We start from the raw sequence: 71,793 nt of genomic DNA, 5'->3' as shown, positions 1-71,793 counted from the left end.
GAAGAAATCTGTTACTGCGCCGATGGTGTACTGAAAAACTTTTCTGCAGGGGCACTCGGAGTTGTACTGCAGCTACCCGCCGCAGCCGGACCTCCCCTGAGCGTATCACCTCCTCCCCTCTGCGGTCGTAGCCGCCAAGAAGGCTCGCCTTGCTGCGGTTCAAAGCTGCAATGAGTCCGCCGAATGCGCGAGCCCGCGGGCAGGGGAAGAAGCCGGAGAAGGACCGCACCCGGCCGCCGCCGTTGCCACCAAGACAACTCGCCCTGCTACGGTTCGAGGCAGCGGCGAGTCCTCCGAGTGCGTGGACTCGCCGGCGAGTGAAGGAACCGAGGGGGGAGCGCGCCGGGAGAGCTCCTCCGACCAGAGCTTGGAGTTGGCCGGCGCTTTGCCACCGGTGCCGAAGGGCCAGCGGCAGATGCGCAAACGCAAGGCCAAAGAAGTCGAGTCCTCCAGGTACGGAGTTGTTGTTTTGGCCAGTTACCAAGTTCCAATGATGCCGAACACTAACAGCACCCCCTTGCAGTCTTCCTGCTCCACCACCCGGATCTGAACCCGAAAGGGTGGGGACAGGCCCCTTCGACGTCGCGGCGGTGACAATTGCCGTGGCGGAAACCCCTCCATCGGCCGGCCAAGCCTCGCCATCAGCGACGAGCGTTCCTCGGCGGGCCTAGCGGGTGAAGAAGGCTGCCAAGAAGAAGTCGACACTGTAAGTTTTGCTTCAATCGCTTGAAAAGCTTGACCGCGCCTGCGTGGATAACCATGTTGTCGATGTCGCCAGGGCTGCAAGTGCGGTGCAACTCCAGCTGGAACCGGGCAGGGCTGCGGCACCTGCCTCAACTGCAGCAGCCCCCGAGCCCTCGGCGCCTGGGGGGCCTGTACCCGCAGAGGTGGCCCCTGAAGCAGATGCGGGGCTCCCCGACTTGCCGCCTCCCGAGTCCCGACAAGAAGGGGCCGGACCCGGTGGCGATGAACAAGTCGTGGCCCCGGAAGCGGATGCGGGGCTCCCCAACTTGCCGCCTCCCGGGTCCTGGCAAGAGGGAGCCGGGCCCAGTGGCGAGGAACAAGTCGTAGCCCCTGGTGCCGCTCCTACCAGTGGTACAGGTACGCGTTTACCTGCCCGTGGCTTGATGCCAGGGCCCGGGGACAATGTGGTGACTACTTCGTATGCTTGCAGGTGTCCAGCCGCCGCCGTCCGAGGATGCCGCCGGGCCCTCGGAGAGTCCCCGTGAGGTGCTGAGGACCGGGCCAGGGTACCAGAACATCATCACCACCGACCTGGTGGATGATCTTCTGCTAACGGCCGAGAACCTGAAGACCTTCAAGAGCACCTTCAAGGAGTTATACGACTTCTCCATGGTAGTACTCGCGTAAAGTTCCAGGTGTGTGCATTGGTGAGTTGTTTAGTACTCATTCTCCTCCTTTGGCGCAGCATGTGATTACCAAATCCCAGAAGAAGTCGGAGAAACTCCGCGCGGTTGTGAGTGACGCGCGGGAGTTAGGTGCCCTGCACAAGCGCATCTCCGAGGAGAAGACGAAGAACTGCTATCTGCAGCGCGAGCTTGATATGCTGAAGCAGGAAAGGACTCGAGAGACCTGGCTGCTCAAGAATGACCTGAAGAACCTTGAAGAGGCCAACTCCGAGCTCCAACAACGGGTCAAGGAGCAACAAGCAGAGTACCAGGAGCAGCTCAAGGCAGAAAAGAAGGCGCACCAAGGTAGGCCCCCGCTTCCCTCGAGTACTTTTCCTTAGTGATTTCACTTGCTTGCTGAAACATCTTCACCACAGAGCTTAGGAAAGTAATAAAACACAAAGAGGAGCTACTTACTGACGTGAAGAATATGCTGTATCGTCGTACAGATGAAGTCGAAAGGCTGCAGAAGGTGATCGACGACACTGAACGTCAGTTCGTCGACTGCCTTCAGCAAGTCAAAGCGCTGGGCGAGAGGGACGAGCAGCGGCGCAAGGAGCTGGAGGACCTCCAGGGAGCCGCCCAGGAACTGGTGGACATGGTGGACCCGCCAGAAGAAGGCGAGGTAGGCCCGCGGCCCCTGCTGGGACGGCTCCGTGAAGCCCCGAAGAAAATGCTCAAGTTCTTATCCGAAGCTCCAGTCGCTTGCGTAAGCAACGCCCTTGCATATGTAAAGTCCTTCGTGCCCAATGTGCAGTTAGGCATTTTTGCGCAGGGGATGGCGGCAGACTGCTCGGACGAGCGTTTTGAAGAGTACCTGCATGAAGCCCAACCTGTAGCAGAACAAATTGTACACAGTGTACTGCAGGATTAGGGTATGAGGAACAAGTACTCGTTCTCTTGTATATATGTTTATGTCGATGTCTCTACTTGTGTGTGTGTGTGCCTATGCTGAGCGAATGTCCAGGCTTACAAGGCGCAAGTAGTAGACACTACCCCGGGGTGCAACGACCCTGAAGGTAGCCGTAGCTCCGTGTAGGAACTCGTCTAACAAGTGGCCCACAACCCGAAATTGTAGGCCTAAACTCGTTAGGAAGGAACGCGAGCATCGTCGCGGGATTGCCGTGCGTAGGGCAAAAAATTAGGACTAGCTCGAGTGCGGCGACTCTGAGTGTAGTCGAAAATCGCTCCTGCTTATGAGCGTGCTCCGTAAGCTGTGTAAGACCCGGGCGGACGGATCGGGCTTGTTAGGAGCAGGTGCGGTCGTTGCCGCGTTTTGGCCATTCTTTTGGCAAAAACATGACTGTTCTGAGTGCCGCCACTCAGGATGTAGTCGAGGTAGCTCTTCATGCGAGCCTGTCCAACGTGCTGTTTTTGAGCCAGTCGAGCGGATCAACTGAGTTGGACAAAGTGCGACTTCGGTCGCGTGCGACCACCCAAGGTCGCGGCGGAACTCGATATATCGAGGAGTTTTAGCCGGAGCAGATGGTTCGACAAAAAGTAAAGTCGATAAGTTGTGAATGTAGTCACAGCTTTATTCACGACGAGCGGCCAGTCTACGCGAGTGTTGGTTCGTGGCCGTGGCTGTCGTGCGCCGGAGAATGAATGTTCAACCCGAATATTGTGGCTCATAGCCTCCAATATGCATCGAAGAAAGGAGATCTTCCAATCCCCTGAGGAATTCGGATATCGCCAGGTATTTGCTTATGGGTAGAACTTGCGCAGGTGTTGGACGTTCCAGGAATTTGGGATGTCCTGGCCCTCGGGGCATTGTAGTCGATACGACCCTGGCCGTGTGACCTGCTTGACGACAAACGGGCCCGCCCACCTTGAATTGAGTTTGTGTAGGCCAGATTCATCCTGGATACGACGTAAAACCAGGTCGCCAACGCTGAATGACCGCTCCTTGACGTTGCGATCATGGTATCGGCGGATCCCCTGCAGGTACCTGGCTGACTGGACAAGGGCGGTGCAACGAGCTTCTTCCACAGAATCGAGCTCTAACTGCCTCGCTTCGTCCGCCTCGCCTTCATTGTACATTTCAACCCTTGGGGACTTCCACATGATATCGGCTGGTAAAATGGCTTCAGATCCATATACAAGGAAGAAAGGTGTTTGGCCTGTGGCTTTGGACGGCTGAGTCCGAAGCCCCCAGACTACATGCGGCAGCTCGTGTACCCATTTGCCTCCCTTCTTGCTGTTTTCATCGTATAGTCGCTTCTTGAGACCGTCGATTATCAAGCCGTTCGCCCGTTCGACTTGTCCATTGGCCCGCGGGTGTGTAACTGAGACATATTTGACTTCGATGCAAGCGTTCTCGCAGAATTCCCAGAAATGGTTGGCCGTGAAATTTGACCCCAAGTCCGTGATGATAGTGTTGGGGAAGCCGAACCAGTGCAAAATATCTGAGATGAAGTCAACAACCCGGTCTGGCGTGAGCTTGGCGATTGGCTTGTACTCGATCCACTTCGTAAACTTGTCGATAGCCACCAGAACATGAGTAAAACCGCCTGGCGCCGTCGTGAAGGGCCCGATCATGTCGAGACTCCAACAAGCAAAAGGCCACGATGGTGGTATAGTGATGAGGCTATGAGCAGGAACATGGGTCTGTTTGCCGAAGAATTGGCAGTTTTGACACCTGCGCATGAGATCCTCCGCGTCGGTTACTGCAGTGGGCCACCAGAAGCCGGCCCTGTATGCTTTACCAACCAGCGTTCTTGACGCCGCATGGTTGCCGCAGACGCCTTCATGGATCTCTCGTAGTATGTCGTACCCATCTTCCTTCGTGACGCACTTCATAAGAACTCCTGACCGAGCGCCACGCCTGTAGAGCTTGCCGTTGACCAGGACGAAGCCCTTGCTTCTTCTTAAGACGCGCGCCGCTTCCGCACTCTTAGCGTCAATTCCCGCTGGTAGCCGTTGGTCTTGAATGAAGTCGATGAAAGCCGCTCGCCAGTCCTCCCCCAGCATCAGAACCTCTCGATCGGGTTGTTGGGAACCCGAGTCGATGGTTACTTGCGGAGAAGGCTTGATGGATGGCTGATCAAGCTCCTGGACGAAGACTCCCGGCGGGACTTGAGCGCGCGTTGACCCTAACTTGGACAGGATATCCGCGCCAACGTTGTGCTCCCGTAGCACATGGTGAACCTCCAAGCCAGAAAACTTGCCTTCCAGCTTGCGCACTTCCTGGACATATGCATCCATTGTTTCCTTGTTGCAGTCCCACTCCTTATTGACTTCAATTGTTCGCCTCGTGGGGAGATGAGCAAGACACCAGCGCCTCCGCCGTCGAGCTTGAGGGACCCATCAAAATACATGGTCCAGTGCTCTGGCTTGTCCACTGGGTTGGGACTTGATTCTCCCTCCATTCAGCCATGAAGTCGACTAGAGCCTGTGACTTGATGGCAGTGCGTGGCTTGAAGTCGATTGACAAAGCCCCCAGTTCCACTGCCCACTTAGATATGCATCCCGTGGCATCTTGATTATGGAGAATATCCGCCAGCGGGAAGTCCGTAATCACAGTGATCTTGTACTCGTCGAAGTAATGGCGCAACTTTCTTGATGTGATCAAAATTGCATATAAGAGCTTTTGAACAGCTGGGTACCGTACTTTTGACTCGGAGAGGACCTCGCTGACGAAATAGACGGGCCTCTGCACTCCGAACGCATGGCCTTCTTCGCCTCGCTCGACTACAATAGCGCTGCTGACAACATGGGTTGTTGCCGCAATGTAGAGTAGTAGATCCTCTTCCGGTAGCGGAGCGGTAAGGATCGGAGGCGACTGGAGGTGAATTTTCAAGTCTTGTAGAGCTCGCTCGGCCTCCTCCGTCCATTGAAACTTGTCTTGGCGTTTTAGGAGCTTGAAGAAAGGTAGTCCTCTCTCCCCGAGTCGGGAGATGAACCTGTTCAGGGCCGCCATACAACCTGTCAGCTTCTGCACATCCTTGATTGTGGCCAGAGCCTCCATATCAGTGATGGCCGTGATCTTGACAGGGTTGGCCTCGATGCCCCTGTTGCTGACGATGAACCCAAGCAATTTCTCAGAAGGTACTCCAAAGACGCACTTGGTGGGATTGAGTTTTCACCGATATCTGCGTAGACTACTAAATGTTTCTTCCAAATCTTCGATCAGGCTATCGGAATCCCTGGTCTTGATGACCACATCATCCACATAAGCCTCAACATTCCGGTGCAGCTGATCCGCGAAACACATCTGGATCGCGCGTTGGTATGTTGCTCCTGCATTCTTCAACCCAAAGACATTGTTTTGTACGCATAAGTCCCGTATGGGGTGATGAATGCGGTCTTGATTTGGTCCTCCTCCTTGAGCGCAATCTGATGATACCCTGAGTAGCAATCAAGAAACAAAGAAGGACACACCCAGCCGTCGAATCGACGACTTGGTCAATGCGCGGCAGCCCAAAATGATCTTTTGGGCAATGCTTGTTGAGATCGGTGTAGTCGACACACATTCTCCATTCATTGTTCTTTTCTTTACAAGCACGGGATTCGCTACCCACTCTGGATGAATTACTTCTTTAATGAATCCAGCCGCGAGGAGTTTAGCGATCTCTCGTTTAATGGCCTCACGCTTGTCGTGAGCAAACCTCCGGAGGCGTTGCTTTTTGGGCATGGCCTTCGGGTCTACATTCAAAGCATGCTCGATCAACTCCCTGGGCACCCCTAGCATGTCCGCAGGTTTCCATGCGAATATGTCTCGGTTAGCCCGAAGAAAGCTGACGAGCGCGAGTTCCTATTGTCGCCTAAGCCTGCGCCAATGACGGCGGTCTTAGATGGATCTCCCTCCTGGAGCTGGATCGACTTGAGGGCCACGCCATTAGTCGACTGGATGCTCGACTTGCTGGCCTTCTTGGAGGGAATTTCCAGCCCAGACTGGGAAAGCTGCTGCGCGGCCGCGAGTACTTCTCCCGAAGCATCTGGCACACAAGTAGTCGAAGCATATTGGATCGCCTCCTGGTTGCAGTCGTATGACTTCTTCAAGTCGCCACGGAGGGTGAGCACTCCACCGAGTCCTGGCATCTTAAGAAGCAGATAAACATAGTGCGGCACTGCCATGAACTTAGCTAGTGCCCGGACGACCCAATATTGCATGGTAAGAGGAATCAAAAGTAGCCACCTCAAACTTGATGAACTCGGTACGATAGTTCTCCCGCGTGCCAAAGGTGACTGGGAGGACCACCGTGCCAAGCGGATGCGCCGCATTACCTGGGACGATCCCGTAAAAGGGAGACTTGCTGGGCACCAGCATATCCTTGAAATCCAGGCCCATCTTCTTCAGAGTACTGACGAAGATGAGATTGAGCCCGCTTCCGCCATCGATGAGGACCTTGGTAAGCTTGACCTCTGCCACCACAGGATCCAGGACCAATGGGAACTTACTGGGCTCCGAGAAGCTCGTCCACTGATCGTCGCGAGAGAACGAGATGGGGACCTCCGACCAACGGAGCGGCCGTGGTACCGCCGGCTCGACGGACAAGATCTCCCGAAGAAGCAGCTTCTGGTCCCTCCTGGAACCGAAATCCTCATCACCGCCGAAGATAACGTTGACGACCTTCGAGGCATCCTGAAACTTCGGATTACGCCCCTGGTCATCGTGATCGTCATCCTCGGGTTCTTTGTCAGCAGGCTTCTTATTCTTCTTTCCACCACCGGTGTTGCTGAACGTCCTCCGAAGGTGGTAGCAGTCAATGGCGGCATGGCTGGCGCCCGGATGCCATGGGCACTTCTTCTGCAGGAGTTTCTCGAATTCCTCCTGCGTCGTTGACTTCTTGCCCCGCGAAGGACGATCGATAGCCGCGATGACATCATCTGGCTTTCGTTTCCGGGGTGGCCCGGAAAAGTCCCGCTGGCCTTTGTCGCTGCGGTTGTCGTTTGGGCGCCGCAGATTGCTATCATGGCGCCGCGGGAACCGCTCCCGCATCTTCTCCTCCTGCTCGGACCAATCGTGCATCATATCACGAAGGCCCGCAACGGTCTTCGGCCTGTTTCCGCCCGAAATCTCTGTATATGCTCGGGTCGGTGATGCCGTTGTAAAAGCAGTCGATGATGTCCTCCTCCGAGATGTTCGCGATGGTGGCGCGGACGTCGAAGAGAAGCGACGCGTGTAGGACCGTAAGAGCTTGTTTACGTTCCTGCTTGCACTGGCAAGATCGTGTCGAGTACCTGCATGGGTAATTGCTCCCTGGAAATTATCGATGAAGACCTTCTTAAGTCGTTCCCAGGAGTCGATTGTGTTGCTGCCGAGGCTCTCCAGCCAAGTGAGCGGCGCAGGGTCCAAAGCCATCGGGAAGTAGACGACTTTGGTGATATTTGAGCCCCCCACGACGTCAATGGCCGTGGAGTAGCAACGAAGCCACTGCTGGGGAGCCTGCTTGCCGTCGTACTTGGTGATGCCGATCGGCTTGAAGCCCTCCGGGTACTTGTAGCTGCTGAAACGAGCAGAAAAAGCAGGAAATCGATCGCTACAGTCAGTACCTTCATTCTCGACTTCTTCACGGGTCTTGCGCCTGGAAGAAATCACGGTGCGCGCATCGCGGCCTTCATTGATGTGTTGGCGCAGATCCTCCGGAGGGAGTCGATGATGGGCTTGTCGTGGCTGACCCCCTTGCGGTGGCTGCTGCCTCCCGCCAGGGGTCTGGCTCCCGCAAGCGTTGTCGTTGCTGGGTTGACGTCGAGGACGGCCGCCAGCCGTTCGGCTGTGGGTCTGACTTCGACTCTCGCCCACGCGCTCCTCCCTGATGGTAGGCGCCGGGTTGTGTTGATCCAACTGGATCCAAGCCCTCTGCGCGTACAAGAGTGCTTGACGTACCTCCGGGTCATGGCTGCGCTCGAGGATGGCCGTAACCCTGGCGATGTTGGCCACCGGAGTCCGAAACCCCCGTTCGCTGACGGCGGCGAACTCAGGATCAAGCTCGCGATGCATAGATCGCCTACGCTCGTTGGCCCTCCTCCGCCGGATTGTGCGGGCCCTGTTTCTGGCCCTCCACGCTTCACGATCGGCGTCATTCTCGTCACCAATTGGCCGTGATCTCATCCTCGGAGATCGCTTCAAAATTGTCGATGAGAAAATCCCCACCGTCCTCGCCTTCTTCGGCCATCAGCACCTGGCGGGAGGAAAGCTCATGAGAACCTACGTCGACTAGTTCAGTCGCCCCCTCCGCCGCGGTGGCCAACGGCCTGCCTTCCTGAAAAGGCAAGGGCTCGAGGTGAGCCACGAGTCGACCCTCTGCCTCGAGTGGTTTGGGGAGCGTTACGCCCCTCCAGTGCACCACGTGCCCCCCGGCAAGGAGGTGACCACCAGATCACCGGTACCGGAACAACCCGAAGCCCCCCGACACGCGGTGGCTTCAAGTTTTCCGATCTGGAGTAACAAGTCCAGGTCCTTCTCAAACATGGAGAGGGACCCAAAGGCGTCGGCCTCCTGAAGACCAGTGGCCGATTCGCACAAACCGAGCTGAGATCGGCTAAGCAAATCCCTAGGTTGGAACAAGTCCAAACCAGGGAGAGTTGCCGCAACACCAGAAGAAGTCGAGGCTGAAGCGGACTCCACCTTGACCTGTGCTGCGGGAGCGGGAGCGGCAAGTTGTCGAGGTCATCGACAAACTTGTCGAGGTCGCTGCGGAAATCCGTAGCGGAGGTCTTTGGCTTCATGTCGACGAGGAATCGCCGGAAACTGCCCGCACCATCTGCGATGCAGACCCATGAACCAAAAACAAACGTCGTGCCCTGAGAGGGAACCGACCTGACGAATCTGAACGAGCCATCGAGCTCGCCGGTGGATCTTCGACGCGCTCCCCTACCTGGCGCGCCAGCTGTCGGTGTTTAACCGGCTGCCCACCGTGGGATATACCCAAGGTGGTAAGTTTTGGGTGAGAGACCCGAGATCAGGAACTCGAAGGTGCAAGGAACACAAGACTTAGACAGGTTCGGGCCGCACGGAGCGTAACACCCACCCTGTATGGTTTGTATTGCCTTCTGTATAGAATGACCTAATGATCTTTTTTCGAGGGGTCCCTGACCTCCCTTATATATCCGAGAGGCCAGGGTTACAAAGATGCTAACCAACCTTTGCCGAGGGATCTACCAGAACATGTCTCGGATAGATCCTCTCCGCGTTGGTTAGCTCTATCTCCTATTTAAACGGGATAAATAAAAGATAAACAAATGAATAAGAGATAAGACGAACTTAATCTCTTAAACCTCCGTAGACTACGCTACATGCCCAGCCCGGTAGCCCCGGGTCTGACAGGGCAGGAGTTCTTACCCTCTCGGATCCGGATCGAGCCTAGGGCCCAACCCTCGGGACCCCCTAAGAAATTGTAGGCATCGAATGATGGCATCTAGGCGTCGATGGCCATGCAAAGGTTGTCGTCATCACATAGCAACACAAGATCCTTCGAGGAGGGGAAGGGGGGAATTAATGCACAAGTTTGTGCAACGAGGCCGCCTCGGAATTTTTTCGCAACGAACGTACCAGATCCACCCTATTGGACCCTAAACTCATATTTTGGGGTGTTTTTGTTTGCTTTGTTACTACACGAAAGTTGGTGCAAAATGGGCCGAATTGGTGCAATTAATGCACAATTTCGTGCAATGAAGTCATGTTAGAATTTTTCGCAACGAATGCACCCGATCCACCCCATTGGACCCTAAGCTCATATTTTGAGGCATTTCGGACTCATTTGTTACTGCATGAAAGTCGGTGCAAAATGGGTCGAATAATGCACAAGTTCGTACAACGAAGTCGTGTAGGAATTTTTCGCAACGAACACACCTGATCCACCCCTTGGACCCCTAACTCATGTTTTGGGGCGTTTCGGGCTGTTTCGTAACTATATGAAATTCGGTGCAAAATGGGCCAAACTGGGGCAATTAATGCACAAAGTCGCGTCGGAATTTTTCGCAAACGAACGCACCCGATCCACCCTATTGGACCCTAAACTTATGTTTGGGGCATTTCAGACTCTTTTGTTACTGCACGAAAGTCGATGCAAAACGGGCCGAATAATGCACAAGTTCGTGCAACGAAGTTGCGTTGGAATTTTTCACCACGAACGCACCCGATCCACCCCATTGTATCCTTAACTCATGTTTTGAGGTGTTTCAGACCATTTTGTTGCTGCATAAAAGTTGGTACAAAATAGACCGAACTGGTGCAATTAATGCACAAGTTGTACAACGAAGTCCCGTTGGAATTTTTTGCAACGAACACATCTGATCCACCCCATTGGACTATTAACTCATGTTTTAGGGCGTTTCGGACCGTATCGCATCTGCACAAAAGTCAGTGCATAAGGTTCCTTATGAGACAACCTGCCCATGTGAATTCGATTCCTCAACTCAGCATGGGTGTGCTAACATTTTCCTAGATTCATTCTAGAATTTAATCTCTGATGTTATTTCAATGGCAGCTGACGTGCCTGTTGATAATGACGCGTCTATTCATTAATCTTGAGATCTGTCAGCTCAGTCCTCCAGAGGTGCTCATAGGGGTAATATACGTGAGTGCGTTTGTACCATATTTCCCAAAATAATATAAACCTATGTTGGTTCTTTAATAGCATATAATAATTTGCTTCCATGCATTGCTAACGTCGTACTAACTCAAAAGTAAGACATGTACTACTGGAACCTACATCCAAATGCCAATTTCTCCTGAAATCACATTAACTGCTGCGGATTCATATTAATGCCCCTATTGTAACAAATGCCCGTGGAAATTGAAGACCCCATTGAAAGTTAAGGTGATGCTTGGTTTGTTGTTTTTGTAACGTAATCAGCTCACACTGTGAAGCGAATTTGTTTGGTTACGGGTCTCGGTAATTGGTTACCATGTAATTAGATCCCTGTAACACCCAGAGTGCGTAAAGTATGAAAGTACATTTTGAAAGTCAGAATACATAATTTAGTATTGAGTTAACCAAGTGTTAAAGAGAGGCTAAAAGTTGACCTTTTTGGTCCGTTGCTCAGAGGCATGATTTGGAATAAGGACCATAGAGTTTGATTTTTTTTTTATTTTAGGCATTAGTGATGGTGCAATGGTACCACGTGAAACAGTAACCACCCCTTAATGTTTGCCAATCGGTGTGTTTCCTTCCCAACAACCGTACCCTTATTTTTCCTCTTCCCCAAATCTAGCTCATGTTCCTACCCAGCCTCCTTTGTTGCCCTCCCCTTGCCATGGCTGCATAGGGTGGGGAGAGTGATCGTTGAGAGGAAAGGAGAGGGTCTGGACGAGCAGTGCCGGTGCCCTCCTACTGGAGGAGGAAGACAACATTTCAAGAACCAGCAAAAAAACCAGAACTAGGTGGAGGAGAGGATCATGAAGATGTCATAAATTGTCTTGTGCTCGTTGTTCTCTTCGTTGTTATTGAGGGCAAAACTCTAGGTGGTAGTGCTTCGGATCACACTTGAAGTGGTTGCTGCCTTTGATCAGAGGCAATTTTAGTGGCGGTTTGCTCCTATTTTTGGCTTGCTATTTACCTCACCTTCACTTTAATTTAGAACTATTGCTGATCCGAACATAGTGGATTTATTTATTTAAATATGTTAAACAATTGTATTGTTTTTTTTATCACATGAGATGAGTTGTTAATATTTCTCACAATTCATTATGTCATATGCATTTGCATTTATATGCATTTGATGTAGATCTTGATTCTATGGATGTGATAGTACCGGTACACATTATCCGTTGCCTAAGGAGGGGTGTGATGTAAAAGAAGTTATTGCATTTGTGAATATTTTCACTCATGGAAGATATCAAAAATACATGTTTCTGTTGAGTCGAAGTTGAAAAACATATGTCCTGTGGATGTGATATTGTAGTAGATGTGTTTATTTAAATAAGAAGTTTAATCAACTTGTGATATAAATAACTTGTCAAAAAGGAGTTGCTTGTTGAGATTTTAAAATCTCACCCTTGTTTTACTCTTTCCAGGTTCTTGAAGCATATCATGAAGGGATGGGAGTAGTAGCACATTTCACTATCCATAATTCCAACTTGTTTTAGTTGTGCTATAATAATAAAAGTTGAAGTTTGTTGCCTTGTTGGAGATGTTGTTTTATTCTTATTGCTCTTTAGGTTGACCTTATGTGTTATCTTGTTATCCTTTGCATCTTGTTTAAATATATCTTTTTTTCTTCTCATTGCTTAAATTTTAAAGGAGTTACTGCTGGATTTTCTTGCTAGATTCAGCCATATGTTGTGTAGTTTGCTGGCATTCGAGGAACCGGTGGCCTGTGGTCTTACAATTAGTAATCAGAGCTTTTGGTTATAGATTCTAGGGTTAAGTTTGTTAAACTTTTACTCAATAAAATTTGACACACTTGCACATGCAAGTTGGGTATGAGTTTGTATATCTTTGCATTATGTGTTCTTTCTCATACGTAGTTGTGTGCTTATGCTTTCAATTACTTGAATTTCATTTGTTTGCCAATTTTATTATTGTTGGTTGTAGTTATGTCTGCTACTACATATAGTGGTAGCAGTGACCGTGGTCGTGGTTCTGCAGCTAGTTGGCAGCCGATTTATGCTAGCCCTAATCCTGAACCAGGACCGCAGGTTGATGCTTGTCCGGTGCAGTTACTAGCCATGATGCAGGCCATGCAGGATGAGATAAGGAACTTGAGGCAGGGTGCTCCTGCTTCTGGTGCTCCTCCTGCTAGAGCTGCTCCTGTTGCTAGTGGCTCTATTGCTACTCCTGCTAGTGGTCCTGTTGCTAGGGTTGGAGCTGCTCTGGCAAATAATGGTACATTTGAGATGCCCATTCTTTTTAGTGCCATATCATCGATGCAGTGGATGGGTATGGAGCTAGACACATTTGAAGGCAGGGCTGAAAGGGACATGGACGTTTGGTGATGCACGGAGTTAGTGCCATATCATTGATACAGTGGATAGCTATGAAGCTAAACACATTTGAAGGCAGGGCCGAAGAGGACATGGACGTTTAGTGTCCGTGCGAAGGTCTGGACTCGGAGGTGACGAATGAATCCCATGACTGTAGTGTGACCGAGGATCGAAGGTGACAACCAAGATTCACGAGGGAAGCGTGATCACGGAGAAGTCAGAATTGTAAACTTCCTACTATATGATTATAATGTACAATATATTCGCAGGATACTGTAAGAAGCTGAGGGTAGAAAGGGAATGTAAAAGTCCCTTCATTAACATGAAGCTACTTGCATATTAGGATATTGTAAAAAGCTGAGGGTAGAAAGAGCCTGTAATCCAGTTGATTTATTATCATGAAGCTACCGGCATTACAAGTTCCGACTCGCACTCAAACAAGAAACCGAAACATTCCAAAAAGAAAAAAAATAGAGAGATGTTATTAGCGATACTTGCAGCCTTTGACGCAACCAAGCACAAGATTCTCAAGCACAACACAGCACAGTACAAGATCCCTCACGAGCCAAACCTCTCCCTGTCATGTGGGGCATTGTAGTCGATGTTGGGGCCCGCTGGGATAATCCCGTAGGGGTTTATAGACGGATGGCTTCCGTAGTAGTGCTTCCTGATGTGCTCCATGTTCACCGTGCTGCTGATGCCAGGGATCTGGTAGATGTCCTTGGTGTAGTTAAACAGGTTTGGGTATTCCCTCAGGAGCTTCTTGTTGCATTTGAAGTGAACAGCGTAAACCTGTAAAAGAAGTTTTGCAAGATTAATCAGTATTCATGGAACATCAAATTGAAGAAAATCATTTTAGTTCATTTGAGGTTTAGACTCTTAAGAACTCTTGTAACTCTTAGCTATATATATCCAACATGTAAATATAGAGGCCGGTTTGTCCTTTATCTAAAAAAAAAGGTTCAGTTATGTTTATTTATTAATTCTTTCTTCACCGAGCACAAATAAAACAACTCCACACACGCCCTTCTTTGTAACAGGCTCTACAAGATGGGAGATAAGTCTCCAACGACCAAGCTGCTGTGACTTCTCTTTTCTGGATTGGGCATGGCCGCCTCACTTTCCCTACAATCGGATCTCAGCAAGCAGTTTCTTCATATCTGTGCGAGATCGGCGGCAGTACATGATCAGCATACACAAACAGAGAAGTTGTCCAAAGTGCTAGAATTTCTAGGTCATTCACCTTCTTTCTACATTCTAATTAAATTAGTAAATGAGCTCTAAATTTGATTAGTTCCACTTCGAGTGCATTGACACTGACAGGTTATTGAGGTGTTAAGTTATGCAATCCCGAAACAGGCTATAAAGAATTGGAAGATTAAGTGCAAACTTCACCAATTATGGAAGATGCACGGCTAAGGAACTGTAGAAGTCAAACCAAATATATAAAATATCGGAACATAGCTGAGTTTTAAATTGGAAATTTTGAAAATTGGTTACATGTTATTGAAGCCAGATCAGAACAGGTTGATTGCTTTAAAAGTTCAAATGTGAAATGAGTACAAGTATATGCAGTTGATATTTAAACTCTGACTATATAATAAACCTCTGCCACATAAATTCAGATTGAAAAGGTTCTAACAAATGCACCATATGATAAGATAGCACTGTGTTTAGATTTGTTTAAGCATAGTGACTCTAGGTTGTACCATGAAAGCTTATATATAAATTAATGAGATGAAAAGCATAGCTGCTGTAAAAATGTGGTCGGCTACTTGATAGCTGTGTACTTGCCAAATTATGCCTTGACGACTACAAAAAATCAGTACTGTCAACAAAGAAGATTGGAGGGAGTATATATATTAGGTGGTATAGCCAGTATATTTAGTTGATACAGCAACAAGATCGCAGTATATTAACAAACATTTCTTGTATGCTTTCACTGAAAGCATAACCACCCCCCCCCCCCACACACACCCCCCAAAAAAAACATACTTTCAGTCCCTTGTTCTATCCAATATATTTTCTGCATATGAATACAATTTCCTAATCAGAATTTACAATTTCTAGGTGCATCATGGTTGAGCAATAGCTGGGGAAAGCTGCAATCTCTGCTGAATGAAATTCTCTGCGCTACAGAGGTTAAGTGAACATAATAAGGGCCTTAGGTGATCAATGCTCAACTTTCTTTTTAGTGAAACATATACCACTTAGAATGAAAGAAAAATAGACTTGAAGGCGCTTCTTTCCATTTACAGGTTCAGCTGACTACATAATCTGCATTGTTTGTAAAAGAAAATGGCTTATAGAGTTTCAGCTGATTATATAATCTGCAATACAATGAACAGCAAGAAGTTGGTAAGTAGCATTTATATTATGGACTACCATCAATACTTTATGAGTGCTCTACACTCTCTTTGTACCCATAATAGTGCCCTACCACCATAGTGCCATTTTTTGGAGACTTTGGAGACCAGTTCTTGCGGATGAGAATTCATGCATGAGTAGGTCCTGCACCTATGCCTATAGCAGAACTTAAGATGCATTACCAGATGCAATAAGATTCATTGCTTGATTCAAAGGTAGTTTTCTTTCCTCATGCTTTAACTATAAGCATCCAGTCATTTGTGACACACTCATCTCTCATTCTTCTCTGAATATTAGTACACTATCAATGCTTTCGATCAATATCACCCAGTTGTGCTTATTCATCCATTTATATTTGCTGAAGGTAAAATCACAAACAAAGGATCTTGAGGTAGAAATAGTCAATAGGAATGGTGTGGAAGCAGATGTAGATGCATTTCATCATCATCTGCCTTCAGAATTGCCGCTGGCACCACCCACACAAGTGGAGAAAGACCAGAATGCATAGACTTCTTCCAATGATTTCTCAAGCCCTCCGGAAGGGTTGTTCCTAAGTTCCGTGCCTAATTGAAACATTTTTTTTGCAGCAGCCACACTTCTCTCATGTAGGACATATGCGAGATAACTTACTAGGTTTTTGCAATTGAAGGTAAAGATCAGGTATGAGCAGAAGCGCAGAAAAAATAAACTGCAGGTGCATATGTTTACATGTTGGACCTTGTATTGGACAAAGAGTGTATGCATAGAAAAATAAAATATACTGGAGACCTAACTTTGTGCCTATGTGCCTAAATGATAGTGAATTAGCTGTATCTTCAGGCTACAAGCCTACAAGAAGAAACCTTATCCATCTAGCACTACCTCTCTTATGAGCCCCTGGCCTGATATGCAACAAATAAAGCGGCCCAATCTCTACACAAACATATTGGCAAGCTTGGAAAGGGCCTCTCTAGGAGTTCTAGTCATACCAAAATACCTACAGGTAAAGTTTTAGTTCTCTTTTCTAAATTCGCAAATCTTAGCTGCTCATGAAAAAGAACATGATGTAGATCTAGTTTTACGCATTCTGCAAATTGATATAAAGACCCTTAATGCTGATAGTACAGACCTGCTCTCAATTGATGGTCACAATTAATGTGCTAAAAAGAGTATAGGACATTCCACCCAAACAATGTGCTCATACTCAAATTTATAATCAAGATATCATCTCCTAATGAACAAAGGGAGTGGATTCCACTCTGCAGTTTTGAAATATCAACTCAGAACACAAAAACAGAAGATGCTAATAGCTCCCTCACAAGGTGGGGTCAGGGGACGGGAATTCCTAGATAGCCTTACCCTTCCAAAATTCTTTTAATATTCTGCATAATGTCTAATGGTAGAACAGCTAAGACTATTGTTTTTACTAGTGGGAACTGTTAATATTGCAATGTCCAGTATAATATCTAATAATACACCGTATAATATTTCTATGCAATATACAAATGACGGCCTGAATAAGAAAGAAATACAAACACAACAGTAACCAAATCACGGGTGGAAGTGTTCTGATGAATTTTTTATTTAAAAGATGCTCACTAGTTTAACACAGTTGCTCAGTTCAACTAAGGCATGGCGAAAATGTAGCATCACTACAGATACAGAATAATTTGTAGTACCTCATCAAATCGTATAAGGGTCACAAATAGGCGAATATCAGCTTCCGTCAGCTGGTTGTCACATATATACCGTTGCTTGCCAAGAATCTCCTCGCATTTGTCCAGAGCCTCATATAATCTTGTCACAGCCTACAATTATTGACCACACAAGATCCGGTCAGAATTGGGAACCTGTTTGACCAAACCCTGTCTCCCATAAATCATAATCGATCAATGTACTACCTCGTCATATGGCCCCTGCTTCTTGGCAAAGCCACACTTGTACACGCCATTGTTTATGGCGTCGTAGACCAGCTCATTGATGTCATCGATGGATGCCCGGAGTAGAACTGGATAGAGGTCCAGCCCTGGGTTCCTGGCGATGTCGTTGAACTCGGTGTTGAACATCCGGATGATCTCGGAGCTCTCGTTGTTCACCACCGTCTTCAGCTGCTTGTCCCAGAGGACCTGCAAATGGAACAGTAAAATCAGTTCAATTGTTGTGCCTGCTGAAAACAGATGGGGGCGTTCTTCAAAATTGAGACTCACGGGGACACTTGGCTTCCCGGCATAGCTCGGGCTGGCAATCTCGTAGAGCTCCCTGACACTCTTAGCACCGTTGAAGGGGTCCGGCTTGGCGCCGGGTTCCTCGTCTGTGGTGGTGGGGAACACCCACCCGAGATGGTCGTCGGTCTCCTTGGTCCTCTCAAAGATGGGCTTCACGGCCTACGATTCCGTACAAGAAACTCAAATTAATGGATGGTTGAGCGAGCGAAACATGAGATCCGTTCACATCCACTTACCGTGATGCCGATGGCGTGGTCGAGGCCCTTGAGCTTGAGGAAGGCGAGGCACCGGGACGCCCAGGGGCACGCGTAGGAGACATAGAGGTGGTACCGCCCCGGCACGGCGGGGAACCTGGCGGAGGCGTCGCTGGACACGGAGCTCCGGAAGGTGGACGGCGACCGGTCGAAGGCGCCGGTATCGGTGACCTCGTCCAGCGCCGACCGCGCCATCTGACGAGCAGCAAGGAGACAGAGCACATGGATCCAAAAGTCCAAGAGTCAATAACGCCAGCAGCTAGGAAGAGGAGCAAACAATCAAGCCTCACAATCGACCAGGCGAGACGAGAATACCTTGACGGTGGTGGTGGAGTAGCCGGAGGCGGCGGAGGTGGAGAACGTCCGGGCGGCGAGGAGGCGGAGGGTGAGCAGGAGAGAGGAAGGGATGGCGAGAGTGGGCATGCGAGTTGGTAATCTATGGAGTGAAGTAAAGCGATGGTGTGATGATAAAACAGCGTGCATGTAGTGGGGGCAGGTGGGATGCTTCGGTGCCGGGCGATGTTGCAGGATCTCGGCGAAGTGGTGGCGCGGCTTTCTCGTGGGGGGCTGCGCGATGACCCGGACCATGAACAGTGAGGATGGTTCATGGTTGTGTTGGATGGTTCATCTTCGCCTCCGGTCAAGCTAAGAAGCCGGTGTCGGTGTCATATGTTCTTCGAAACGGTTTCAGCCGGACATGCGTCGGGACGACAGCCGGAGGACCTGCAGCCTGAAAGAAACGGTTGGACTTCATAACTTCGAAGTGATGTGACCGCGGTGGCTGCCGAACTTCTTCGGGGCTGCTTACTTTGGCCGATGTCGACGTGTAGGCAGGCATCACTACGCCAAGTCGCCAACATAACTTTAATACCAACGGGATATTACGATATTTTTTAAAAAAATAAATATTTTACGTTTTTCAATTACACAGTATAACTCAGACACTAATAAAGCACGCAAACTCATTATATGGCCATATAGACACACGTACGCAAATCCTACCCCTATATGCATTTTTTAATACCAATGAAAGCACAACACCGTTAAATCCTAAAATACCAGAGCCTAAGGTGCTACTGAAACTCTTGTAACCACTAGGCTATAGACCCTATCACAAATAAATATTTTACTAGCAAGGCGCCCGTCCATTGCTAGGGTAATATAAAATTTACCCCAACCTATACGAGACCACTAATTTTGTGCTCTTTCACTCCGTGTACAGGCCATGCCGTGATCGCGTCAGGTATTGATTGTCCGGATTCTGATTGATTTGTCTAGGTTCCGATTAGGATTCCAATTAATTTATCTGGATTCCGATTGACGGACAAAAAATTATTATATACTTTAAAAATAGTAGAGATTGAACCATGGATGCAATAATATCACCCCGTCACCAAGTCCTTCACGACTGATGGCGTGCCATGCCGCGTCCAGCATGAGTCACTACTGTGTTTGCTGGAATTTTGGACTTGATCCAATAGTAAATTTAGAAATTTTAATAAATTTCACGGATCTATATATATGTATTAGGAGTGGTACAAGGAGTGGTACAGACCTTAATTTCATCTTGATAGTGGAGAGATAGAATGATCAACATAAATATGGAGATGGTTTGCAATCCTCCAAACTATGTTATGGACAGAGAAAAAATACTACACATGTATAACACATGCACCGCACTCACACTTAACCATCCTTTTGTCTCCGCAGACAAGAAGCCCATCGCATTTCTTTTGTTGCACCATGCAAGAGAGGCTTAAGGAGATTATTATAGGGCACAACCCCTTGTGCGAAAACCCGTGCTGAGCCAGGTCCGAACGTGGGCGGACACTACAACCAGCAGCTCAGCCACCAAGCTACGAGCTCGTTCGTTCTATGCATGCTTGTTTTTATTTATTCTTGTCATTATTTATCTCTTTTGGAACTTAATACTGTGATTATCTAAGTCCTTAACAATATTTACATCCAAACGTCGTTAAAACATGTGCTACCTTATTACACTTATAAGGACAGAAAACAAACGAAAAATAAGTTTCTTCGGCTCAGTAATAATCCCTCCTGTTAGCGTCAGACTGAGGAAGGTGCTTTCCAAGACTATTACAAATGGCAGAACAAAACACGTCTGCCATTTGGAACAACAGACTGTTTTGTTTTTAATCGTCTGGTACAAACCCTCCAGAGCTATTAATTGGGAAAGCACCGTTATTTGACATATAAAGACAAACAGGTACCTGCTGAAGCTGTCATCAGAATCTTGATTCCAGATATTTTTTTACAACTTCAAATATATTAAAATGTTATAAACACAGTACAAAGTTCAGAGATAAAAATCCCTGAATGCATGTTTGTAGCTCCCAAGCTACAGCACTAAGCAGTAGCTATGTATAAGGACTAAGGAGGGAAAGACAAGCTGCGATCAACATATGCAGCAAGCAATCCATCATCCAAAGCTATATTACATAAGATCGTGCACTTTTTGCTTTAGCCCAACTTCTTGGTATGGGAGTTGCCTTTTGTTGCACCAACCAAATTGGTGATATGGAAACCTTAATTGAGAAGATGACCTTCCAGGTGAAGTTACACTACTGTGATGGATCGAATCATCAAAGATCTGGCAGTTGTGCTTCGGATAGGGCTACATAATGAGCCGGCTCGGCTTGTTAAGATAACGAGTTGGCTCGACTCAGCTTGATACCTAAACGAGTAGAAAAGTCAGCTCGGCTTGGCTTGGTCCAGCTCATGTGCCAAACACTAAGATATGATTTCCTGGATGATATACAGTCATACAATGATACAAATCAAACAAAAAATAATGGGATAACATGAGCAACTAATTAGTCTAAATAACTGAGCCTTCCATGCTCTTCCGAACAATACTCTACAGATCAATGAAAAAAACTGATTTTTGAATGTATACCTTGTGCATAGACATAGAGGCCACACATCAGGATGAATCCCGCATCGGCGTCCCATATCTGGCGCGCCTACTGTCGGTGTTTATGCTGGCAGTCCACCAAGAGGGATACCCACGGTGGTAGATTTGTTCAAGGGGATCGTGAGACCTGAGATTGATGGCAACACAAGAGCGAGGGACACGAGCCTCTTAGACAGATTCAGGTCACCAAGTCGGCGTAATACCCTTCGTCATGTGTTGTAGTGTTGTGTTGATTCTAGGGTTTAGGTTTTCTCAGTTGTCTAATCTCTATTGTCCCTCCTCCTCTCCTATGGGTACCCTTGCCCCTCCTTACATACTCCGAAGGGTAGGGCTACATGGCAAGTCTTCTAGTCGGTTACAATATAGGAGTCCTAGTAGATTACAACTATTTTTTAGGAGTCCTAGTCGATCTTACCTTCTGCCTTCCTTGTACTACCAAAGGGTATATCCTCCACAATTAGTTAAATCAAAAAGTATTACTAACCACTCATATAATCCTAAAAAAATTAGAAGCAGTTTTTCATTCATCTTCCAATTTCATTCTTATTTCGTTGCACCCGCTACCCAAATCAATCGTTATAAAAATAACATCACCACTAAATTCGTCAAGCTTGTCATCAAATTTAGGAATAGGGTGACGATAACAGATGGTTATGTTATTAATAGCTCGACAATCAATGCACATACACCTTATACCATCTTTGTTAGGAACCGAACCAGAAACTCCTGAGGAAGCCTCGTGACTACATCCTATGTATCTAGTATTCCTTTCTATTTAAGCAAGTAGTAGCCACAAAAAGAACTTGGGTTTTGTTTGATGTAAGTTAGCTGCTGCTACTTCCTTATTAACGCGTGTGTCGGCTAGACCATCCGAGTACTTGTATCAGAACCCCACCTTCTATCGAATTCATGAGTGTTTGGTTGTTATCTTGTTCTTGCTTGTTCTTCGATTGCTTGCAGGTTCAAGGCTGTTCTTGGCACGGCAAGAACAGCAACAACCGGAGCCCGTGTAACTATCCTAAGGCGCAGCACCCTTGTGGTTGTTGTAGTCGGGTAGCACAACGTCGACCTCCACCCCAAATCGTAGTTATCAGGAGATGGTGTACCTGTCGCTCAAGGCGCCACACCATCTTGGTTGTGGTAGTCGGGCAGCCAACGTCGGCCTCCACCAAATCCACACCACCACCATCTCTCATCGAAAGATCGGGCTCCCTCGTACCCGTCGGGGCTCATCAAGTGGTATCAGATTTCAGGTTGATCGGTGAGAGATTTCCTTCTCTTTTGTTCTTTATTTACCTACAGTCCAGTTTTGCCAAAAGATATATTTAGAGCCGAAAATCCCAAAACATTTTGAGCCTTTGCTTTACTACTTTGCTCTCGGCTTGTTGATTTCGCGGTTGCTTCTTTGTGTCGAGTTGCTGGTCCTAAGTTTTTCACCGCTAGAGTTTCGAGTTCGTGCCACTTTGTTCTATCTCCATCTTCGTTCTCTAGCTGAAGTTGCAATTTTTCCCCCTCATTACTCTAATCTGCTGATTGATAACCAAGAAAGGGAAAAAGGCAAGTGCAAAAAAAACCGTACGGATCAGCAAGAAAAAGGCATGTGCAAAAAGAAAAGCCGCACTAATTAAAATTGGTAAATACAGATTCCAAGTGGAACAAGAAAGATCGTTTGTCAGCTGTGTGACCTTCACTTCTAAGTTTCGCAATTCAGCTTGCTATTTTCAGTGTTTTGATGATGCTCTTTGTGTAAACGGCTCGCGTCTCTACCACGGTTTGGATTAGAACCAGCACAGTACCAAGTTGAACGTTTATTCAAATCGTTGTGAACTAACGTGGTAATAGCTGTTTCTTGTGCAATTGTTTTAGTAGCCACCTACAACTCCACAAAACTATCTACAACACCACTAGGTTGTGCTTGCAGTCACCGTTTGTTGGTGTTCTTGCTGACTGCCGGCGCCTCCTGCATCACTTGGTAAGAACTTGTAAGAGCTTGATTTCTTGCTAGTGAGGAAGTGTTTGCGTCGTACCACCTCCTAGCAACTGTTACGTTTAATCTGCTTGCTTTTGTACTTCTTTTGTGTACTAACCATGTCAGCTGATGCGACTGAGTTGCCTTCGCATTCACCACGTACGAGAGGCATCATTCAGCATTTTGAACGCCAAGTAAGGATGCACAGCGAAGCCCTCAATGAGGATGTTCAAGTCACCAATGAGCGCATTGGTCAAGTAGAGATGGCGCAGATTGAGGCCAACAACAAGCTGACCACATTGGAGAGAACAGCTGAGGCTATTAACACCTCTCTTGCAGCAAGCATTGAGCGAATTAGAAAGGATGGAGCAAGCTGGGCGTGAAGAGAGGGAACGACGTGATGATGACGGTCACAACTCCATTAGCAGCATTGCAAGAGATGACGAAATGGAGTATTTAGCGGACACTGAGCTTGATGACCAATCTTTTAGGTATCGATGGCAGCCACGTCGCAACCATCATGGTATGGGTGGTCGAGCTCCACGACGTGAGGTACGTGCCAATGATGATTCCCTCTGCAGAGTTAAATTCTCCATACCACCTTTTGATGGGAAATATGATCCTGATGCATATCTGACTTGGGAGTTGTCAGTAGATCAAAAATTTGCATGCTATGAATTTTCTAATGATAAAAAGGTTAGAGCTGCCACTAGTGAATTCACTGATTTTGCTTCTGTTTGGTGGCATGAGTATCAAACTAAAAATCCAGCTACCATACCACAAACTTGGAATGCTTTAAAAAGAATCATGCGTAATCATTTTGTTCCTTCCTATCATGCTCGTGACTTGTTGCATAAATTACAACAGCTTAGACAAGGTAATAAATCTGTTAAGGAGTACTATCAAGAATTACAAGGTAATAAATCTGTTGAGGAGTACTATCTAGTAGAAAATGAAGAGGCTACAATGGCTAGGTTCTTGGGTGGTTTGACTAGAGAAATTCAGGATATATTAGCTTACAAGGAGTATACTAACGTCACTCGCTTATTTCATCTTGCTTGTAAGGCTGAAAGAGAAGTGCAGGGACGACACACAAGAACTCCTGCAGGTCGGACTACCTCGTGGCAGCCCCGCACAAGTGCCACTGGCTCTAACCATAATTTTCATGGAGACGCTTCCAATCTGCTGTCCACGACTACATCAAAATCAGCACCTCCCCGCGCTACCGATACGGTGAAAGGATCCACCCAAGCTGCAGCCAAAACATCTTCTTCTCTCGCTTCCACTGGGAGAATGAAGGACATCCAATGCCTCCAATGCAAAGGATTCAGGCACGTACGAAAGGACTGCCCAAGCAAGCGTGTGCTGATCGTATGAGAAAATGGTGAGTACTCATCAGCTAGTGATTTAGATGATGAAACATATGCCATGCTTGCTGCCAAAGATGCAGGAAAGGGGAATGATGATGAAGAGCACATTGGGGCTGAACATGCTGAACACTACGAGAGTCTTGTTGTCAGGCGTGTCTTGAGTACCCAAATGAGTCAAGCTGAACAGAACCAACGACACAATCTGTTCCAAACTAAGTGTGTTATTTTGGAACGATCATGTCGCATTATTATTGATGGAGGAAGCTGCAACAACTTCGCAAGCACCACCATGGTAGAGAAGCTTGGGATGAAAACACTTCCACATCCGCATCCCTACTACATCCAATGGTTCAACGACAGTGGTAAGCTTAAGGTAACACGTATGGTTCGAGTGGAATTTACAATTGGTTCATACCATGACCACATTGATTGTGATGTTGTACCTATGCAAGCTTGCTCTATGCTTTTTGGTAGACCTTGGCAATTTGATAAGGATACTTTGCATCATGGTAAATCAAATCAATACTCTTTCATGCATAATGAGAAGAAGTTTGTTTTACACCCTATGTCTCCCGATGCTATTTTGCGGGATGAAGTTGCTAGAGCCGGCAAAGAGAAAAACAAGAAATCTACTCAAACTGAAAATCTGGGTGTTGCAAAGGAATCGAAGCAACTTAAGAATGACAAATCTAAATCTGCTCATGCAAGGATGAATGAAATAAAATTGAAAAGTGCTTGTTACCTTGCTTCCAAATCTGACTTGCTTGAATTAAATGATGATGATGCAATCTGCTATGTGTTTGTTTGCAAAGAGGCTTTGTTCTCACTTCACGACGTACCATCTACTTTGCCTCCTACTGTCAGTAATCTTTTGCAGGAATATGCTGATGTGTTTCCACAAGAAGTGCCACCCGGGCTGCCACCAATGAGAGGGATTGAACATCAGATTGACCTTATCCCTGGGCTTCCTTGCCAAACCGAGCGCCATACTAGATCAACCCGGAGGAGACCAAGGAGATTCAGCAACAAGTACAGGAATTACTCGACAAAGGTTATGTGCGTGAGTCCCTTAGTCCTTGCTCCGTTCCTGTTCTTTTGATTCCAAAGAAAGATGGATCATGGCGCATGTGTGTAGATTGTCGAGCAATTAATAACATTACCATAAGATATCGTCATCCCATCCCTAGGTTAGATGATATGCTTGATGAACTTAGTGGCTCGATGATTTTCTCTAAAATTGACTTGCGTAGTGGATACCACCAAATTCGCATGAAGCTAGGAGATGAATGGAAAACAGCATTTAAAACCAAGTTCGGTTTGTATGAGTGGTTAGTCATCCCTTTTGGCCTCACTAATGCACCTAGCACTTTCATGAGATTAATGAATGAAGTTTTACGTGCTTTCATTGGAAGATTTGTGGTAGTCTACTTTGATGACATCTTGATCTATAGCACAACTCTAGAAGAGCATCTTGATCATCTGCGTGCTGTTTTTAATGCTTTACGTGATGCACGCTTATTTGGTAACATTGACAAGTGCACCTTTTGCACAGATAGAGTCTCTTTTCTTGGCTATGTTGTTACACCGCAGGAAATTGAAGTTGATCAAGCCAAGGTAGAGGCGATACAGAGCTAGCCGGTTCCTACAATGGTCACACAAGTCAGAAGCTTCCTCGGGCTTGCTGGATTCTATCGCCACTTTGTGAAGGACTTTAGCACCATAGCAGGCCCGCTGCACGAGCTTACAAAGAAGGGTGCTCCTTTTACCTGGGGCAAGGCGCAAGAGGTTACATTTGAGACTTTGAAGGACAGGTTAACTCATACACCCCTTCTCCAATTACCAGATTTCAATAAAACTTTTGAATTGGAATGTGATGCTAGTGGTATTGGGTTGGGAGGTGTCTTGTTGCAAGAGGGGAAGCCTATTGCTTATTTTAGTGAGAAACTGAGTGGGGCTAGTTTGAACTATTCCACTTATGATAAAGAATTATATGTTTTAGTTCGAACTTTGGAAACATGGCAGCATTACTTATGGCCTAAAGAATTTGTTATACATTCTGATCATGAATCTTTGAAACATATTAGGAGCCAAACCAATCTGAACCGTAGACATGCCAAGTGGGTAGAATTTATTGAGTCATTTCCTTATGTCATCAAACATAAGAAAGGAAAAGATAATGTCATTGCGGATGCCTTGTCTCGTCGATATACTATGCTATCCCAACTTGATTTTAAGATCTTTGGCTTGGAAACAATAAAGGAACAATATGCTTTTGATGCTAATTTCAAAGATGTGCTGCTGCAATGTAAAGTAGGGAGAACATGGAACAAGTTTGTTGTCACTGATGGCTTTATGTTTCGGTCTAACGAATTATGCATTCCAGATGGTTCTGTGCGTATGTTACTATTGCAGGAAGCGCATGACGGTGGGTTGATGGGACACTTTGGTGTGAAGAAGACAGAAGACGTCCTAGCTAGCCATTTCTTTTGGCCAAAGATGAGAAGAGATGTGGAGTGGTTTGTTGCTCGCTGCACCACCTGTCAAAAAGCTAAGTCCCATCTCAATCCGCATGGTTTATACATGCCTCTCCCTGTTCCTAGTACTCCATGGGAGGATATTTCAATGGACTTTGTTTTAGGACTGCCTAGAACAAAAAAGGGGAGGGATAGCATTTTTGTTGTTGTGGATAGATTTTCTAAAATGGCACACTTTATACCATGTCACAAAACTGATGATGCTACCCATATTGCTGACTTGTTCTTTCGTGACGTTGTTCGTTTGCATGGGGTACCAAATACTATTGTCTCAGATCGGGATGCCAAATTTCTTAGTCACTTTTGGAAAACCTTGTGGGCTAAGTTGGGAACTAAATTGCTCTTTTCTACTACTTGTCACCCTCAAACCGATGGACAAACCGAAGTTGTGAACCGTAGTTTATCTACCATGCTGAGAGCTGTTCTTAAACATAACATCAAATTGTGGGAAGAATGTTGGCCTCATATTGAATTTGCATACAATCGTTCGTTGCATTCTACGACTAAATTGTGCCCTTTTGAGATTGTGTATGGTTTTATTCCTCGTGCTCCCATTGATCTTTTGGCCATTGCACCATCAGAAAAATTGAATTTTGATGCATCTTGCCGTGCTGAACTGATTATTAAGATGCATGAGCAAACTAAAGCAAACATTGAGGCCATGAATACTAAGTATAAACAAGCAGGTAGCAAGGGTAGAAAGCATGTTACCTTTCAACCTGGTGATTTAGTTTGGGTACATTTGAGAAAGGATAGATTCCCTGATTTGAGAAAGTCTAAGTTGCTACCTCGAGCTGCTGGACCCTTCAAAGTACTTCACAAAATTAATGACAATGCATAAAAATTGAGTTGCCTGCAGATTTTGGCGTTAGTCCCTCTTTTAACATTGCAGATTTGAAGCCATACATGGGTGAGGAGGACACGCTAGAGTCGAGGATGACTCTATTGCAAGAAGGGGAGGATGATGAGGACATCACTGCCATTGATACAACCACAACGACAGCCCCTTCACCACTTATAGTGGAACCAGGACCAATGACACGGGCCTGTGCACGTGAACTTAATTATCAGGTGAACTCATTTCTAGCTGTTCAAATTAATTCTTCCTCAAATGGAGTACTATTAAATGGAGTACTATTAAAGCCTTGCGATGACTTTATTATTCTTAGGTGCTTGGGAGTTGAACCAGCTAGGAGTGGAGAATGGAACAATGCAATTAAAACTGCTAAACCCGAAGGGACTTTCGTAACTGCAGCAAGTACCAGTTTCAAGGGGCCATATCTTTCAACTCCCAAGGTTGTTTAAAGCAAATAAATGCTTGTTGGAAAGATCTCTTCGTGTACTTTCCAATGGATCAAGAATCAATGGCAGATCAAATACGAAACGTCCAGAAACTCCTGAGGAAGCCTCATGACTACATCCTGTGTATCTAGTATTCCTTTCTATTTAAGCAAGTAGTAGCCACAAAAAGAACTTGGGTTTTGTTTGATGTAAGTTAGCTGCTGCTACTTCCTTGTAAACGCGTGTGTCGGCTGGACCACCCGAATACTTGTATCAGAACCCCACCTTCTATCGAATTCATGAGTGTTTGCTTGTTCTTCGATTGTTTGCAGGTTCAAGGCTGTTCTTGGCACGGCAAGAACAGCAACAACCGGAGCCCGTGTAACTATCTTAAGGCACATCACCCTTGTGGTTGTTGTAGTCGGGTAGCACAACATCGACCTCCACCCCAAATCTTAGTTATCAGGAGACGGTGTACCTATCGCTCAAGGCGCCACACCATCTTGGTTGTGGTAGTCAGGCAGCCAACGTCGGCCTCCACCAAATCCACACCACCACCATCTCTCATCGAAAGATCGGGCTCCCTCGTACCCGTCGGGGCTCATCAAATGGTAATGGCCGTTGGTCGATGAAGCAGGCGATGTCTCTAACTGATGTGTGGAGGTTCATAGAGGACAAGCTTCACATTAAGGTGGGGTCTTCCTCATCTAGCAACACTACCCTGAGGACTTCCTGCTGTTTTTCATGGACTCGGACATGATGATGAGGGTGTTGCTGACGGATGTGCAAAGATTCCTGGAGGACAAGCTTGAGATTAAGTTGGGGTGCTTCCTAATCCACCAGCACTACCCTGAGGACTTCCTGGTGGTGTTAATGGAGTCAAACATGATGATGACAATGCTGCAATCATCGATTTCTAACGGTGGGTTGTATCCACTCAGACCACCTGCCAGTGCGCAAGATCATGGCTGCACCGATACCAGCCATGGCCACAATTGACCAGCCCTGCCTATGCTTCAAGGCTATGATCATCATCCTGGATGTTCAAGATCTCAAGCCTAACCAGGAGGCAGAGCTGGCTGCCGATGGTGGTCACCTACCTAGCATCAACCTTGGAAACAATGGTGGCAGCCATCACAAGGATGTGACTGCCGGTAACTAAACGGGTAGGGTTCTAGGCTGACTGCTAGAACATACACAATAGGGCCTTATAGGAGTGACCAAAAGAATGCCTACCTCCTAGGGTGGTGCCACTGGTGGAGGCACGTCCGTGTTCCTACCCCCACTAGGGACTATAAGGCATCCACTCCCCTGCGCTCGTTGGGCGGTTGTTGGTCACAAGTGGCGTTGGAGAGCTCGCGGTGGTCGTGGCTCTGTTCTTTTTGGTGACACTAGGAATGGCAGTGGCTGTACCACCACGCTCGCGTCCAATGCCGTGCAGCGGTATGGCAACATGCTCGTGGCGTTCAACAGCATCTTCGGTGGGGGTGGACTCGATTATGGCTCCAGCTATAAACATAGTTATCATCGAGTTTTACCCCATCACTGTGGACCCTGATCCAAACCCCCCCCCCCCCGACCGGCGATGAAGGGGGGTTTGGACATGGCCGCATGATGGGTGTGGCAGTAGTAGTGGTTTTGCATATTGCGTGTAACTTGTGTTTTTGGAGGGGTTCCCTAACCGCCTTATATAGTCTGGAGGTAGGGTTAGTTGGTTATACTTATCCACTTAACTCTTTTTTTCAAAAGTTGAGATTTCCCATCATGTCTTCTGTCCTCACACTCATCAATAGAATGGCTCGTCTGAACGTAAACACCGACATATTGTTGAAGTTGGTCTTGCTATTCTTGCACAAGCATCCATGCCTCTCAAATTTTGGGACGAAACCTTTTTAACTCCCACATATCTCATCAATCGCACCTCTAGTCGTGTTATTGACTTCTCTACTCCTCTCACACGACTATTTGGTCAACAACCAAATTATTCCTTTCTTCGTGTCTTTGGTTGTGCATGTTGGCCTAATCTTCGCCCATATAATACCCATAAACTTCAATTTCATTCAAAACGATGTGCGTTTCTTGGGTATAGTAATCTTCACAAGGGCTATAAGTGTTTAGACATCTCCACTGGCCATGTATATATTTCTCGTGATGTAGTCTTTCATGAGGACATATTTCCGTTTGCACAACTTCACTCTAATGCTGGCACTCGTCTCCAACAGGACATACTTCTTTTGGCTTCACATTTGATAAATCATGATGGGGACATGACTCATAGTTTTAGTAACGTGTCTAACACTTTACCCGAGCCATATGTGTCTTGTTTTGATGATCCAGGTTCCAACGCACAGCCTAATATGTCACGATTGGTGACCTTTCCTTCTTTGGCTGATTCCGGACAAGCACCTTCCTCTTCTGGGATCCCTGATGCATCTGGCGCGGTCTCTGATGTTGATCTGGATGCTAACTCCGGAGTTGATCAGGTGAATCAGATGCCAACACAAGAGGATTTAGCCTCTCTCAATCCGGCTATGCTACCCGTCCCGGAGGATCCCGTGCCGTCACCTCCGCTGCAATCCTCACCTACCGAGCTGCTTGTACCAGGACCTTCTGTGGTTACTCCAGTGCTTCCTCCCGAGCTGCAAAGATCGGATGCGGTCGTTTCTGAATCACCGCTTGATCCTGTTGTTGAGTCATCATCACGGCGCCTTCCTCCGCCGCCTGGTCCTCCACGTCCCATTCATGGTTCTATTCGGATTTCGCCTGGTCGGCCGTGCACACGTTTGCAAGACAATATTAGCAAGCCAAGATTTTTTACTGATGGTATAGTTCGGTATGATTTGCTCACTGAAATTTCTGAACCGGCTTCTTTGCGTGATGCACTTAAGTCTGATGCTTGGACAACGGCAATGGATACTGAATTTGATGCTCTAATGAGAAATCATACTTGGCATTTGGTTCCTCCCACGACGGCACAGAATGTCATTGACTGCAAATGGGTATATAAAGTAAAACGAAGAGCTGACGGTACTATCGATCGCTATAAAGCACGTCTTGTTGCAAAAGGTTTTAAGCAAAGATATGGCCTGGATTATGAACATACATTTAGTCATGTGGTGAAGGCTACTACTATCCCTCTTATTTTATCGCTAGCTGTGTTAAATCAATGGAGTATACGGCAACTAGATGTTCAGAATGCGTTTCTACGTGGTGTTATGGTGTTCTATTTATATGAAGCAACCGGACAAAGCTTTTCCCAATTATATGTGCAAGTTCGACAAATCTCTTTATGGCTTAAAACAGGCTCCGAGGGCCTGGTTTTCTTGTTTGAGTAACAAGTTACATGAGCTTGGGTTCCATGGATCAAAGGCCGACACGTCCTTATTTTTCTTTAAACAAGGTGATGTTATTATCTATTTTCTTATCTACGTTGATGATATCATCATAGTGAGTTCTAGTGCTGTGGCCATAGATCAGCTCTTGCTTAATCTACGGGATGATTTTGCCCTTAAAGATCTTGGCATTCTACACTATTTTTTGGGCATTGAGGTGTCGGAGTGTTCAGGTGAACTTTTGCTTACTCAAACAAAGTATGCTAAGGATTTGATTCATAAAGCTGGAATGAAGGACTACAAATCAATGCACATGCCTATGGCCCTCTCGGAGAAACTAGCTGTTCATCTTGGATATCCTTTGGACAGTGAGACAGCAACCAGATATAGAAGTATTGCGGGCGGCTTACAATACTTAACTCTAACTCGGCCGGATATAGCTTTTGCTGTCAACAAAGTCTGTCAATATTTACATTATCCAACATCAGCTCGTTATACTGCAGTGAAGCGGATTCTTCGGTATATTAGTGGCACTATCAACTATGGCTTAAAGATTGTTCGGTCTTCTTCTAATGTTATTAGTGCCTTCTCATATGTTGATTGAACTGGTTGCTCTGATGATCGAAAATCCACCGGTGGTTTTGCAGTATTTATTGGTGCCAATCTTATATCTTGGCAAGCAAAGAAACAAGCCACAGTCTCAAAGTCCAATACTGAGGCCGATTGCAAAGCACTTGCTAATGCTAATGCTACCGCTGAGATTATATGGGTTCAATCTATTCTCGATGAGTTAGGAGTTCCGCAATCAAAGGTACCTATCTTATGGTGTGATAATATTGGTGCCACTTATTTGTCCGCCAATCCGGTGTTCCATGCTAGAACCAAGCATATCGAGGTTGATTACCATTTTGTGCGAGAACGAGTTGCTCAAAAGCAATTGGATATACGCATTATTTCTTCTGCTGATCAAGTGGCCGACGGATTCACGAAATCTCAACCTGTGCGCCGGTTACAAGAATTCAGGCACCATCTCAACGTTGCATGTGGCTGATAGCTGTGCACGTTGAGATTGCGGGGGGCTGTAGAGATATATGTGTAGTATGATACGGGCTCCATGTCCTACATGTGTAATACTTGCTCATGTAATGCTCTCCTTCTAGGAGACATCCTTGTATCCTAATCGGACTCTCTCGTCCGGACTATATAATGAACATCACCTGCATCCAAAGGGGTCAAGCCGTTCCATTGAATTCCACAAGATATATGATGAGAGCGAGAAGAGGAGAGAGGTGGGGGCGGGCTGCTGGCTTAGAAATTTTTGTGATAAAACAAGATGAGCTAGACATTAATGATTTAGTCTACGTCTATAGTTGCACTACTAGAAAAGTAGACTTTTAGTGGCTGTATATAATGTGGTCAAAACATACAGCCTACTGTTGGCTGTGTTATTATTTATTAACCATGCTTTGATGAATCCTACTGTTAATTCTACAGCTCCATCCGCTACTTAGTTATGCACACCTTGTGAACTGGCGGATAAGGCCACGTGGCCGGTCCCGTGTGCATCGCCTCGCTATCATACAGTGCTCTCCAGTTCCCCCACTCCACCTCCAAACTCCAGTCCAGTTTCGGAACGCCGGGCGGGCAGCGCCGCCGTAGGATGAGCTTGGCGTCAGTCGTTTCTTCCGCGAGGACGTCCCCGGCTTTCGCGAGGGACACCGCCGGCTCCTGCCGTCGTGACTGCACGCGCCACCTTCCGCTCGGCGGCGTGCAGGTGCCTTCCGCGTGCCAATTAGCCTGCCGCTTCACGCGCAGCGCCGCGCGGCGGCTGCCAGTCGCTCTTGCGACTGGAGGCGGTGCAGGTGAGGTTTCCTGTTAATTGTCTCGTTGTTTTCGCCTCAAGTTTTGCTGCCTAATTTTGCCTGCAATGTGCAGTCTGAACTATGTTGTGAAATTGAAGTTTGGTCTCTTATGTTTCAAAATTGCGCTAATGTAATTGCTTTCGTTGGACAATGGAATGTTTGGGAGAGTACAAACTTATGTTTGAGTAAATTCTCGAATTTGCAGGAGAGCTGCATATCATTGCATTAAGATAAGGAGAGTTAGGCCAATATAGCCATACAACGGACACACACACACACACTACCTGCCCCATTCACTGGGGATTTATAGGATTACATTTGCGCAGAATGATAGCTAACACCATGACCAACTGGGCTGTCACTCCAACTCCTAATCAGGGGCTCCATCGTGTGATTTTGTGTTCTACAATGACCTTACAATTAATTGGGGTTCTTGTGGGCATCATCGTATCTCAAAGAAATTATATGAAGTTAGGAGCCAATCGGCAAAAAATGGCAGGGCATGATGGACGGACAGTTGGCTTAGAAAATAAAGGTTCAGTGGCGGTCACAAGACCTGCGCACTGTAATCCGATCACAAATGTTCATGTTTCCCAAAGTACAGCAAACAATTTGAAGTTAGTACTTGTGATGCATTGCCAACATGGAGGAAATGGCTATCCAATTAATAGAGAGAAAAAAATATCAGGAGATCAGAACATGGTATTTAGCTTATCATGACCATCAACATATCAGGAGATAGGAGTTCCATGAACAAGTTTTTTTTTTGTATGTACAATAGTCATTTTTAATTACTTGATCTTGTGATACTAGGTTACCACTATCAGTTATTACAGTCATTCGTCTGTTTTGCATATGCATGATAACCTAACACATCCAAGAATAATGTAATTTGAACCTTGGATATCATGCCTAAAGTGAGGAATCCTGGGTTTCTTTCTCTTTATGTAGGCTTCTTCCCTGTCTTGCTCTGGTCTGTATCCTGAACTTCTGTTGCATAAATGAAAATGGGGTTGAGCCTCGTCTTGAAAAAAAAATATCATGTCTAATGTGAGGACATGAAAACTAACTATTTTAGGTATCTCTATATGTGTATACTGGTGTATCACCATACTTATTTATGATATTTAACATGGTATTTTATGGTATAGTAGCCAGATCCATAGAAGATACTAACTTATCGTAATGATGTACTCTGTTACCAGAAAGCTTAACTGCACATGCACCTTCAAATTAAGATACCTTTATATTCTCTTGTAAATATGCCAGCTCATCTGACATGTGGTACACACATTTACGCCGACCATATAACTTCTGGTGTGTACCATTTTTCTTGTCAACGTTCCAAACTGGCTTTGAGTACTGTGTTTGTAAGTTCTTCCACATTTCAGTACCTTCTTAATACTATGGGATCTACTTTCTCTTACTCTAAATTTCAGCTCACCTCTCTGATGCTAGATAATTAATGCCAGCAACCAGTGTCCTAGGGATTGGATGCAAAAATTCCGATAGTTTTAAGGTGGAGGAAGGTTCAATTGAGAATGATACCTCTTTACTTTTTCTTTCTTTTATTTGCATTCACATGTTAACTAGGAATGCATGTAGTTCATATAATTTCTGGTCCTTGAGGGCTGCCACGCTATTAAGTACAAGAAGAATTTTTGTCGCGCATGCTCATATCTCGATACCTGCTTCTCCTGTTCCCCTGATAACACTCAGACCATTGGACACTTGGACCTGAGCTGAGTGCCATGTAAATTGTAAAGTATACGCATATAGCAATATCCAAAATAGTTGAACCTATTTGTCTTCATATGAGACATGAATATGCATGATTTATATTACATATTGTTATTAGTTTATTACAGGCCTTGTGTTATGTGGGGCTGCAAATACTCCCAGCGCAAGAAGAAGGCCAGCCAGGTGCAGGATGAGAATCAGACTGATAAGGCACATTAGCTATCTTAGAATTTAGTTAGTTGGTTCAGATATCTAGTTAGAGATATGGAGGCCTTTGGTTAGTTCAAGATTGGTTTGTTAGAGATTTGGTTTTATGCATTAGTTCGTTGAGAGCTTGAGAGGGGGCAAAGAGCCAGCCTATATATATGGCGGCCTTGTAATCTGGAACATGACTATTGAATCTTAGTTTCCTCCACCACCTTCTCAATTAAGCGCAGAGCTGGGAGGACCTGATCCTCTCCCTCTGTCATCAGTACTGGCTGGTTTCCTGGCTACTACACCTTGTAATGCCAATTGTTTTATGCACTATATTTTAAATTTGTCTGTAATGATTTATTTATTCATTGTTGTTCGATTTTTTTTCCTCTTCAAGTATCTTTAGTTTTATAATGGCCCAGTTCTTTTCTATGTCTGTAGTTGGTGATGCTTTTGTTACTGAGGGCTCAACAAATGTGAAGTTTCCTCGGGAGTTAATAGTTCCAGGCTACACAGGCTCTTTGGTTATACTTGGCACAGGTACATTTTTCTGGCCATTTCTCTATGAAAATAAATTTTGTACTGCATCGTCCTTGTCCATATCCTTGACAACACAACTACTGAAATTGAGATTATATTTTTTATTTTCTATCTAAAAATATTATGAACCTTTTTAGCAATATGCAATTGTTAGTTTGCTTATTGGACAAACTAACGAAATCAGGGAATCATTCATATTTCATAATCAGTTTTTCTTCATTAATTGCTCAACCAATTTGTAGTTTGTTGGAGGGAGTAAATTCAACAAAAGTTTTAAATTTTCCAAAAACATAGTATGTTGAGAAAGGATGTATAGTTTACGTTGATCAAAAGAGTACTCAGAATGAAAATCTGAGGCATAAGTTGAAATTCAAGCCTCTAACCAATTAATAGTTTTCAGATTATTCCTTAACTCTAGTGTTCATGGAATTATTGAATCTAATTTTAAGGTGAGCCTTATGTTATTACTCAGGTTAAGTGTTGTTTTTTTAGTCATGGTATACTCAACATATCAAAGGAGGGTTCCGGGGTCATGGAATCTTTCAAAGAATTACTGCACTGGACACACCCTTGGAGTAGCAATTCTACAAGTAGCTTCAGTTCTTAGGAGATATGTCCATTATATCCTATTTCTTTTTTAAGAAAAAGTCACTGCATACTACAATAAAAATGAAGATTAAAAATTATGCCTTGGAGATTCCGAGTGCAAGGTTCTTATATTTTGGACCCAAACCAATTGGCCAATGAACTGTAGAATAGTGCTAAATTGTTTTTTTTTTGGTGGAACACAAAATTGAGCTGTGTATCTTTATCTTAAGAAGAGGAAGTAAAAAGTGGGTAGAAACCCTCACAGACGCACACCACACAAACACAAGTCAATGGAAGTTCCAAATTGTGCATGTCAAGCTTATCCAAATCTTCACACTATTTCAGAGAGAGACATAATCTTTTTTTTTTGCATGATGATCTACAGAATAAAGTGCACCAGAAAAAGTTGTGGCTCTACCTTTCTGATACAATGACCAAATGAGAAGAATGTGAGGGCCTGTAGTAGTGAGAATTTGGGTTTAATCCCACATTATTGATTCTAGCTGTCGTAGAGCTAATCCTTTGGGGACAATCCATAGAAATCCAGTTGGCCATTTTAGGTGATGTGAGGGTGTATCTGAACAGTTACTATGCCATGGAGTCATAGACTTATCTATGCTAATAAAAGAATTCAATTGGAAGAATTTCTAGGAGCTGTCCAGGGACACTTGGTGGAAACATGGTATCCACTATTTGCCTTCAATAAAGGCTAGTAGGAGCGGAACTAAGGTACTATTTTTAAAATAGAAAAAGAAACTATTATCAATGCTCCAACAGGAGCCGGCGCTTGGTGCAAATGGTCAAGGAATGTTTTACCCAGGCACATGGTTGGCGGTTTAGTCTACGGATTTATAGTCATTACAGTGCCTGTTCCTTTTTACTCTTTTGTAAGGTTGTGTCTGGCAGGCAGAGGTTGGGAAGCTTTCAAGTTCTGTTGTGGCGCCTCGATTTAACATTTTATGAAATTAATAAAACTTCCATTTTCGAAAAAAGGTGGAGCCCTCTGGAACTAATTTGATTAGTTTTGTTTGATTACTTACACAATTAAACCTCAGCCAGGTTATATCTATGCTTGTTTGGTAGGCTAGACTGGCTCTTGCTAAAAGGACACTCAACAATCTGATTTTGTTAAGCAGCAAACAAAGAGGTCAGAAGCCAGGTTAAATATATGTTTTTTTTTTGTGTGTGTGGGGTGGGGGGGGGGGGCATCAGCTTCTTGTGGCAACTTAAAGTTATTGGTTCTGTTCCCAATATCATGGCTACACTGCGCTATATATGTGTTTATTGTAGATTGATTTAATATATGCATTTATTATATTGTTTATAGTTTGGAATTTGATTTTTAGTCACTTGTAGGTTACAGAGATAAGTTCTTTGTCAAACTATATGCTGCCGCATTCTATGTGGATTACTCACTTGGCATTGACACTGAGCAATGGAAAGAAAAGATTGGTATTGAGAGCTTTGATTCTAACTCTGTTTTTGACTCCATTTTTAAAGGTAAGATACAACTAGCAATGCAAAAAATGATTTAAGAAAGTGTGATATGTACTAATGTTAGTATTTTTATTGTGCAGCACCGGTTGTGAAATCATTGAGTATTATTCTTGTTAGAGATGTTGATGGCAAGACCTTTGTGAATGCTTTGAATGATGTCATTGCTCGCAAAATAAAAAAACCAAACGCTGAGGAAGAATCTTCCCTGTCAACGTTCCAGAATACATTTCTTGGGCGCAATCTCAAACAGGGCACAAGCATATATTTAACCTGGATGGAACCCTCAAGAATGCTGGTGAGTTATAATCAATTCCATGAATCTAGTCTAAATTATAAGATAAGATTTCATAAACTATTTAGAACTACAAGGTCAACAGGCAATTATTCCATGATGCCATGGTAGTGAGGCCAATTCCATCATCTACGGCAATAGATAGTTGTACAATTGGATAGGATGATTTTTATTTTTTTTTGAAATGTTGGATAGGATGAATTGGAAAGGAAATGACCTACTAACTTCTTTCGATCAGATGTAAATTTGTTTAGTTCACTACTGGTACAAGAACTGATGAATTGCATAATGAGAAAAGGCAAACACAGTGGCACCCTTTATATGTGCTCCATAATCTATATTTCAATCTACCAGGATGTAAATCTTATTGGGTTGATGTTACGATGAGTGGAGCTGGCCCTGGCCCAAGGCTATCAGCTCGGCAGAAGTAGTTCTCATTAGTTTGTTTTAGATTTGGTTTAAGAGATAAGGTTGTTTAGATTAGTTTGGATATATTAGATGGCTGGCTATATAAGCACAGCCGTACCAGCCATTGTCATCAAGCAAGAACCCTAAGAGTAGTCAGAGCCTCCAGAGGCAGGGCAACAAACAGGTTCTTCCTGCTATCCCGACCGAACATTTACCATACCAATTGACTATATTTTAATCTACCAGGATGTAAATCTTAATGGTTTGACTAGAGTCAAACTTTCAAAATGGTAGATCTTGATGTTTACTTGAGCTTGACAAAAAACTGATATTTAATCCAACCTTAGCTAGAGAACTGCAATTCTTTTCACGCTGACGTCTGTTTGCTACTCGATTTTTTAATTTACTATATTTGTTTAGTTTTTGGAGCTCTCCAACTATTTAATAATAACCTGTAATTTTGTTAGTTATTAGCCAGACATTAGTTTTTTTAATAATTGCATATAAGAAGACTTATAGAAATCCATATTTGCAGATTTTTTTTAATAATTGACCTGTAGAGATTTTTTGTAGACAGAAGAACGATTTTGATACTTTTAACTTGTGTTATTGTAGATCTCCATTTCAGAAAATCAAGATCCAAGTCAAGTCGATGCAGAGATAAAATCTGCTACTGTTAATTATGCTGTATACGATGGTTTCTTTGGTAATTCTCCGGTGTCCCCTTCTCTGAGATCATCTACTGCTCAGTTGCTGGAAGCTCTTCTTACGAAGTGACAGTAAACGGTCCTTTTTTCCCAAGAAATGCAGGATGTCTGGGCACCCGTGATTAATAGCCTCTTAGATACAGGAAACTGGAGTAATTTAATTATGAGACAGCTCATATGTAATATTTTTTGCCACACTTGATGAGATATCACTACACCAAAACAGCTCAAATTCTTTGGCCACATTTATTTTCGTCGGTCCACGGCAAGCCGACGAAAACAACTGAATTAGTTCGTCGGATTACCAAAGCCGACGAAATTGCACTTATTTTCGTCAGGTTGGCTGTGGCTGACGAAATTAAAGTCCTAATTTCATCGGCCACAACCAAGCCGACGAAAATAGAGTTGACCCTAAGTGTTCGTCCAGCTCACCTTCTCTTTCTTTCGTTGCCGCCCGAGTCTGCACGCCCCTTGCGCCGTCGTCGCCCTCGCCCCCCGGCGCCCCCACGCGCGCCCGCCCGGTGCGCCGCCGCCCGCGCCCGCCGCCCCCGCGGCCATCCCCGCGCGCGGCTGCCAGCACCCCGTGCCCCCGCGCCGCCGTTCCCGTGCGCCTCCAACCCCCGTGCCCGTGCTGCCCCCCGTGCCGCCGCCACCCACACGTCCGAGCCGCTGCCGACGCGCTCCTCTCGGCCGTCCCCTGCTCGAGCTCAGGTATTAACCTGTTGATTGTAGTTGTATTTTGGTTAATTCTATTAGAAATGTGGTTGGTCTTATTATAACTATATTTGTGATTCTGTTCGTAGAAAATTTGTGATTGTTATAAGATTTCTGATTCATTTCTTAGAAAATATATAGCATTAATAATATCTAAAAAGATTTATGTTGCATATACTTGATAATTTTTATTTTCTTAGTAAAGTTAAGGAATAACATTCTCAATTTCGTTAATGAAGTAGCTAGTTTGAGAAAATGGGAGATGATCGAAGTTGGATGTATAATGGTTGGAGAAGTAACGGAATGCCTACGCGAGAGTGGATGGTCAACACACATCCTTTTGTTGATCATGTATTTTCCTTATCTCCTTGCAGTGGTTTGGCAAAGTGTCCATGTAACAAGTATCAGAATTGTTCTCGTCAAGTCAAGATTGATGTGGAGTGTCACCTCTGCAAGTTTGGTTTCATGCCAAATATGAGAGATGGTACGAGCATGGAGAGTCACAAGAGCAGGAGGCATACAACCTATTTGATAGCTTTGCGGAAAATGAAGATAGGATGGATGCAATGATGGATGATTTTGTCGAGCAGGGCGTGAATGCTGCTGAGGTCCCGGAATATTTAGTGTGCTTGTGTCATCAAAAGAACCATTATATGGAGCCACTACTTTATCACAGCTTGCTGCTATGACACGATTAATGGCTATTAAGTCCAAGTATAACTTTTCAGTAAGTTTTTACAATGATCTTGTTGAATTAATATTGGACATATTTCCGAAACCTCACAAGTTCCTGAAAGACTTTTACTACTCAAAGAAGCTGTTAGCTGGTTTAGGGATGCCGTATCAGAAAATCCATATATGTGAGAACAATTGCATATTATTTTGGAAGAAAAATGAAAATCTCAAGTACTGTTCATTTTGTAAGAAGTGCAGATACAAGAAGGTGGTGAACAAAGATGGAAGTATGCAGATAACAAGTGTGCCCGTTAAGGTGTTACGGTACCTACCTTTGAAACCAAGGCTTCAAAGGTTGTACCTATCTTAGAAGACTGCAAAACATATGAGATGGCACAAAGAGGGAATTCATAATAATACAAGATGCATGAGTCATCCATCTGATGGTACGGCTTGGAAGGCTCTCGATCATTATGTTCCAAGTTTTGCAAGAGACCCCCGGAATGTGCGTGTTGGGTTGGCTACTGATGGCTTCACTCCCTTTAACTCAAATGCTGCCCCCTACTCATATTGGCCAGTGATTACAATTCCATACAATCTTCCACCATCATTATGCATGAAGGATGAGTATGTGTTCTTGACTCTCATTATACCTGGGCCTAACAATCCCGGTAAGCGTTTGAACATGTTCATGCAACCATTGATTGATGAGCTGCATGACTTGTGGAATGGAGTTAGGACATATGACAGCAGTAGGAAGGAATACTCTAATATGCGGGTAGCATTTCTTTGGTCTATTCATGATTTTCTTGCATATGGAATATTCTTGGGATGGAGCACGCACGGTCGTCTATGTTGTCCGGTATGCATGGGTGATACAGATGCTTTTCATTTGAAATATGGTGTCAAATTCTGCTTTTTTTATTATCACCGTTGGTTCTTGTCTCATGATCACCCATTCAGGAGTCAAAGAGATGTCTTTCGCAAGGACACAATCGTTACTAAGGGTCCACCCAAGCATTTGACCGGTCAGAAGATTGTCGAATGATGGGTCCGCGTCTTCGGATAGTCTTCTCTCTTTAGAGGCAGCAGTTCTCACCTCAGTCGAAGAAGTGCACTTCAGCGATGTCTAGACAAGGCTCAGCAAGTAGGTCATATGTGGTTTGCATGTGTAATTTAATTTCTTTAATCAGACTAAATATCTACTTGTCTTTGAACAGCAAGAAGAGGAAGGTAGGGGTGCGGAGGAGGAAGAACATGTTGCGAATTTGGATGACGATGGAGATGGAGTTGGAGAGGGAGATGGGTGCGAGGACAGAGAAGGGTGCGAGGAGAAAGATGGAGATGCGGAGGAGGAGGAAGAAGAGGAGGAGGAGGAGGAGGATACTGCTGCTCAACCTATGTTCAGGTACTTATGATCATTTCATTAAAAATTTAATATGAGCTAGCTAACTAATACGATATATTTAGATTTAGAGGCAATAATATGATGACTCCTGTAGCTACCAATCTGGCAAATCGTTGATAGATTAGACCACTTGGGGATTGGTAAGTAATCTATTTTATTGTTGTGATTGTTTCATTCAATATTTTGTATAGTTTAAGTAAGAAATATGATGGGTATCATATTCTAATTGTAGGCAGTGGGATGATATTTGTTGGGAGGGAAGAAATAGATTAAGACCTGGGAATGCAACATTGGGAACACTTTATCGGTTTCACTATTGGAGGTGTTCTTCAGCCTGCATTGAAGTGGGAGCACTATAAGCTGTAATCAGATGATCAGGGCGTCACGACTGCAGCGAGGGTTTGGAAGGAGTTCTGGGTACTTTTTTGTCGTAACTTGTATAACTTGCATAACTACTATCTATTTGATTTATTTATAAGTTGTCTAACTATTTTTTTCCTTTTTCGGAGAGGTATCGTTTGCCGGAGGGGGAGGAGCAGTGCCTACAAGCTAGGGCTCATTCTGTGTTTGACAAGGCAGCGACGAAGGTGGTCAGGGATATGATGTCCAATGCTCGTATACATTGTGTTTGCTTATACTACAAAAAAAATAAAGCTGCAAGACATGAACAAGAAACTGGGCGCTTCTGAGATATATCTCCGAGAGGATGAGTATCTTCAAGTTGATATTAGCGGTTTGCCTTGGTTGAGCAAGTGTCCAGATGCTTGGCGAGCACTTTGTGCTTATTGGGCTTCACCCAGCTTTGTGAAAAAATCCAAGATGAAGAGAGCTAATCGTCAAGCAGGACCACGGGTTACACAAAGATATGGAGCCGATGGACACCTTCGTTTGGCTCATCGAATGGTAGGTGTTTATTATTTCAATTTGATTATTATGTACTTGCTTGCAATATCACAATTTCTTCTTTGGCAGGAGGCACAAAGTGGGGTGGCCCCAAGCTATACTGAGACATACATTCGAGGCCATCACGGCTCAGATCCTACACAGCCAGAGTTACTTTGCAGTGAGAATGCCACATAGACTCTGGTTAGTAAAACAATTTGATTTCAATTAAGCGATGATTTGAATATTATCTTACTATTGGTTGCTTGAATGGTAGGTGAGATATGGTGATGAAATGGTGGCACGTCATGGGGAGGAGTACGATTGGAGGAGAAGTGATGTGGATGTCGGTGCCTTATACTCAAGCGGGGGAGGGAAGAAGCATGGCAGGTTCAGCATGTTGAATGGCGTTATTGATACAAGTGGTCTTTGAGTGAGGCAAGGTCTTTTTAGTCCTCTCAGAGTTCTTGGGGCTACAAAAGGGAAAGTCGACTGTAGGAGGAGATAAGGCAGCATAGAAAGGCGATGCAGAGGCAAGAGGAATGGGCAAGGCAACAACACGAGTACATGCAAGGTTTTTTCGCTCAGCAACGACAGCTTCAGATACTATGCAAGTTTGATATTTTTCAAGTCGTTGTGCACTTTTCATTGCTATAAGATACTTGATCTATTATCGGTTTTTAGGAAATGTTAGCGGCTACCCTTGGATCACAATTTAATTTGCCACCTCTTTCTTCGCCTCCTCCACCACAGCCGACTTTTGTACCATACGTGCATCTACCATCTCCACAAGTGGTAATTCTTTCGTATAACTAGCAATGCTCAAATTTTCTTATGTATATGTACTATATACATTTAACTTTGTCTATAATCAGGGTTCGATGAGTAGTCATCCTCAAGGAGTTTCTAGCAGCCCATCCACGCCACCATCGACAGCAGCATAATATTTTTGGAGGTGACGGTGGCAGCGGACATAATATTACCCCTCCTTGATTTCTGCTTTTGCGTTTGATTGACATATATATGTCATTTAGAGTATGGATTTCATGATTTCACTTATTGGATGTATTTCATGATTGTGTGATGATGTATTTCATAATTATGCTTATGGATATGTTAATTAACTGCAATTTATAATTCTAAAAAATTATTATGCAGCTGTTTTTTTAGCAGGCGCCCAGTATTTTCGTCGGCTAGGGAAGTCGACAAAAATAGCTACCATTATTTTCGTCGGTCTTCGAGACCGACGAAACAAACTGTATCATTTTCGTTGGCTGGTCGGGCCAAAGAAAATATGTTGTACAGTTTCGTCGGCCTCGCTGGCCGACGAAAATAGATGTATTTTCGTCGGTTGCCGACGAAAATTCGTTCATTTTCGTCAATTTTATTCCGTCGGCCTACCGACGAAAATACATATTTTCGATGGCTTTCGGGCTATTTTCGATGGTTTCTGGCCGATGAAATTACGCTATTTTCTTGTAGTGTATGGCGATTTTGTCGTGCCATTCTATCGACAATAGTCTCTTACCGATCTTCCTTACATTTCCATCATCCAATTTGCCTACCCCAATTTGCTTGGTACTAGAAGGCTTTGTTGTTGCTGTTCCATCATTCAACTTACATGGAACATTGCCATGTGAGTTTTTTTAGTTCAAACTCCAAACTATGTTGGGGCATTAACCCTGGTTCTGCTTGCGTGCAGCCGGTGGACCAAGGTCCACTCTCCTTGTAACTTGCGTCTTGTCTTGTGCCTGGCGCCACTTTATTGTACCATGTTCCCTTGGGACATGTACTTAAATCAAAGCTCACAGCAGCAACAAGCATCCAATTGGAGCTCTAGTGCAAATAAACTGAAATGTGTGTGTGCGTTCATCTCTTCCCAGCTCAGGCAAACTACTCAGTTGTGCCTGAGAAACCACTCGGTGGGAGGCGGATTTCCAACAATTGATATTAGGAGCCTAGGTTAAGTATCCTTTGGATCAATATCTCCATCCGGGAAGCCCGATAGGTCTAGGCATGGCTCAAGTGAGAGCAAGAAGCCGGTCGATGGCGAAGAAGGTCTCCTTGGGAAGGAGGACCTGACATCCAAGGACCAGAGGCCAGAGGACCCAAAGCGGCAGGTGACGCCCAAGGACAAGCGGCCAAAGGATCCAAAGCGGCAGGTGAAGAAGGAGAAGAAGCCGGTTGGTGAGGAAGATTGGGGGGGGGTCATCGTCAAATGGCTCTGTAACCTTGCATCGCCATCGGAGGCGTCCCTCCCCTTCCCCGTGCGGGTGGCACTACCGGGATGGGGAGTGGCTGACCATTTAGAGGGTGGTGAAGGAGTCGAGTGGCGCGAAGTACCCGACGCTGACAAGATCCAACTACACCTACTAGAGCCTGGTCATGAAGGTGATGCTCCAAGCCCGCAACCTCTCAGTATGGCGACTGTGACTTCTAGGAAGATTGCATGGCCAGAGAGGTCCTTATCCTCTCAGTACCATCAGAGATGGTGCTGTGGGTGGCCAAGAAGAAGTCGGCTGCAGAAGCATGGGATGCCATCAAGATGATGTGCATCAGCAGCGACAAAGTCCGGAAGGGCAGGGCTCAGCAGCTGCGAGGGAACTCAAAGCCATGACGTGTCGCATCAGCGAGAAGGTGGACGACTTCACTCTACACATGTCCAACCTCATCATCAACCTGGAGGAGCTAGGTGAGGAAATAGAGGAGCAGTGAGTAGTGCAAAAGCTCCTACGGTCAGTTCCACCTCGGTTCGACCATCTGGTGACGTCCATTGAGATGCTGCTAGACATCTCCTCCCTCTCGCTGCAAGAGATGACTGGGCGCCTGAAGGCGCAAGAGGACCGCATGGACCGCGTTGACTCAAATCGTGACCCGGGCAAGCTGTTGTATGCTGATGCGCCGAGTCGACGAGATCGTGAGTCGGGCGAGGGTCCGCCCAGGTCCGGAGGCAAGAGGAGTAAGCGGTGGCGCCCGCCGGCTCCAAAGAAGAAAGAAGTCGATGGCGGTGAGGTGAGGAAGCCACCGCGCGATGACACCTGCCACAACTGTGGCCGTGCTAGCCATTGGGCATGTGAGTGCAAGCGGCCTAAGAAGGGGCAAGCGCACCTGGCCTAGGCAGAAGAAGAGTCGTGCTTGTTCATGGCACAAGTTTGCGTGAAAAACCACTCGGAGGAGCCGCAAATTGAGTTGTTTTCTGTACAGGATGTCAAAGAAGAGTCAAGATGGTCGTCTACGTGGAAAACCACTCAGAAGAGCCGCAAATTGAGTTGTTTTCTATGTAGGAAATCAAAGAAGTAGTCGAGACGGTCAAGAAGGCGGCTGATAAGCACTCAGGCGACCACGGGGTCAGCCGCGAGCCTGCTCCCTTGCCTGCAACAGCGGCTGCAATGATGACCTGCATCGAGGAGCCTCGGGCTCAAGTCTACCTCGGTAGCGGCAGGTACGACGAGTTGATAGAAGGGTAGTACCTGGACACAGGGGCCACCAACCATATGACAAAGCGGTGCGACATCTTCTCCCACCTCAATCGGGCCTTGCACGGCTCGGTCAAGTTTGGCGACAGGTCAGACGTGCCCATCTAGGGCTGTGGCACCGTCATCTTCTCCGGGAGGAACGGAGAACACAAGGCCTTAGATGGGGTCTACTACATCCCGAAACTGTGCAACTCTATCATCTCAGTCGGGCAACTTGACAAGATCGGGTCCAAGATTCACATCGAGGATGGTGTCTTGTGGATCCGTGATCATGAGAGTCGGCTATTGGCAAGGGTTCCCCGCAGCGAGAACAGGCTCTATGTGCTGCGGTTGGAGGTCGCGAGGCCAGTCTGCCTCACCGCACGTCGTGGCGACAATGCCTGGCAGTGTCATGATCAGTTCGGGCATGTCAACTTTGGCGCTCTGCAATAGATGGGGCCAAAGAGCATGGTGCGCGGGCTACCGCAGTTGGCTCACATTGAGTAGCTGTGCGACGTCTGCATCACCAGCAAGCACTAGCGCGCCCCCTTCCCCAAGCAGGCCAAGTATAGGGTGGACAAGCCGCTCGATCTCGTACACGGTGACTTGTGCGGCCCCATCACACCGGTGACTCCAGGAGGTCAATGCTACATCCTGCTGCTGGTAGATGATGCCACAAGGTACAGGTGAGCAGCCTTCCTTGCAGAGAAGAGCAGCACGCCAGAGTCCTTCAAGAAGATCCAGGTGGTTGTGAAGAACAAGTGCGGGAGGAACCTGAGGGTGTTCCGCACTGACAACGGCGGCGATTTTACATTGGCGTTCGTCGCTAAGTACTTTGCTGGCCAAGGTGTGGAGCGGCACCACTCTGCGCCCCACAAGTCCCAGCAGAACGGCATGGTGGAGCGGCGCAACCAGACGGTGGTGGCTATGGTGTGTGCACTGCTGAAGCAGAGGGGCATGCCGATCATCTACTGGGCAGAGGCGGTGAGCATGGTGGTGTTCCTCCTCCACCGCTCGCCCACTCGAGCCCTCTCCGACAAGACGCCATATGAGGCATGGCATGGAAGCAAGCCGATGGTCCAGTTCCTGTGCACCTTTGGGTGCTTGGCGTACGTGAAGGAACTCGGGCACCACAGCAAGCTTGAAGATCGATCGACTCCAGGCGTCTTCATCGGCTACGAGGAAGGAGTCATGGCCTACCGGGTGCTGGACCTGGTGACACACATGTGCGCACAGCACGTGACATTGTATTTGATGAAGATCACGGCTGGAGCTGGTCGCAGGAGGAAGATGGCAACACTGGGTGCAACTCCGACTTCATCATCGAGTACCTGGTGGAAGTTGCGGTGGTTGCGGAGGAGTCTGCGCCAAGTTTGGGGGGAGATCCGACCCCCTTGAGTACTTCTCCGACCCCCACAACCCCTCCTGGCATGTCTCCGAGTACTTCGAGCTCCATTTTGAGTACCTCTGGGGGTGAGGCGACCCCCATGACCACTTCACCGACTCCCTCTACTCTGGCTGGTGCGACTCTAAGTACTTTGGAGGGCGTTTCGAGTACTTTTGAGGTCGCTCCGAGTGCTGATTCGCCTCCAAGCGCTGCTCCGAGTTCTTCCTCGACCTACGGCAACAACAACTCACGCCTCGACAATGACCACGATGATGCCCCATTGCGCTATCGCACAATGGAAGACTTGCTCAGTGAGCCGTACCCAAGCCTTGAGCAAGTAGAGTTCGAGGAGGCAGAGTTGATGCTCACTAGCACGGGGGAGCCATGCTCCTTTGCTGAGGCGAAGCGAGAGGAAGCTTGGCGAGTGGCAATGCATGATGAAATCAACTCGGTTGAGCGCAACAAGACTTGGGAGCTGGACAATCTCCCAGCTAGGCACTAGGCCATTGGGCTGAAGTGGGTGTTCAAGTTGAAGTGCGACGAGGCGGATGAGGTGATCAAACACAACGTGCGACTGGTGGCGCACGGCTTTATTCAGCAGGCCGGCATCAATTTTGATGAGGTCTATGCGCCTATGGCTTGCATGGAGTCGGTGAGAGTGCTTCTGGCCCTTGCAGCTTAGGAGGGCTGGACTGTCCACCACATGGACGTCAAGTCGGCCTTCCTGAACGGAGATTTGAAGGAGGAGGTCTACGTCAAGCAGCCCGCCAGGTTCGTCATCCCAGGGGAGGAAGGAAAGGTGCTGCAGCTGCGTAAGGCCCTCTATGGCTTACGGCAGGCGCCGCGGGCCTGGAACGCGAAGCTTGACTCGACGCTCAAAGCACTCGACTTCAAGCAGAGCGCGCACGAGAACGCCATCTACAAGCGGGACGGTGGCAAGCACAAGGAGCCACTGCTGGTCGGTGTCTACGTCAACGATCTGGTGGCACCGGGTCATTTGAGCAGGCCATCGACAAGTTCAAGGAGGAGATGAAGGGCCAATTCCAGATGAGTGATCTCAGGCTTCTCTCCTTCTACCTTGGCATTGAGGTGCATTAGGAGGGCAGGCACATCACTGTGAGCCAAGCACAGTACACCACACAGGTCGTGAAGATTGGCGGGATGGAGGGGTGCCACACTGCCCAGACGCCCATGGAGGAAAGGCTGCGCCTGAGCCGCGATAGCACCGCTCCAGAAGTCGAATCCACCGAGTACTGTCGACTAGTCGGAAGTCTCTAGTATCTCCTCCACACGCGACCAGATCTGGCCTTTGCGGTTGGGTTTGCGAGTCGTTTCATGGACAGGCCGACTGAAGAGTACATGAAGGCAGTGAAGCGCATCCTCCGCTATGTCAACAGCACACTTGACTATGGTCTATGCTACGAGAAGTCAACCGAAACAACTCAGTTGGCTGGCTACAGCGACAGTGACCACACCGGCGACATCGACAACTGCAAGAGCACCAGCGGCAACCTCTTCTACCTTGGGAAGTGCCCGGTGAGTTGGCAATCGCTCAAGCAACGTGTGGTGGCTCTATCATCATGTGAAGTAGAGTACGTTGCAGCTACAGCGGCAGCAACACAAGCGGTTTTGTCGGTGTTTTACCGCCACGCCCACCGAGGGATACCCCCGAGGTGGTGAGTTTGTAGGTAGAGTGTCACCGAGATTAGGAACTCGAAATGCAAGGAACACAAAGTTTAGACAGGTTCGGGCCGCCGGGAGTGTAATACCCTACATCTTGTGTGGTTTGTATTTACTTAGGTGGTGATCGGGTGATCTCCTGTTTGGGGGGGGGGGGGGGTCCCTGTCCGCCATTATATAGTCTTGGGGGATGGGGTTACATGGAAGTCTTGGTCGGATACAAGCCCAGGAGTCCTACCCGAGTACTTTTCGGGTAGTTTCCTACTGTCTTCGACTAGTTTTACTACTGTATGAGTAGTCCTTCTACGAGTAGTTACAACCGGTGTAGGGCGTGGGCCATGTCCCACCCCTTATCCTGTAAGATGTAGGCCATGTGCACAGTCCCGTGGGCCTGGGTCTGACAAGCCCCCGAGCTCTTCATAGTCGAGTACTGCAGTCATCTGAGTATTTCTAAAGGCGTCTTCAAGTTCTTCCGAACTCCATCTTGAAGGTGTCTTCCGAATACTTCCTCGGCTACATCGAGGCTATGAGACACTCATGCCCTGAGTAGTTGTCACGACTTCTTTTATATGGGGTGCAATTGAACTCGCACTCCATATGGAGTAGCCCTCGAGCTTTAGGTTGACTCGTAGAATCAGGCTGAGGGTCAATTTAGTCTTGAGTCTTCTGTCCTTATCTTCCAAAAGATTTAAAAAATAGGTTGCTGATGACACATGTCCCTGCAGCCCCTGAGCCTTGAATCCAAAGAATCGTGGCATGCAATATATGGCAGTAAAGATTTGATGGTTAAGATGGGCAAATTGGTTCAAAAATCTGAAAAACCGCTTTTTTTTAGGATGTCTTCCCTGAAAAATGGTTAAACAAATACTTCACCAAAAAGTGTCCTAAATTACTGCTCAAATCAAACCTTCGTTGCTGAGAGTCGTGTCGTATCCAGCCCCAGAGGCTAGGAGCTAGACGAGTTGCCAAGTTGCCGCTGGATCTTCAACTGTCGATGAATCCGACTAGTCAGGAGTTGATTCCAACTAGTTTGTAGGCGAGACAAGTAGTTGATGTAGTCGCCAGCGTGTCGCCAAGCATAGTCATCTCCGGCTAGTCTTGTAGGCGAAACTAGTAGTCGAAGTAGTCGCGAGCGTGTCACCAAGCATAGTCATCTCCGACTAGTCTAGTAGGCGAAATGAGTATTCGAAGTAGTCGCCAGCGTGTCGCCAAGCATAGTCATCTCCGACTAGTCTTGTAGGCGAAATGAGTAGTCGAAGTAGTTGCCAGCGTGTCGCCGTGCATTCTTCATGAAGTCAAGTAGTCACCGACGGTTGTTGATGAACCCAACTAGTCAAAGTCGAATCCAACGAGTAGTTGTTGCAGTCTGCAACGTGTAGTCGAGCGTTCTCACAAAGTCGATTGTTGAGGAAGCGAACTACTCAGAGTTGAATCCGACTCGCCCAGCAGCATGGTCCAGGTTAGGTCCCCTGCAAGGTAAACATAAAAGTATATTGTAATTGATATACATGATATTGTGTTGGGAGCAAATCCCAACATTGTAAAATGCATGTAAAATTTTTCGCGTTGTACACTTGCTGGGTCGTATAATTTCCTGGGTAGGTAGCCTATTATGTTTAGGCACCTGATCCCTGATACCCGTAGACTGTGGTGCAGTGAGCACGGCCGCATGCACGCATAGGAGCATAGGCGTACAGAAAAGTCGAGGTTTCATGAATTAAAACGTACGCTACCCGAGTATTGTAGCAACCATTGATAGAAAAATAGAGCAGTTGACGCTGCGTGGAAAAAGAGAACGCTCGTGGAGCGCACTTATAAGGTGTAACCTGACCGCCCGTTGTCACACCCGGTTTTGGAAAGGAACCGAATGCATCTCATATGTGCGTCAGGATCTAGTTCCACATATATGATAGACGATACAAGTGTATACCCGAAACAATATTATAACGAAAGAGGTTATCATAGTACTTTATTACATGATCGAAAGACTTAATCTTAAGCGAATAAATAAATATTTATAACTAGCAGCAGACTTCGACTTCACAGGCAGATGACTGGGAGACATACGCATAGAACTCCTCAAAATCTTCAGGGAACTCTGGACAATTATCTTGTTCTGAGCAGCACTGATTTTAATAAACAAGCGTAAGTACACTTATGGTTGGTATTCAGCAAGTGGAGTAAATTATATGACATACAAGGCCATAAACAAAGAATAACTGGTTTGACTGCGATAAGCATTTTTAGTTGACCAAGTTTTATTTAGCGAGCATTAACTCTAAGTATATACCAACCCTTAAATAAATAATAGAGATAAAAATTAGCAACAACATAAATAAAGAACATCAATTTAGATCATCTTAAAGTTCAATTATCATGTGAGGGTCCAAGCCGCTCTTAACCGTGAGCACGGCTGATATATCAGTTTTTACTCTGCAGAGGTTGTACACTTTACCCACAACTCGTGTTTCCCTTAATGCCTGGGTTTGCAAGGATCTTAAACACTTCCGAGGTGAGTGGCAGGGATTCACTACGAGGCCTTTACAAAGATTCCCTAACTTATGACAATCCGCTAAGGTTTCAAGTCAAAGCGGTTATAACTCTCCCTAATGAGGCAGATGCCTTAACCAGGATCATATCATACCCTCAAGAGGACCGAGCTATACCCCGATGATGCAATCCCTTTTGCCCTTTCGATAAGATTATCATAAGCTAAAGTTTATAATTAATTAGCTAAGACCAGAGCCATGTAGTATTGTGGTTGCACTATTTTCCTAGATGGTTCTTCATGTTCCAATTAATGCAATGATCTTAAAATTATTACCGGAACATGAAGTAAAACAAGTGTAGCATAAATTTCCAGGTTATCCAGCCAAAGTCTAAGTAAAAGCAACTAGCGTAGCTACAATATAAATAACAACCTAGGTTTAATCAAGGAAGTTTAAAAGAAACTAGGCATATCCTTATTTTTGGGATCCATCATATTATAGACACATGCATGCATATAAAGTAAATGTGTGTATTTAGAAGTTTTTAGTATCAGAATATGATCAAGAACCACTTGCCTTCTTCAAAGTACTGCTACTGCTCAGGGGCGTCTTCAAAGCCTTACTCTTGCAGACCATCGAACTGCGCACCATCTATCGCAACACCCAACTACATACAAATAAACAAATACAATAAATAAGAACAGTACACCAAATAGTATAAATAGAGCAAAGCAACGTTATAAAGCTACTGTACACGTCGCAAGGATCGCGTGAGTGTGAGAATCGATGAAAATGGAGTTAAAACAGGGAAGTTATGGCTAAAACATGATTCCAGAGGCTTATTTGTAGAAGATTTGAAACTAGAAGGGCTCTGGACAAAGAAACCGAGGGCTAAAAAATAATTAAACCTTAAATCTAGGGTTTAGATTGAAAAACAGAGGGGCTAGGGATGGCGGGTTCTATTTTAAAAAAAGACCGGGGCTTAAATAGAAGAGCAAGGATCTACTCATGAATACTTTTGAACTCCCGTTGACTGCGGGTTGATTTCGATAGAACTCAGGGGCTAAAGTGCAAAAATATCCTAGGATTGACCGATATGGGGTTATTTGACTCGAGTTAGATTAGATCTAACCCGTCGGATCGGGATCCTAACGGCTGCGTGGGGCTGGGGCGGCACGAGTGGCGGCGCTGGCGCCGGCGGCGACAGCTCACGGCAGCGGGCGGCGGTAGGCTTGCCGAACTTGGCCGAAAATGCCCGTCCGGGCTTGGTTTCACACGCGAGCTGCACGGGGAGAACACGGGCACTACAGGGAACGCATCTAGGGGCTTTGGACGAGGAGCCGGGGCCGGGGAAAGGTGGATGGCGGCGGCACGCGGTTGCGGAGCTCCGGCGAGGCATCACGCGCGCAAGAAGATGGGGGAACAGAGGGAAAAAGGTTTGAGCCCGAGTCTGGCTCGAGGTCGGGGAAGGACTCGCCAGGCGGGCGGGGTGAGGGAGAGAGGGCAAGGAGAGCGCCCGGTTGGGATGGGAGAGAGAGGGCGACGCAGCTGGGCCGACTGGGCCGTGGGGGGTGGGGAAGAAAAGGCCGGCTGGCTGGGCCTTGCGGGAGGAAAGGGAGAGACACTACTAGAATTTCCCCCTAATACAACACAGGAAATGCGTTGCAATATGCCCTTTTTGGGTGCAATAGCCACAATTGCACCCAAACAATTTCATAAAAAAGTGCTGCAAAAGGTCCCGTGGTATTAGCCTTCAACCTCGAATGTCTTTTGTTGGTTGCAATTGTTTTTCTATTACAACACAATTAGGCGTTGCAACTAGCATCTAAGGGCACGCTCGTGTTGGTTGTAAGTTATCCTATTGTGACGCATCTGCTATTGCCAGAGGTTCAATCGCATCGTACCCAACGCGTTGCAATGTGTAAAATCTTGCGTTGCAAAGCATTGTATTGCTACACTCTAGTTGTGGTTGCTATAGGGCAAGCACCTCTATTGCCACTAAAGTGTTTTGGGTGCTATATGTGGTTCCCTCTATTGCCACCAGGTTCGTTTGGTTGCTAGAGGTGGACAACTCTATTGCCATGCATTAGGGATGGTTGTTATAGGTGGGACATTCTATTACCACCGAAATCGTTTGGAGGCTATAGGTGGAGCACTCTATTGCCACAAAACTTGATTGGTTGCTAGATGTGATCTCTGTCAGACCCGGGGCCACCGGGCTGGGCACATAACGTAGTTTAAAAAGGTCTAAGAGATTAAGTCCGTCTTATCTCTTATTCATCTTGTTTATCTCTTGTTTATTCCGTTTAAATAAGAGATAAGGCTAACCGATACAGGGAGAATCTACTCGAGATATGTTCTGGTACGATTTCTTGGCTGGTATTGGTTAGTATCTTTGTAACTCTGGCCTCTCGGATATATAAGGGAGGTCAGGGACCCCTCTCAAAATAGAAGATCACCAGATCAACATCAAGGCAATACAAACTATCATACAGGACGTAGGGCATTACGCATATTGCGGCCTGAACCTGTCTAAATCTTGTGTTGTCTGCACCTTCGAGTTCCTGATCTCGGCGCATCCCAACCCAAAACCTACCACCTTGGGTATACCCCTCGGTGGGCAGCCGGATAAAACCCGACTGCTGGCGCGCTAGGTAGGGGTGCGCATCGAAGATCCACCGGCGAACTCGACAGCATCTTTCTAGTTCACCAGGTGGCGGATTGCTACCTTCACGCATGTGCATCGACGAGTCGATTCATCGAGTTTGAGATCGGATCCTTCAGCGAACGGCTACATCGATCTCGACTACTCGGCTCGACTTCACCTCGCGCTGCAACGTCGATGCACCACCGCAGTCGACCTCGACGACCCGGTTCAACTTCGGCTTGTGCTGCAATAACCACGCGTAGCAGCGACGAGTTCGACTACTTTGACTTCACGAGGACGACCGGCAGCCGGCCGACGACTACTTCAACTACTCGTCTCGACTTGAAAACTAGTCGGAATCGACTCCGACTAGTCGAGCTTCATCAACAAACCGTCGCAGCTCCATCAACGAGCTCCACGGCTTCGTCAATATTCGTCCACGAATCAAGCTAAGTGATTTATACCTTTTCCGACTTGTTCTTCACAGGATCGGCTACCTTTTCGGGTACACCTCTCGATGGGCATGAAATCCTTGGGGGCTACGCCCTGATCGACTACTCCTGGGATGCTAGACCGACAGCCACAGCTTTGGTGCACCGAGTACTGGAGGCTCTGCCACAGACTTGATGCACCGAGTGCTGGCGGCTTTGCCACGGCCTTATGACACTGACTACGGAGGCTACGCCACAAGGTTGTGTTCTGAGTGCTGGAGGCTTCATGGGACTACGCCCTATGGAAGTATAGATCTTTGCGTGTTGCCACACACGCTCTCGCCGACTACTTATGCGTGTATGTCTCTCGATGGGTACAAAACCCTCTAGAGCTACACATCGCCGACTACTTTATGCGCACCGCGCATCCTCTTTGTCGCATGACGACTTTTTTTGTCTTCTCTTAACGGTTGCTAAAGTACTCGGGTAGCACATGCCTTAATCCGTGAAACCTCGACTCTTCTGTAAGCCTATGCTCCTACGCGTGCATGCGGCTGAGCTCCCTACGCTATGGTCTATGGCCATCAGGGATCAGGTGCTTAAACGTAACAGGCTAACTGCCCGGGGAAATTACATGGCCTAGCAAGAGCAAGACGCGAAATTTTTACACCGAATAAATTTTGGTTCCTTCATATTATTACTGAGTACTACTCGGTATCTTCGCATTATGCTACATAATGTATGCATTATCTTTTTTCAGATCAAGCTTCAGCAACAACCCTCCAGGCAGCACGGCGTGCCATCACAGTTCTGCTAGTTCCCAGGCTTGGGGGCTGGGCGATGCGCACTACTCGACATGGCTCCTTCGGCTCTCCTGGCTCGTAAGCTCGGGGGCTGGATGCCACAAAACTACTCGAAGAAGACTCATATGAAGACTGAGAGTGCAGAAGAAACCTTAAGTCACCGCGCAGTTAAATAAACCAGCGGGAGGCTTACTTTCATTATGCAGAAAGCAAAGAGTTTTTCTCAGGATTTCAGAGTAACACCAACGCCACGATTCTTGGATCCTTTTTCCCAAACCTGGGAGATTTGGGTTCAAGGCTCGGGGGCTGCGGGGTACGTGGCATCGACTACTTATTTTTCGAATTTATTCGAAGAGTAGGTAAGGAGGATTACAGACAAATGGGACCCTCAGCCTGATTCTCCGATTCAACCTAAGGCTCGGGGGCTACTCCATATGGAGTGCGATTTTTAAATCGCACACCATAACAAAAATTCAGGGCATGAGCACCTCATAGCTTCGACGCAGCCAAGCAAGTACTCGAAGAAGGACTTCAAGATGAAGCTTCAGAAGAAGTCGAAGACTGCTTCGAAAGTACTCGATAAGCCTGCAGTACTCAGCTACGAAGAGCTCGGGGGCTTGTCAGACCCGGGGCCACCGGGCTGGGCACATAACGTAGTTTAAAGAGGTCTAAGAGATTAAGTCCGTCTTATCTCTTATTCATCTTGTTTATCTCTTGTTTATTCCGTTTAAATAAGAGATAAGGCTAACCCATACAGGGAGAATCTACTCGAGATATGTTCTGGTATGATTCCTTAGCTGGTATTGGTTCGTATCTTTGTAACTCTGGCCTCTCGGATATATAAGGGAGGTCAGGGACCCCTCTCAAAACAGAAGATCACCAGATCAACATCAAGGCAATACAAACCATCATACAGGACGTAGAGCATTACGCATATTGCGGCCTGAACCTGTCTAAATCTTGTGTTGTCTGCACCTTCGAGTTCCTAATCTCGGTGCATCCCAACCCAAAACTTACCACCTTGGGTATACCCCTCGGTGTGCAGCCGGATAAAACCCGACAATCTCCTCTATTGCTTCGTAAACATTTTGGTAGGCAAAAGTTCATGCCTCTATTACCACCATAATAGTTTGTTGCTACATGTGGAACTTCGTATTGGCACGACCCTTTGTGACACTAAAAAAGTCGGGTTGCGATAGGATGAATTCTCATTTGCCACGAATGGTGTTGCCTCCATACTTTTGTAGCTATTGCCACATGTCTATTATGCCATGCTCAATTATTTGTATCACCAATAATTTAAAACAATATAATACAGGATCAAAAAATAATTAAGCATTTATCATTCATGAATCAAGATTCAACCATTCAATGTAAAATTCCATGACACACGTAGTACTGAAATAGTAATAAGTTTGCAACACCAGATTGTTTCAACACACATAGTAGGCTAATTTGATAAGAAATGAAGAACTTGATCGGTAAAGGGTGACTTTAAGACGATCCCATCACTTGATCAACAAAGGGTGACTTCAAAATGGTCCCATCACTTGTTTGCTCCATTCGAACTGCCTTAGTTTGCTGAAAAGAAAGAATAGCATTTTTTAGCATGAAGTAAACTGAAATTATGAAAAGGAGGCAGCAACAGCAGACAGGTTAACCAAAGTTTCATTGCGCATCATAAAATTAACAGAATGACAGCAAATAATTAAGACAACTATAAATACTTTGACAGTCGAAACAGAAACATTCACAGCAGGTAGTGGAGAAACAAAAATTTCACCTCCTGTCTTTTTGGCGGCTTGTTGTCTTTTAGCAGCTTTATCCTTTAGCTGTTTTGTAGTAATGAATGCCGGGGCCGATGCCATATTTGCTTCATTATTGCTTGCTGATGTACTACTTCTTGTAGTGCGAATGCCGGTTGCCCTTGGTATATCAGTGACTTGAGATTGATTTGGGTTGCGTTGAGGCTTTTCCTAGGAATAAAAAAGTTGGAAGGAAATAATTAGGCTCCATTTTGTTAAGTATCTAATGATAGCACTAAAAAGTTGTCAATTCACAAACAACCTGATGTGAAGGGACCACATGCTGTGGGGTTGGCTCAACTTCTTCAGTACTCATGTTTGTTGCAGCCGCTGCCACCTTTGCAAATGTAGTCACATTGTTGTTTGCCTGGATAGATGTTGTTGGTTGGACAATCTATGAAATGGTACAGACAATTAGATATAGAACCTAAGGAAAGAAAGTCATTCAATAACTAGCTTGACTAGTACCTGCTGAAACGCTGTATGTCCATGTGCTGCTTGCATCATCGATAGGAGCTCTTGCCTAAGCGCTTGTAAATCAGCCTCCCTTGCCTTTTTCATTTCATCGATCTGCATGTTCTATCCTTTCGGCTTCCCTGTTAGCTTCCCATGTTGCCATTTGTTCTTGTAGCTGCCCAAATGATCCCATGAGCTCGAGGTGCTCCTGATGCAGTTGCTCCTCCATACGAATTTGTTCCTGGCGATCCGCATTCAGCAGCTGCCTTCTAGTTGGGTTTTTTGCCAGGTACCCATTACCATGCAACCTGGTTGATTTGCACGTTGTGACTGCCTTGTATGCCTTCTGGAAAATTTCGTTCTTTTCCTTTTGGGTAATGAAGTTTCCGTCTGCATTTGATTCTGCCTCAGAGATAAGGCTGCTTGCTTTCTCCTAACATTTACAAGGCACAGATGGAGGAGTTGGTTGAAGAAGAAATTGCATGCATTCTCTATTTGGATGGACTTATGTACAAATTCATTTAGAACTCACATAGACATCCCTAGATTCTTGGTCTTTCCATTGCCCATCCTTACTGTGAGTTATAAACCAAAGTTCCATATCATTGGGCTCCTCACCAGTTTCTGGGTCTCTCTGATATGCCAAGAACATAACAAGTTAGTAATTCATCTAGCAAAAAAGCTTGTAGATGTGCACTTCCAGTTATTACCTTCTCATAGCTGCACTGAGCATAAGGCTTGGAGCCTGACAAATGTGTGGTCTTTTTTGGCATCGAATCCCAGAATTCTGTATGCTCCTTGCCTACAGAATGCATAGATTTGAATAATAATCTTAATGATTCAGACATAGCCATTTGTACGAAATTAGTATTGTCAATAATAGTAACAATGTGGAACAAACCTGGAATTTTGCAGTCCTAAAATACTTCAACAGATAGTGCCATTCAACAATATCTAATTCTGCAGGCTTATGTAACATTCTCTCGTGGTAGTTGTTGTATGCCTTGGCTGTAGCACTGAAAGTTGAACGCCATCCTTTGTAACGCTCCTTAGCAATGCCCCATATGATTGTCCTTGAATTATCATTATCCTCAATGTCCCACCTAGCCTGTTATATAGTTATAAGAACATGCAAATACTAGGTCAGTTGTTACGTTAGTTTATAATTAAAATGTATACACAAGCAAACATTATTATTACCAATATATCAGATGCTATTGACTCTTTTACATCTTGATGGATATCTTTCCACGATCTCACTCCAATGAGTGGCGCCCTTTTCCTTGTAAACATTACTATTTCATCAGTGAACGTGCGGTAGTTCTCACCTACCGGTCCTCCAAGTCTGGAGAACTCAACTTTCATATTCTGATTGCCCGCCTTGAGTCTCTTGGAGATTGCCTTCAAGCCTTTTAGGGGACCATGTCCTCTTTTCTTCCCATTTTCTGAGCCTATTCCATGGGAACAAAATGTAATAATAGATATTAAACGACATAATATATATGCATATACGGACACAGAAAACTGAAACATAATTAATTCCTAATAAACACTACTTACCATTTCCGTTTCTCCAACGGCGAGCATGAGATGGTGGCTGCACTGGAGGTGTTGGGTCGCTGTCTTGACTGGAATGTATGTGACTGCTAGAATCCAAAAACGCATCTGCAGACAATATTGTCACATGATGAGCTAGCATAATTTGAAGTTTGACAGAGAATGGTAATTTGTTTGACAATTAGGAGAGGGATATTACTGATGTCATCAAGTTTTCCTTCAACCCCCAACCATTCTTCGTATGTCTTGATTGTGTCCTCCCTGTATATATCTTGAAACTCTGAAAAGGAATGATTATATCAGTCATGAGCGCATTGCAAAATCCATGTATATATTGGGCTTCATCATAACTCACCCATGGCTTGGTTCCTTGTATGCATATAAGCTAGCCAATCTTTGTATGCATCTAATTCAGATTCTTCCACTTCTTCTTCTTCATAATGATCTGAGCAAACTCTTTTGGATTTAATTGGTGTTATGGCCACACATCGGTCTGCTACTGGATTCTTCGATAAAAGTAATCTGAGCTCCCTCTCTACCTCGTTACTATCTATCATTCTTAATGCATCAACATCGTAGTCGATATCATTTAGTGTTGCTGTCGTAGGATCATCAGCACTTCTCTGCTTGTAGTACATGTAGTCCCTGGACCCATACCCCAATTTTGATTTCATTGTTGTTAAGTTACCAAGCGTGATTTGACTCTTGTCAATTCTATATGCCTTAACAAATTCTTCTCCCTCGTCACTCCCCTTGCAAACGACATACATGATCCATTCATCGTCCGTTCTGCATATAAATGGAAATATCGAATACTGTGATGAGAGATGAAATGTAAAGTAACCTAAAAAATATAAAGATGAATTGCAATAGTAGTTCATATTCAATAATGAACATATATGCTCAGTTTATTTTTTGGAAAAACATAAAACAACAAACACGAGGACATATATTCAGGCTGATGCTGCTGTCTGCATTATTAAATCAGGACAGTTGATGGTAAAAAATTAAGAGGCGCGCAAAGCTTGTCTTCGAAAGACGAGGCAAGAGGCGCTGCCTAACACGAGGAAAGATGAACCAAATAAAAGAGTATTATGCATGCATGAGCACCCGGTCTGTGGAAGGACGATCGTCAAGTTCAGTCGTTTGCTAGCTTGTTAACTAGTTCGATCAGAGCAAAAGAAACACCATCAACGTGGCTCTGCCCCTGGAAATAGCGTACCTGTTCTCAGTCTCGTCGTGAGATGAAGGCAGAAAATTTTCTGGATCTTGGCAGTCGTCGCCTGCATCTTCGGTGGCCGAACTGTGTGATGCTCTTTGGGACGAAGGTGACCCAAAGAGCGAAGCTGCTTCCCTAGGCCTGCTGGACATGATAGGTGGAGTCGCCCTCCCAGATGTTGGTGTGAACATTGGAGGTAGCATCACCAACGCAGGTGTGTGCAGCATTGTTGACGAGGAATGAGTCCCCCTTGCCGCCTCGCTCGACGTTGGCATCCTCTTCGCCTGCGTGGTGGAAGGCAAGAACCAACTTGGCGCCGCCTGTCGAACCCTAACTGACGGATCTAGATTGGTTTTGCGAGGGGATTAGGAAGGGGAAGATGCACGAGTAGTTCAAGTATGCAGAGATGTACCCAACAAGATTATAGAACAGTCCAGATGCTGGAAGATTGCCGTGGAGATTTTTTATGGACACGATGGTGCAGGATTAGCTGATGGTGCAGGATTAGCTTACGGAAAGATTGATCACGTAAAACATCAAGGAAATCAGAACTTCATGAGTTTCCCTAATCTATCTCTGCGTGCATGTGGATGGGGCTCACCAGACAAAGGTTCACGTCAAGGAATTAATCTGGCCTCCACTAATCCCTGGGTCCCACCTTGAGATAAGCTTGCCGTTAATTGCAGTTCTATTTTACTGGAGATGTAAAAGGGTTGGAGATTTGTTTACGATTTTATTTCCTTAGATTAGTTGAGTTTTAGTTGGTTAAGGAATATTTTATTCCAGGGTGTGCGTGTATATGGCCTATATTAATCGATCTCACTACGAGGTTTTATCCTCATCAATTTCCGTGGGAAAAAATATCCCACATGAATAATATACCCAGCTAATCTTCTTCTTTTTTTAATTTTCTTTTAATGGTAGAAATGTATTAATTTCTAAGACATCAAAAATGATTTTAAATGAGAAAGTTGTCAATACAATATTTTTAGAACTTATCGAGATCTACAACTATTATTTTGGTTATTTCCCCATCCGAGTTAGATTGAACTCTTTAAATTTGAAATTTCAAAAGTTAAGAAATTCACATATTTTTTAGGGTAAAAAATGGTTTCAAATGAAAAAATCATGAATACTAAAGTTGTAGAGCACATTAAGATCTACAAACTTTATTTAAGTCATTAATCCATGAGATAAAGTTTGAATAATCCAAATTTTGAATTTCAAAAATTGATATCTAAAAGCAAGATTTTTTAACACTAAATGATTTAAGCCGAAAAAGTCATCAATATCAAATTTTCATAACTCATCAAGATCTACAATATTTATTTAGGTGTTTTTTCATTTGAGAAAGTGGTAGTATACATTGATCATTAATCCTGGATTCACTCACATAGTTTAAGAAACTATATAAGAGACTTGTCAAATTTGTACTACATGTTATGACCACATTTGAAAATGACAAAATAACCTAAATAAATATTGTAGATCTTGATGAGATATGAAACTTGAGTAGTCATCACTTTTCCATTTGGCATCATTTAGTGTACCAAAATATTGCTTGTAGTTGTCATTTCTTTAAATTCAAAAATTGGATTGTTCAAAAAGACTCACACGAGAAGATTTTTCAATATAATAGCATTAATAAGTTTCATAACTTGATAGAGCATGATTTTAGGAATTTTTAGGAAAAAATGATCTATTTTGAAGTTCGTATGAGGGAGAAAGCCTAGTTACAAGTTTTATGCAGAGATTAAAAAGAAAAATTATCTTGCATTTTTCTTCAGTCTTTCCACGTGGCGCAACGAGATTAGTCTAATCGCACGCACGCGGATCACCATAGGCCTGATCGCCACATATGGGACATGTCTCCAGCATTACGTTTTCCTTAAAAAATAACACACAATCATTCTTACATGCGTGTATCTTGATATAGTCCAAGCCTAGGTCTCGTACCACCCTTTGCACTTTATCCAAGGAGTTAGGGATACAATGGCCTTCAGGGAGAACCTTTGAGAACAGATTAAGTATGGCCTCCAATGTTGAGTTACTAATTCCGTACAAGCACTTTACCTGAAAAAGTTGCACGATAAAAGAGACCTTAGTTGCATCTTTGCATCCTGGATACAATTCCATCTTTGCCTCCTCTAATAGTTTCAAAAATATCTCTGCTTCCTTATTTGGTTTCTCACCAGCATCTATGATTTGTCCATGTATAGAGCCACTGATAATGTTTCTAATCAGAGTATTAGTGGCAGCAGGGTTATCACCTGCGTCTTCATCATCATCTTCTCCAAAATAAGGTGCTGCGTCAGCTGTAGGTTGTGCATCTTCAGGTTCTCTTATACCAGTATTGCGATCAGGATTGACACCGTGATTCACACGACCCTCAGCTGATGAACAAGTTTGGCCTTCGAATTCATTATTGATGAAACAATCAGCAAACCCTCTAGTAACTAAATGAAGCTGAATCTGAAACACGTTATGATATCTTATCATGCATTGACATGTAGCACATGGGCACGCAACAGATCCACCAGCTCGTCGCGATGATGATGTGCCAAAGTTTTCAATAAAACTTCGGAAATTCGCCTTCCACACCTCTGAATGTCAAGGCAAGCGCATCCAACTCCTATCTGCGTGTGATGCCATTTATCTGCATGCATGTTTGCAATGAGAGATCATGATCTAGCATGGATATTTGCAGGGGAGATATACAGTGGCAGGTCCAGGATTTGGATCATGGGTATTCGAAATTTGTAATGGTAAAAAAAAAATCACAACCTAAATCATGTTACAGACCAAAAATTAAAATCACGCTAGTATGAGCACTTATCTTCCGTGAATCACACAAGTATATTTCAGACTATAGATCAGTTAATTAAATCAAGAATAGAGTAGTGGAAATACTATCTTTGTTCTTTATTAGTGTGTGCGTGGAAATAATTCTTCAGTTCCCAGGTGCTGGAAATATCGAACAGGTTGGTGGAATTCTTTTTCAGTTCACAGATAACAATTGCGTTGGTAATACTGTGTGTATTCTTCAGGAAATAAATCAAGAATAGACAGTATTTATGCAACAAAACAAACACAGTACACGCATTTTTTTCTACAGTAGTCAAACAATGTATCTACTTAGAATTGGTCTCGCGCGCAAGAGTACGAAGACCGGGCAACCACCAAGGAAGAAATTCTTCAGAATTCTCACCGGCGATCAGGCACGGCGACCCAGCCGCAGTACACTCAATTGGACTCCTCGGCAGACGGGCGCGCGCGGGGGCGCACGGGCAGGGGCGTGGGGGCGGCGGGCCACGAGCAGGGGCGCACGCGGGTAGCGGCGGGCGGCGGGATGGAGGCCCGCGGGCAGGGGCGCGCGCGGGCGGGGGGCGGCGGGGCGGCGGGCCGCGAGCAGGGGCACGCGCGGGCAGCGGGGGGCGGCGGGGCGGCGGGCCGCGAGCAGGGGCGCGCGCGGGCAGCGGCGGGCGGCGGCGCAGAGGCCCGCGGGCAGGGGAGCGCGCGGGCAGGGGCGGCCGGCGGGGCGGCGGGCCGCAAGCAGGGGCGCGCACGGGCAGCGGCGGCCGGCGGGGCGGTGGGCAAGCGCAGGGGCGCGTGCGGGGCGGCGGAAGGCGCGGGCGGCGGGGCAGCGGGTGGCGGGCACGGTGGGCCGCGGGCAGGGGCGGCGGCCGAGCGCAGGGGGCGCGCGCGGGGCGGCGGGCTGGGAGAGTGCCGGGCGGGGGCGGCGCGGGCGGTGGGGTGGCGGGCGGCGGGCGCGGCGGGCCGTAGGCAGGGGTGGCTGCACGGGCTCACGCGTAGCGGCAGGCGCGCGTGGGGCGGCAGGCGGCGGGCGCAGCGGGCGGCGGCGGCGCAACGGGCGGCGGCAGGGCGGAAGTTGAGCTGCCTCTTCCGAGCTCCTCGCCCAGTGTCACCCCCTTCTCCAGTTCGTTTGATGATCTGTCCTAATCGATCTATGGATTTGTTCCAGTTTGTTTGACGATTTGTTCCAGTTTAAGTGCAACCAAGCAACACTTATGTGGAGGCCCACCTGTAAGAAAAAAAAGCATGGTGATAGACAAATTTAAGTGCAACCAAGGAACACTTGGTTGCAATAAGTCTGTTACAGTTGCAATGACTGCGACTAGTTGGACAACCACACAAAATTGTGGCAATACGTCCATGCTATTGCATCTCGTGGCAAGAAAGGATGCAATAGCCACCTATCTATTGCCACAAGGCACCAAGCAATTTGCAACACAAATCAAGGGTTGCGAAATTGCCGTTCAGAAGCAACCAACGCTAATATGGTCACCATAGCACCTTTCTATTGCAACACACGAAGTATAATGCAACTCATAATTGGTGTAGCAGTATTCCCAACCAGTTGCAACACAAATCCTAAAAATAGGTGCATTAGGGTCACCCTGTTGCAACACGAAACATAAATATCGCAACACAATTTATGTGTAGTAATAGGCATGCATATTACTACCAAATCACTCTTTCGATGCCATAGTACCCACCTATTGCACCCAAATCAGTGGTGTTGCCTAAATGCTTCGTGGTTATAGGGGGAAAATCTAGTAGTGAGAGGGGGAAAGTAAAGAGAGAGTGGGCCAGCTGGGCTGCGGGGAGAAGAAAAAGAAAGAGGAGGAAGAGAAGGAAATGGACCGGACCAAAAGAGAAAGAGAGGGAGAAAAGAAATGCATTCAAATGCATTTGAATTTGAAATATAAAATCAAATGGAAGATAAGCAATAACACAATCAGTGTGGCATGAAATGCACGAGATCTATATTTCCTTATATTTCTTTTTGTGGTTAAGTAAATTATTATTAATTCACGGTAAAAGTTCTAAAATCAAAAGAATTTGAATAAAAACTTTATGGACCCTGAAAAGAATCTAGCAAAATTTATTTTGCTTCCTAATTTGAAAATTAAGGTGTTACACCCGTGTTGCAGGGCAGACCGTGCAGGCAATCGGGGACAAGCATCACATGGCATGTGAAGAGAATACGCGTTGTGCCAAAAGTATCTGATCCTGTGAGGAACAAGTCGGAAAAGGTATAAATAACTTAGCTTGATTTGTGGATGATTGTCGACGAGCCGCAGCGGCCATCGATGGAGCCGCGACAGTTTGTTGATAAAGCCAACTAGTCAGAGTCGATTCCGACTAGTTGTTGACAGTGTGAAGCCCACTCCCGACTAGTTTTCTTGCCGAAACAAGTAGTCGGAGTAGTCGAAACAAGCCCACTCGTGGATGATTGTCGACGAAACCGCAACAATCATCGTTGTATCCGTGACAGTTTGTTGATGAAGCCAACTAGTCGGAGTTGATTCCGACTAGTTGTTGACCGTGCAGAGCTAGTCACCATGTAGTTTAAGGCTCGTCCCCGACTAGTTTCTAGTCGAGACGAGTAGTTGAAGTAATCGTTGGCGATGCAGATTTGTCGAAGTAGTCGCAGCCGATGGCAGCAGCGCGTCTGCGCTGCGGTGCTATCTGAAGTCGAGCCACGTCGTCAGGGTCGGCGGCGACGGTGCGTCGTCGTTGTGGCATGAGCTGAATTTGAGTCGATCACGAGTAGAAGCCAGGTTGGATCCAGACTCGCCCTCACGGTTTCCGATTAGATCGGAAGTCAAATTCTGCCGAGATCATCAGCGAGGTCAGCAATGTCGTGGCAAGATGCTGGAGCAGATGCCGTCGGCTCCCTGGTTTCAGCGAGGTGGCTATTGAAGCCAGCATGACTGTTGGCGATGCAGAACCAAGAGCTGAAGGTGAATGCTGTGCCCTCATTGAGCACAGCGCTAGTAAAGTTGAATGATGCCATCGAGTTCTCCGGTGGATGCTCGACGAAGACTCCTACCTAGCACGCCATCTGTTGGTATTTTACCTCCACGCCCACCAAGGGATACCCCCGAGATGGTGAGTTTGTAGGCAGGGTGTCACCGAAATCAGGAACTCAAAGGTGCAAGGAACATAAAGTTTAGACAGATTCAGGCTGCCGAGAGCATAATACCCTACGTCATATGTGGATTGTATTGCCTTAGGTGGTGATCGGGTGATCTCCTGTTTGGAGGGGATCCCTGACTGCCCTTATATAGTTTGGAGGGACAGGGATACATGGAAGTTCTAGTCGGATATGAGCCTAGGAGTCCTACCCGAGTACTTTTCAGTTAGTTTCCTACCGTCTTCGATTAGTTTTACTACTGTACGAGTAGTTCTACTATGCTACGAGTAGTTACAATAGATGTAGGGCGTGGGCCATATCCCATTCCTTATCCTAAGATATGTACGCTATATGCACAGTTTCATGGGCCCGGGTCTGATAGGTTGGGCTCGTAAGACTACTCGGTGAGCTCACGAGGAAGAAGACTGAATGCGTGGAGCTCATGATGGACAGCAAGTCGGCTCTGGCGTTGAGCAAGAATCACGTCTTCCACGAGCGAAGCAAGCATATCAGTTGAGATACCACTTCATTCGAAATTGCATTGAGAAGGGATTCATCGACGCCGACTACATCAATACTAAGAATCAGCTCGCTGATATTCTAATGAAGGCACTTGGACGAGTGAAGTTTCATGAACTGCGATTCAGGATTGGGATGATCCAAGTTCCCTCGAGCAAGGCACACAAGGTTTAGAGGGAGAATTGTTGGGGCATTGACCCTTTTTCTGCCTGCGTGCAGCTCGTGGACCAAGGTCCACTCTCCTTGAACTTGCGCTCAGTTTTGTGCCCGGCGCCACTTCATTGTACCCTATCCTCTTGGAACATCTGCTTAAATCCAAGCTCACAGCAGCAACGGACATCCAGTTGGAACTCTAGTGCAAACAAACTCAAAAGTGTGTGTGCGTTCATCCCTTTCGAGCTCAGGCAAACTAGTCGGTTGTGCTAGAGAATCTATTCGGTGGGAGGTGGATTTTCAACAAACTATGCCTAGGTGCATGCTAATTATTGGTTAACCTCTGTAAGGCAGAAGCAATCTGAAAGCTCTGGCGAGTTTGGATGTTCATCCAGCCTGTTATGACTTATCGCTCTATGGCTGCCAGCTGACAAGTTTCTAGTAGATCAGAACAAAACTATTTTACGGTCTTTGACCACCAGCCAGTTTTAAGCTTTTAGCCTTCGATCATGTGTCGTTCAGTGCTTGTGTGCTTTTGTTCTTAAGGGTAAATTCGTCCCTTAGGCCGCCTCCATCGGTGCCAACGGTATCGTCGGCGAACGTGAAACCGAGAAACTGTAAAAAACGAAAACTGAGTTTCCATCCTCTTGGTCTCTGCGCCAGCTCTCGCACAGCACTCGGGCAGTGTGTCATAAGCTAGCGACGAAACTGTCGCTGGCGAGATGATTTTTCCCTTTTCTCTCTCTGCCATCTCAGCGGAAACCGGCGACATCGTCGGCCGTTGGACACGGCCTTATATGATTTTGTGTCGGCGCAATAACTCCAATGCTATTCTTAGTGGTACTAAATTGTTGTTTGACTGAAAGAGTGGGATATGGATCATCTATTGAGGTGCTGGCTGACCCACAACATTCCCTAGCAATTGAATTCAGCTCTTTGAATCTACGTGAGCTAGACTATTGACTTGACCAGGATAAATATTTGTTTCGGTTTTCTGATAGCACTTTGACAAATGCTAATCAGTATCAGCTTTTATGTTAACAGAGAACTTAATATTGTTACATACAAAAATATTATATGATTATTTATTGTGAAATATTTCTCATTCAAATATTACATTTAAAAAGTTCATTAATTTTTTAATTTCGACCATATTTTCATGAAAAGTATTGATGACGAAATATTTTTATAAACATATAATGTAAAGTTATTTCTTATGATATTTATCAAAATTTGAAATTACTTTTCGTGAAAAAATAATTATGAAAGATTATTGTACCAAACAAAAACTGCTGCCCATACTCTAGTATCACCGAAAAAGAGTTCATTTCAAATGTTATAAACGACACTTAAAATCGTTAGTGAAACTTGCCATTATACACCGAGACTAGAATAGTTGCTACTCTTTTCTAGCTTGTAGTAGCTTTTTTCGCTAGTTTTTTTTTATGTAATACAGAATATGACTTTCTTTCCTCTTGAATACAAAGAGGGAAAACGCTATTAGGGAAAAGGACTATTTGCAATTACTGATTATCAATCATTATGCTGACTGATTTTAGGACCATTTGCAATGGAAAGCCGAGGGCCTCGCCGCCTTCGAGCATGGCCAAGGAGATTAGTGCATCTGCTCCTTTTTGCAGGAAAATTTTCGTTTCTGCAGATTCCAAACTTGCTGCAAAGACAGTTAACCACTTGCGCATTAGAAAACATAAAATTGCTATGTTTTTTTAACCCATGTTTTACAAGATATGCCACTTCAATTTGATGCGAGATATTGAAATGTAAACAAGAGCATATGTGTTCTACTGTAATTTCCTGAGATATCCTAATCTTTTCGATGAAAATCTTCCAATTCAAACATGCACTCATATTTAGGTCCTCTGGTTATTTACAGAATGTTATTTCAATATCAGATAGGAGGTTATTAAGCTACTGTTCTCAATTTTTTAGAAATTGGTGTTTGGTTTCATGTTCTACGTGCTTCCAGATTGACCAATTGCTTCCTCTTAAAATCAAAGGGGAATCGACCGATGATTTCTATGTAATGAAAACGTCAAGATGTGGGAGATCTGTTTAATTCAAGTGCATGTCTTGATCTCAAAATTCACGGCATGCCAGTCAATTTGACATGCAATTAATAAAATTATAAAATTTAATTAGTAAATTAACAGGAACGCATCGGCTCGATTACTAAATTTTCAGCCTTATTTGATAACTGTATAATAAAACTATGAATTGAGACTAGTCTTACGTACATGAAGTTTATATGAAAATGTTGACAGCAAGAAGAGTTGGCACGACGTACGGCATATCAGCTTTGAGAGCAGCTGGCGGAATCATCCTCTGCTTTCTGATAGCAAGACTGAAGGGAATGAAACCATTAGTACACAGAATTACTTGGCTGAACGAAATACTGAACTTTCTGCAAAGTGTTCATGTCTACTATGTAAATCACGAGTCGTCTAGAAAAACTGAAGAAACCCCACCTCTAAGAACACCAATAACAAATCGTGATCTATAATGGGTTGTGCCAACTGCTGATTTTGCTCAGAATCTCGATCTAGCTAATGGGTTGTGTAATGGGAATGCTTGATAGTCAAAGCATTCCAAAGGAATACCGTCGATGTTAAAATTGTGATGAGACAACATATTTGAAGAAAATCTTTCCTCCATGGGTATCGTTGTGCCCATCTAATAATGATGAAATGTTACTGTTGATATCAAATTTTTGCAAATTTTATTATGGAAGTCAGCAGGACGAAAGGAAGCTGATGAAGGATCCTGGGCAAAGTCGATGGGAAGTTCTTATCAAAGCAGTCAAGGTGTTCCGGTCAAACTGATGAAAGACTCGGTCAAAGATGGTGATGGCCACAGTATAAGTCGGACAAAAATTATGATGTCAGCAGAAAATTCTAGAGAGTTTGATTATTTTAGAAAAATTTTATAAATATAGTAGTGTTTCTTTCTTTTCCATAATGTCTTTAGTTGTTCGCGATCGATTAGGGGTTTTTAGACCTGAAAAAAAGATTAGGATTTTTTAGTTTAAAGTATAAATTGAACAAGTCAAGATTTGTAAGAATAATGATTCATGTAAATTGATCTTATTTTCTTGTTGTTCCAAAAGGTAGTAATTGTCTTTAGAGCCTCTGCAGCAGTTTTTCAGTAAATATCTTCTAATAATATAGTATTAGAATATTGCGATACCACTTTATAGATTATTAGAAGAGTTCCCTAATAATCTCATCCCAATACAACTAATATATTGGGAGAGCTAAAATTCTTCCTCTATTTGAGTGGAGTTGGGATAAAATATTAGAACAACTCAATAATTATTAGGGATTAGGGAAAGCGTGAGGTTTGAAAAACTGCTGGAGCATATTTTTTTTCTAATATTATCAGATTATTAGGAAAAGAGAGACTGACGCTCTTAGCCTACCAAGAAAATATGTTGATATCTCCGGTAACATTCGTGGCGGGGAGGCGCCGGGGCAGCCCGGGCACGTCACCTGAAATCCGCCCTGCGACTTTCATCGGGTGCTTTGCGGCGTCTAGGACTATGCGGCCGCTGCGATTTGCATCGCTTGCCTTCAGCTTTGCCGGCTAACACGCAGCTGCCTGCCTGGCTTCACGCTTTGCTCTGCCGCCGCCGCGTACGCTGCCTTTCGAACGCCACGTGGCGTGTCGTTGCTGCCATGGCGCTGTTGCATGCTGCTTAGCTGCGCCTGCTTGCCACTACCTTAGGATAAATACTACCCGGCGCCGAATCGCTGGTTCTCTTTCGCTCTCGTTTTTCCCTTCTGGGGTAAGCCGTTCTTGCCTTCGTCCTCTGCTCTTTGGTCCCTTTTATCGCCTGTCCCTTTGTCGCATGTATTATGGAGGTTGGATTTGCTTCTTGCCCTTTGCGAATACACAATTTTTTTTTCCTCTTTTGGTACCTCAAAAGCAAACCGAACTAACTATATTTAAATACTAATTTCTAACAACAGTGCTATATGAGGATCCAGACATGGTTGCCCAAGTTGATTATGAAATAATAAAAGGTACAGCAGCAATAGCACAAGTTTTTTCTTGCTCCAACAGTGCGTACTCACTTAAAAAAAACACATTTCCCTCTTCTAACAGCTCAAAAAGAATATGAAGATTGGCTAGCCAATCCCCCCAAAGTAACAACCGAGTATTCAGAATCCAGTGCATCAGATGATATAAACATTCATGGTGA

At 45.5% G+C, this 71,793-nt stretch overlaps 2 protein-coding genes and 1 long non-coding RNA gene across 5 annotated transcripts; 2 read left to right on the top strand and 1 right to left on the bottom strand.

The window, feature by feature from the left end:
• Positions 1-13,642: 13,642 nt before the first annotated feature.
• On the bottom strand, positions 13,643-18,747 carry LOC112874846 (glutathionyl-hydroquinone reductase YqjG-like). 3 transcript variants are annotated; one of them, XR_003225047.1, is made up of 7 exons: positions 18,419-18,747; positions 18,086-18,298; positions 17,832-18,008; positions 17,526-17,750; positions 17,304-17,432; positions 14,352-14,438; positions 13,938-14,070 (listed from the first exon to the last, which is right to left on the bottom strand). XR_003225047.1 is itself a non-coding variant. In XM_025938409.1 (6 exons), exons 1-6 carry the CDS (start codon positions 18,689-18,691, stop codon positions 13,837-13,839), a joined length of 1,251 nt encoding a protein of 416 aa, XP_025794194.1. In that variant the 5' UTR covers positions 18,692-18,747; the 3' UTR covers positions 13,643-13,836. The 3 variants fall into 3 exon arrangements, 1 of the variants encoding a protein (XP_025794194.1); XR_003225051.1 differs by having other exon boundaries at positions 13,945-14,070; positions 14,326-14,438; XM_025938409.1 differs by lacking the exon at positions 14,352-14,438 and having other exon boundaries at positions 13,643-14,070.
• Positions 18,748-33,094: 14,347 nt separating this feature from the next.
• LOC112873666 (fatty-acid-binding protein 3, chloroplastic) lies at positions 33,095-39,596 on the top strand. The gene is made up of 5 exons (XM_025936681.1): positions 33,095-33,386; positions 35,763-35,861; positions 37,806-37,949; positions 38,027-38,241; positions 39,262-39,596. The coding sequence occupies exons 1-5, from the start codon at positions 33,185-33,187 to the stop codon at positions 39,421-39,423; spliced, it is 822 nt and encodes a 273-aa protein (XP_025792466.1). The 5' UTR covers positions 33,095-33,184; the 3' UTR covers positions 39,424-39,596.
• A 3,060-nt stretch (positions 39,597-42,656) lies between these two features.
• Positions 42,657-43,370, top strand: LOC112877892. The gene is made up of 3 exons (XR_003225582.1): positions 42,657-43,053; positions 43,123-43,236; positions 43,310-43,370. It is a non-coding gene; the product is annotated as an uncharacterized LOC112877892 (long non-coding RNA).
• The last annotated feature ends 28,423 nt before the right edge of the window (positions 43,371-71,793 follow it).

The sequence above is a fragment of the Panicum hallii genome, chromosome 1 (assembly GCF_002211085.1).
Source record: "Panicum hallii strain FIL2 chromosome 1, PHallii_v3.1, whole genome shotgun sequence".
NCBI classification, from domain to species: domain Eukaryota; kingdom Viridiplantae; phylum Streptophyta; class Magnoliopsida; order Poales; family Poaceae; genus Panicum; species Panicum hallii.
Note: the sequence above shows the minus strand (reverse complement) of the source record. Positions and strands in the feature narration are given on the sequence as shown.

Bases quoted from the DNA above. Each gene is read 5' to 3' on its own strand.
- LOC112874846 (XM_025938409.1), bottom strand. From the start codon at position 18,691: ATGGTCCGGGTCATCGCGCAGCCCCCCACGAGAAAGCCGCGCCACCAC. The intron at 17,751-17,831 runs GTGAGTCTCAAT...TTCCATTTGCAG, and splicing joins CCGGGAAGCCAAGTGTCCCC to GTCCTCTGGGACAAGCAGCT. The intron at 17,433-17,525 runs GTAGTACATTGA...CAATAATTGTAG, and splicing joins AGCAGGGGCCATATGACGAG to GCTGTGACAAGATTATATGA.
- LOC112873666 (XM_025936681.1), top strand. From the start codon at position 33,185: ATGAGCTTGGCGTCAGTCGTTTCTTCCGCGAGGACGTCCCCGGCTTTC. The intron at 35,862-37,805 runs GTACATTTTTCT...AGTCACTTGTAG, and splicing joins TTTGGTTATACTTGGCACAG to GTTACAGAGATAAGTTCTTT. The intron at 37,950-38,026 runs GTAAGATACAAC...TTTATTGTGCAG, and splicing joins TTTTGACTCCATTTTTAAAG to CACCGGTTGTGAAATCATTG.